Source organism: Callospermophilus lateralis, chromosome 2 (genome assembly GCF_048772815.1).
Source record: "Callospermophilus lateralis isolate mCalLat2 chromosome 2, mCalLat2.hap1, whole genome shotgun sequence".
Taxonomy (NCBI): domain Eukaryota; kingdom Metazoa; phylum Chordata; class Mammalia; order Rodentia; family Sciuridae; genus Callospermophilus; species Callospermophilus lateralis.
The window spans coordinates 210,762,662-210,830,480 of NC_135306.1; the positions used below are offsets into that span (position 1 = coordinate 210,762,662).

The 67,819-nt window shown below is 60.6% G+C and overlaps 2 protein-coding genes and 1 long non-coding RNA gene across 4 annotated transcripts; 1 reads left to right on the forward strand and 2 right to left on the reverse strand.

Moving 5' to 3' along the window:
* Positions 1-4,506: 4,506 nt before the first annotated feature.
* On the forward strand, positions 4,507-10,051 carry LOC143641464 (uncharacterized). Its single transcript, XR_013155349.1, has 2 exons — positions 4,507-5,130; positions 5,621-10,051. It is a non-coding gene; the product is annotated as an uncharacterized LOC143641464 (long non-coding RNA).
* Positions 10,052-21,351: 11,300 nt separating this feature from the next.
* On the reverse strand, positions 21,352-28,553 carry Mrpl23 (mitochondrial ribosomal protein L23). Its single transcript, XM_077108729.1, has 5 exons — positions 28,455-28,553; positions 26,210-26,332; positions 25,207-25,289; positions 24,573-24,646; positions 21,352-21,603 (listed from the first exon to the last, which is right to left on the reverse strand). The coding sequence occupies exons 1-5, from the start codon at positions 28,469-28,471 to the stop codon at positions 21,442-21,444; spliced, it is 459 nt and encodes a 152-aa protein (XP_076964844.1). The 5' UTR covers positions 28,472-28,553; the 3' UTR covers positions 21,352-21,441.
* A 17,224-nt stretch (positions 28,554-45,777) lies between these two features.
* Tnnt3 (troponin T3, fast skeletal type) lies at positions 45,778-58,587 on the reverse strand. Of its 2 annotated transcripts, none has more exons than XM_076847787.1 (15): positions 58,567-58,587; positions 58,191-58,208; positions 56,864-56,884; positions 56,668-56,685; positions 55,765-55,785; positions 55,555-55,569; positions 53,004-53,022; positions 50,643-50,688; positions 49,691-49,807; positions 49,528-49,605; positions 49,223-49,336; positions 49,037-49,146; positions 48,831-48,921; positions 47,340-47,380; positions 45,778-46,027 (listed from the first exon to the last, which is right to left on the reverse strand). In XM_076847787.1, exons 9-15 carry the CDS (start codon positions 49,772-49,774, stop codon positions 45,973-45,975), a joined length of 573 nt encoding a protein of 190 aa, XP_076703902.1. In that variant the 5' UTR covers positions 49,775-49,807; positions 50,643-50,688; positions 53,004-53,022; positions 55,555-55,569; positions 55,765-55,785; positions 56,668-56,685; positions 56,864-56,884; positions 58,191-58,208; positions 58,567-58,587; the 3' UTR covers positions 45,778-45,972. The 2 variants fall into 2 exon arrangements, with proteins under 2 accessions (XP_076703902.1, XP_076703903.1); XM_076847788.1 differs by lacking the exon at positions 47,340-47,380 and adding an exon at positions 47,925-47,965.
* Positions 58,588-67,819: the final 9,232 nt, after the last annotated feature.

A 67,819-nucleotide genomic window follows, 5' to 3' on the forward strand; every position in this document is an offset into this window, starting at 1 on the left:
GCACATAGGCAGGTAGATATAGGCCTCTGTCGAGTCCCATGGGGGTAGGGGGCCATGGGGCTTCCAGGCCAGGCCCACGGGGCCACGTGGGAGCCCCAGGAACACTAAAGAGACCAACAGCAGTGCCTGCTTCACTCTCCCACCATGGCGGGTGCCTTGAGCTTTCACTGGGTGGGAAAGTATTTCCCAGGCTCCCCAGAAAGTTCCAGAAGAGAGGGAGACAATGGCCTGAAGGGGCTGCCGGTGGAGTGGGCAGGGAGCTAAGGCCAGTGAAAGCTAGAGGAGTCAATGACCCAGGGATTCTTATCCTTTGGGCCTCTCTCAGCATACACTGTCCCCTCTGCAAAGCAAGCTGAACAAACGGAGGGCCGAGGGTCAGGACCCCGTGGCCCCTTCACCTGCTGCCCGAGCCAGCTCGGGCCCAGAGCCAGCTCAGCATCACCCACAGGACACACACATACAATGTCTGGGGCACATGGGGTCTGTGAACCATCCTGTCTCCTCTGGAGTGGAACGTGCCCAGCTCATGGCCTGGACTTGGCTTGGAGCTGGCCGGGGCCACAGGGTCGGGTGACTGTGATCGCACTGCCCCCTTAGGGTCCCATCAGTGTGTGAGGTGAGGAGACCCAGCTTCAAGATGTCTCCATTTACCCAGCTGGTGTCAGTGGGCCTGGGGTCCTTCCTGGTCCTTGTGGAGGTAGCCGTGGGAGGGAGTGCTGAGGCCCAGGGGCCAGTCCAGCCAACTGAAGAGTGGGGGAGGGAGAGGCAGCCCACCTGGGGCCTCAGCAGCTGCTGGGCTTCCAGGCCCGTTCCCTTTGGTGTGAGGATCCACTGTGACCAGCCATGTCGCACTCACCCAGGGGGCTGCAGCAAACCTGTCAACAGCCTCCAAGGCAGGGACAGCTGCTGCTCCAGAGGGTTCCCAGGGACCAGCCTGCCCGGAAGCATCCTCGCTGCCCCTCCCCAGTGGGAAGCCCCCACTACCACCCACCCCTCCTTCTCTTTGGGAGAGAAAATGGAGCTCCAGGAGAGGAGGGGGCTCCTGAGCAGCCTGGGGCTCCTGAGGACCCCACCCTCAAGTCCCAAGCCCTGCTCTGCAGATAGGGAGGAGAGGCCTGGAAGGGCCTGGGCTCAGCCACCTGCAAGGTGTGGCCAGCAATCTTGCTCCCACCCCACCTGGGTCCAAGGTCTTTGATTAGAGGCTGGGAGGGGGGGAGGCACCCTGACTGATGGAGACAGCTGCTCACCCCCACGGGGGGCTTCCCTCTCGTGCTGGGGAGCCAGGCTGCCGCATCAGTCACGCCCGCCCGGTCCAGGCTATCACCCTCCACTTCTCCTAATCCTCCTGCCGGCGTCTTCCCAAGAGTCCAGGCAGTTGGACACATTTTCCAAATTCTCAGGCCACTGCTGTTTCCTCCTCAAATTCCTCTTGCCCGCCCCCCACACCAGCCGGCCCCATCCCAGCCCTGGGAAAAGTCTGCTGCCCGCGGGACACAGGCCCCTCATGGGCCAGGCTGCACCCAGCGCAGGGGGTGAAGCCGCAGCTGGCGGTTCCTGGGCAGCTGCGAGGTGTGGGGGTGCCAGGGAGAAGAGCCCGTAACGGGGGTGTCGTGGGAAAGCCGCAGAGAAGGCTACCCAGAGGCCCCTCCTGCACTCCCAATTCCACCCTCTGCCTGGATTTCTGGCCTTCGAGGGGCCCTAGAGAGAAGCAGGTGGGAATCCCAGCTGGGGAAGCTTGGGTTCTGTGGCTCCAGGCTCTGCCAAGAATGTCCATCTGCCTGCGCCTGTGTTACCTGGCTCCCAGCGTGGGTACCACTCACCCAGCCTGAGCTCCTGACCATTAGGTCACCAGGGCAGGACCAGGCCAAGCCCAGGGAGCCTGCAGGCAGCTCAGACCACCTCGCATGTCCTACAGAGCAGTCCACTAGGCGGGAGGGGCTCCACACAGGTCAGAGCCCCAGCCCAGAAGGCTATCAGGCCTTGGCCCTGAGGCAGGAGAGGGTGGTGGGCAGAGCCGGGGGTCAACCCCAGCCAGCTGGGCAGAGGGAGGTTCTGTGGGTGGTGGGATTTCTACCCCACACCCCTCTCTGTGTCCAGGATGGCTGGGAGATAAGCTCTAGGCTTAGTGAGAAGACAATAACGGTGGCCACTGGGCCACGTGGTGACCGACCCTGCAGACAGGGCAGGTTTACTGATGATAACAGTTGGGGGAGGGCAGAGGCAAGACCAGACCCTGGACCCCAGCCTCCCCTCGAACTCTCCAGGGCCAGCTGGCGTCTGTCAGCCGCTCTGGTCACAATCAGCCTGTGATTGTGTAACCAGCCACTTATCGATGCCTGTGGACATGCTGTGCAGGGTGGGCTGTGGGGCCAGGGCGCCCTTCTGTGCGGCCGTGTGATCATCGGCAGGTCCTCAGGCCGGCTTGGCCTTTGTTCTTCCCGCCACCCACCGCCTGCTGGCCTTGATCCCTGGCCTCTGCCCGCCAGCCCCCTTCACGGCCAGCTCCCCTGTGGCCGGCTCAGCCCCACCCTGGCCCTCCCTCTCTGAGCCCTGAAGTGCCTGCTCAGCATCCATTTCTACTTTGGTCTTTCTTATCTCTTTCTCATAATAAAAATCAGAATTCTCTCCCTTTCCTGTGGGAATGGACCAGAGCAGTGGGCTGCAGGGTTGAGCTGGCCCTGGCCGCTGGGCTGGGAACCACATTATCAGTCCCGCCCTCTCTGCGTGGACACTCTCCCCCTGCCTTTTTAAACTTGTCATCTCTAACTGAGACCCTGCTTCCTTCCACAGTCCACTGCCCTTCCCAGGCCCTGCGGCCTGCGGGGCGTTCCTGGAGGAGCCGGTCTCCCCCAAGGGGCGTCTCCAATAAAGCCACTAGGTCCCTCAAAGGGGTTGGGGCCCATGTGCTCCAGGGGCATGTGGCTTTTGCACGTTGCATCCCCACATTTATCACAGATGGCCAGAGCTGGCCTGGGCTGAGGCTGAGAGGCCTCTTCTGCTGAGAGACTGAGCACAGGAAAGCTGGGGGCCAGGACAGTGAGGGGTCGGAAGCGAGAGGACAGGGAAAGGTCTCACAGGAGGTGAGGGCCACAGGGATGTCTGGAGGTCCTGACTTCCGCCAGAGCTGGCAGCAGGGTCCACGCTCTGTGTGCCAGGGGCGGCAAACAGGACCCACTGGTCCCCTGTGACTACAGAAGCTCCCGCAGCCCGTGCCTGTCGCGGCCTCACAGGCCTTTCCACTTTATTGTAGTAAAATACAGATGGCCGCTCGGCGCCCTCACACGGGCTCTGTTCACCTCCCGTCCTGGTGGAGGCTCCTTGGCTCTGCCGTGGCTTCCGGCTCTCTTCTCCTTGGGCAGATGGAAAGCAGAGGCCACACCTCGTGAGAACAAGGGGTCACAGAGGAAGAGGAATGTCGTCTGATGTCCCTCAAAAAGCCCCTGGCAGCAGGGCGTTGCGGGACCACAAGGGCCACAAGCGACAGGGTAGAGGCCCAAGTTTAATAGAAGTGGAAGGTGCCAGGGCTGTGCCCTGGGGCAGGTCGGGAGAGTGGCCTCTTCGGCCTGACCAGACCCCTGCCGTGTGGCCCACCTGCTGGTGAGGGTCCCACACAGTCCTGACAGCAGAGGGGCATCGCACCTTCCAGACTCTGGTTGTCATTAGCTGCTCCCAGCAGGAGGAGGGGCGGGTGGGAGGCTGGGCCCCGCAGCCAGAGAGGATCGAGCTCACACGAGGCCACCTGGACCTCATTATTCTTAAGTGGTCTGGTCTGAGGGTTTGGGGAGAGAGGAAAAAGAACTGCCACCCCCAGGTCTGGGGAGCCCCACCCCCACCCTCCCACCCCCCCTCTCCAGGCTGGCACTTGGGGGCTCTGGCCATAAGGGACAACTGAACCCAGAGGGCGTCCTGTTGCCGGCTCAGTCCCAGCAGAACAGGCGGGAAAGACTGGGGATGGGGGGGCTGGGCAAGCCAAAGGGAGTTTGGAACTCAGGAGATAAGAGAGGCCAGACCCTCCCCAGTCCTTTCCTGTCACCTGTGGTCCTCTGTCCTTCAAGAAGTTTACAGCCAAGCCTGGCACAATGGCGCACGCCTGTAATCCCAGTATACCAGGAGGCTGAGGCAGGAGGATGGGGAGTTCAAAGCCAGCCTCAGTCAAAGTGCAGAGGCTGGCTGGGAGTCTTTCAGGGCTTGGGGATCATAGCGGATGGCCATAGAGAACCCTGGGATCCTTACCCAGGTCTGCTGTTCCCTATACCCCAGCTCCGATGCCCACGCAGAGGGTCCCAGCACCCCTTGGTGTGCCCAAGAGCCCCCAGGAGGCTCCTGACCCCTCCTGCATAGCCAGAGGAATGTGCAAGATGGCCGCTGGGGGAGAAGCAGGCAGGGCTGCAGCGGGCGGAGCCGGGCGGGGCCAGGCCTCCTGGGAGGCTGACCTGAGCAAGGGCGTCATCACCTCTGGGTTCAGACCCACTGGGCGAATATGCACTAAATGAAGCACAAATTAGCACCGCCAAGGGAGCAGTCAATTGTCCTTTCTTCTTAATCCCTTTGGCTTAGGGTTTCCCCCGCCTGGACAGTGTGTCCGAGGGGAAGGCTGCCCAAGGGCATACGGGCATCCGTCCGGGGACATTCGGGCAGTGACCAATCCCTGGCCGCCCTGCCGCGTGCCCTGCACCGAGGTCCTTTTCTCAGCCGGCCGGAAGGGGAGCAGCCACTGTGGGTCCCTGGGTCTTGGTGAGACAGTCAAGGATGGGCCCGTGATGGAGACCAGCACGCAGCCCTGTCCATGTCTGAAGGAGTGCGTAGGGCGGGAGAGAGGACATCTTCGGAAAACAGCCCGCTTTCCTGACCCACCCAGAACCAACCCTGAGACCACCATGGGCTGGAGCCCAGCATGGCCATCAATACATCTTGTTCCAAGATGTCCAGACTGGACTTCTGGGGGTCCAAGACAGTGGGCCCTTGAAGAGCCTCCAGGTCTAGCCTTGGCCCTGGAGGACCAAGTGAGGGCCCACCAGGACCACGGGAAACTTCAGGAGGGCCAACATGGCCGGGCACCCGGTGGGATACTGCGTCCCCCAAGAAGATCACCCAGGAGGTGGTTCCCAGCGTCCACCTCTGTGGGCCCAGGTACCCACGGCCCCAACTGGAAACGGCTACCCTCCCCAGCAGCTCTTAGCTAGTCCGGCCCTGGAAGGGCCACCGCAGCCCAGGGAAGAGGCGACCCTCCCACAACAGGAAATGTCCCTGATCCTATCTGACTCCAGCCGGCTTCCTCTCTTCCTGGCTTCCCATGAGATGGAGAGCAAGCGGGCCCCTCCCTGCCCCATCTCAGAAGGGTGCCCCTCTGAGCAGATAAGCTCCCAGGCTCCGGAACAAAGGTGCCAGCCCTGCACCTCTGCTCTGAAGTCTGATTGGCCTTGGGGATAAGCCGACCTCATCAGGAAAGATGCCTGAGCCCCTCACCCTGGTCCCAGCGAGCTGGGAGCTTTGACCTAAGCAAATAATTGCTTCAGGGAGTTGAAGACCTTGTGGCCAGGGATCTGAGCTTCGCTCCCTCCACCCCTCCTGCCTGACCCCTTGGTCTTGGGATCAACAACATGGCTTTGCGTTTCTCTAGAGCTTTTCCAGATGCCCTGCAGCCCAACCCAGTGGAGACGGGTGATGGAGTTGGCGATGGAGCAGAAGGAGAGGTGCCCAGAGGGCAGAGGGGCGCTGCGGGCCCAGCCAGCCATGGACCTTGTCCATGGATCTGATGGGCCTGGCCTCCTCACCAAGAGGGGCATGTGGGCATACACCCTATTGTGGTGGGGTGTCCAGGAACATGGCAGTAATCAGGGACCCACATGGGTTCCAGGAACTTCTCCATGTCTCCTCTTGGCCTGGGCCCCAGGGGCTGAGACCCCTTCACCGGACCAGGGCGAGTACTAGACTCCCACCTCCCAGTCCCAGGCGCCAGTCCCCAGAACTCTGTCATGGCTTGGGAGGGGCCACTCAGCTAGTTCAGGGGACGACCATCCTATGTCTGTGACTTCAGGACCCCTTCTCCCTCCCGGCTCTCAGGTCACTCCGCGAATGGCTCCTGTCCCAGGAGCACCTGTCCCATGCTCCCACCTCACTGGCCTGCCACTCAACCACTCACCACCCCGAGACACAGAGCTGTGTCTTTCCTCCCCAGATCTGCTTGTTTTGTGTCTGCTTGTTGGTCAGCATCCCAACCATGGGGTGGCTGAAGGTCCTCTACTGCCCTAGCCCTTGGAAACACACAGCCTTATGAAATGGCACCCACCTGGCTGGCTTCTGGCTGGAGCAGGACCTACGTTTGACAGTATGGTGGCCAGGTCTTCTCCACCTCCTCTCAGCTCCAGGACTCTCCTCTCTCCAACCTGCTAATCTGCTTCCTGTCCACGCTTCTTCCAGGACATCTCTCCCATCAAAAGCTGCCCCTGGCCCCAGCTAGACACCCTTTCTGGGTCCGGCTGCCCCAGGCCTTCAGCCACCTCAAGCAGGGCACTCCATGCCCCGGGCATCCCACTTTGTCTCCATCTGGCCCCTGGATTTGCTGCCCCTGAAGCTCTTCTCCTTCTCCAAATGTCCACTTTGTCCCCTTGGAGTCCCTCCATCCTCTGAAGACACTCATCTGCTGGGCCAGCCCTGGTCCTGTCCACCTGGCAGCCTCCTCTCTCCCGTCTTCCAGAAATTCTGTTTCTGATCCTCCTCACACAATGGCAAGGCATCAGAAGGGGAGACCAGGCTCCGGGGACTTCCCCAGGGGGATGGACGCGGGGAACAGGGGAGCCGTACCCAGGGGTGGCCAGATCCCCAAGAGGTCTGTCCTTGGAGCCCATGGCTGGGACAAGAGGCTTCCCTTGGTGCCTGTGTGTCCTGCGTGGAACCCTCCATGTCTATTGCTGGCACACAGAACCTCCACTCTCCTGAAGGTCGGTGCAGCCTGCCAGTCCCATGGGCTCCCAGTGGCGTTGGATTTGGGGAACTCTTTGGTCACAGTAGGGTAGAGAATGGGGATCCAAAGCCAACCCGAGGAGCACGCCAAGCTACCAGGGTCTTACTTGAACAGGAGACTCCCATCCGGAGAGGTCCTGCTGGCCCTCCTCTGGAACCCTGCCCTCCGGGGCCACCCACAGGACTCCAGCGGGTCTGGGGTGCCCTCCTCCCTGGGTTTGCCCACCCCTACTGGAAGAGGAAGCCGAGCCAGCCGTTCCGAGAGTGGGTGGTGGTGCGGCCATTTTGTGCCTCTCTGAACCTTCTGGAGGGCTGTGTGTGGGGCCAGCAGGGAGAGGCAGGAGGCTGGAGAGAAGGCAGAGGAGCGTCAAGGGGAGGGGGTGGAACGTGGGCAGCATGGTGAGGAGAGGCAAGGGGGAAACAAGGTGGCCCAGCAGCCCTGGGGCCTTGGCCAAGTCCCCCTCCAGAGGCATGTGATGCCCTGCTGGCCCGGCTCTGCCTGCTGCGTGTGGGGTTTGCAGAAAGTGCTGATCCACTAAGCCCCATGGGCCAAGCTGGGCTCAGAAGCACAGGAAGGAACATGGTGCCCCCAAATACTGCCCAGCCTCGGGCACTGCCGACCCATCTCCCATTTCCAGGGCACCCGGGGACGGGCGAGGCGTGGTGCTCAGCCGGGCCACGGGCCCTCACCCAGGGGGAGGTTAACATCCACACTCCTTGGACACCTCTGCCTGGTGGCTGGGTACCTCCCCACCAGAGCCCCCAGAGTGCAGAGCATCTGTGCCTCCGAGGGAAGAGGAAGGAAGGTAGAGGGCCACTGGCCTGGCCTGGCCTCTGCCTAGCCCCAGAGTGCCCTTCTCTTGCAGGACTCCAGCGGGTCTGGGGTGCCCTCCTCCCTGGGTTTGCCCACCCCTACTGGAAGAGGGAGGCTTGCTTAAAGGGCAACCAGCTCCAACCGGCCTCATCCCTCCCACTTGCCCACTCGCCCTGGCAGGGAAGGGGTCTCTGGGGAGGTGGGAGAACGGCCTGGAGCTCCAAGGGTAGTGGGCAGTGGGGAGAACAAGGCTTGTGCCTTTGTCTGTCCTCTTGGCCCTGCTGTCACCCCCTGGGGTCACAGACATAAGTGTGACTAGTCAATGACCAGGCCCTGCACGTGGAAGGAAGGCCAGACTGGGCATGGAGATCTGTTGAGGGTCCCCAGAGAGAAAGGGAGGCACTGGGAGGGAAGTGGGGCCAGAGGCAGGCCGGGCCACAGTTCAGGGCAGGACAGAGAGCTGGGCCCAGGAGCCTTCCCTTCTGGGAGTCTCCGGACATCCCCCAGGGCTGTGTGCCACGTCATGTGGGAGCCAGGGAGGCCATGCACTGGGAGGCTGGGATCTGAGACACAGCCCCCCAAGAGAGTGTGACAGGGAGCAGAAGAGAGGGACCCAGGATCAGGATGCTGGGGAGCAGACAGGGGATGGGTGGCTGAAGTGACACTCCCTTGGGCCACACTAGTGCCTGGCAGTGCCGGGTGGGGCCACAGAGAAGGACAAGGGGAGAGCTCCAGAGGCTGGAAGGTGTGGAGGTTCTGGGCGAGGGGACAGGGCTTGGAGGCCAGGCTGAGCTGGTGCAGCCCAAGCTTAGCCTGTGGCCCAAGGGCAGTGGGAGCAGGGGATGGGTAGGAACCTCTGGGAAGAGAGGAGGCTCAGACAAGGGCCAGGGAGGGCCAGGACAAGTGGCCATCTGAGGGCATCAAGGAGTCAAGTTGGCAGGACTTGTGTGGGCTGGACCTTGGGCTCTCTGGCGAGGCTGCGTGCTCAAGGGTGCCCTCCCCAAGGCAGCAGAATGGCAGGCAGGAAGGCAGTGAGCCCCTCCCCCGCCCCGCCCGGCCCCAGCCTCCCCCTCCTGCTGGCTTGGGCCTTCTGGATCCCATCAGGTGCCACAGCAATCTGGCTGTGACATAATGAGGCAGGCTGGGGTCAGCGGGGTGACCTCTCGTGGCCCCAATGTTTGGAAATCCCCAAATCAAAATGACCCAACAGACAAGCCTGAGACTAGATTTTCCAAGCGGGCCCCTCCAGTTACCAAGACACAGAAAACAGGCTTCCTCCATTACCGCTTCCTGGGGACAGGAACTCAGGGGCCAGGTCGCAGGACCACCTCGGGCTCAGAGGGGACCCCCAGACCGGGCGGCTCCCCTCTTGGGTGTGGGGGGGGGCTCTAGGGGCTGCCCAGAGCTGCACACAGGAAACTAAGGCCGGGAAGAGGGATATGTGAGAGGGTGCAGGTTGGCTGGCTGACAGGGCTGGGCAGGAACAAGGACAGGGCAGGACACAGGGTGCTGGAAGAGGCCCACATGGCCAGAATCAATCTGTCTCCCGCTGGGGGAGGGTGGGAGACCCTGTGGCCCCTAGTGTGGGGTAGGGCTATGGGACATGGTGACCCCCAGCTCAGGGTTTTGTGGGAACAGCCTTCCTCTGTCTGTCTCCTCTCCAGGTGTGACTTGGGAAAACACACACACACTTTTCAAACTACATGCTGAAAACTTCAGCATGAAAATTGAATGTCAGAGAGTCTGTAATCTCTTTCCCAGAGATAAGACACAGCCCCTGGAGGAGGGGGTGAACCGGATCCCGGGCAGGCAGGGCTGGGGGCCCAGCAGGAGGGCGGTCCTGGAGAGACGACCGCCCGCCCTGGGGGACACTTGAGCTTTCTGGAGGGGCTGGCAGCCCTGCCTGTGCGCTGGGCTTTCCTTCTTTGGGCAGGTCATCTCTGCCGCGAGGCTCAGGTTTCCTGGTGGCGCCGTGGCCTCCTGACCTGCTCCCTCAGACCCCGATTTAGGCTGCGGCTGTCTCAGGTTTCGAACAGCTAAGCCGGGAAGGACTGCTTGGCCATCTCCATGCACGACCTTTCCGTCCAGTGTCCGGCTGCCTCCTGGTCAGCAGCGCCACCCCTGGTCCAGACCTGGGGACTCCCTACACAAGCTGTCCCTGCCCCCGGGCAGCCCTGGTGCTCTCTGAGGCGTGGGGGTGGGTGTTGGGGCTCATGAACTGTCCTGCCCAGGTACAGGCCTCTGGAAAATGTGAACAAAGAACCTCAGCACTCAGTTCTTGCCTCGGTTTCCCTGGTGAAGCACAGGAAATCTCTCTAGGTTGTCCCCAGCAGTCCCCACAGGGACAACGCTTCTATTTCAAATATTAGGATGTCCTGGGCCTAGGATCTCCTTGCCCCAAAGGGGTGGTGGTCCGGGTGTGTGAGCCAGACCCACATTCTGCAGCAGCATTCCGGGGGTGGGGGGGTGGGAAGGCGCCATGTGGAGTCAGCTGGCCTGGCTTGGGGGCAGGAGGCCCCAAGGTGCACCACACACAGGACCATGTTCCTCTACTGCCCCCACCAGGCAACCTGAGGCCTGGGGCTGCTCCCCTGGGGACCACTGGTGACCCAGCCCAGGATTCCCCTGAACATGGGAGACCCCGGTGTCCTCAGAGGTGGGGTCCCTGCTTAATGGAGTACCACAGAAGCCCTGTAAAGGGCTGGGGGCTGCTTGTCCTGTGCACAAATGGTCCCAGAGCCCCAGAACCTGGGGGTGGGAGGGGCCTGCACCACTATCTCCACAGACCCCAAGATCTAGGGACTGTCACCCCAGCCCTGGCACCTGACCCCCTTCATCCATACCCCCCCGGCCCCCCTGAGCCCCTCACAATGTCCCGGCTCAGGCGAGAGGGGCAGGAGAGGCCGCACAGGGCCAGTCAGGGCTGGCTTAAGGCCAGCGAGAGCTTCTCCCAAACTTGGTGGTGTCTCCTCACTGTCCCACCCTCAAGGGGACGGTCAGGAGGCAGGAGACCTCTGTTGTCTTCTGTTTGCCTGCCCCTCCCAGCGTTGCCATGGCGACGACACCAGGGTGCGGCGGGGGGAGTCATACCTCAGAGGTGACTAAGTGCGCTGGGGGCCTCATGCCAAGTGTCAGACACCCCCTCACGACTCTTGCACCCAGCCCCGGCCCTCTGCCCCCCGCCCTACCAAGAATGTTCCATGAGCTCCAGACACAAGCACGTGGCCCAGTGCGCCAGGCCAAGGCGACAGGCTGGCGCCTACTCCCACCCTTTGCCCCCACCTGTCCCCCTTGTCCCCTCTTGGGACAACAGCCCTCAGCTCCAGGCCTTTTGGTGGGCACTCCCTGTGTTTCCAACTCATTCCCACAGCTTTAGGGGGGCTTTTTGCAACCTGCACCCCCTCTGTACCTGGGGTCCTCCCAGGCCTTGGTCCCCCAGTTCCCAAGCTTCCCATAATGCTGCCTGCGAGGGGGCCCAGGGTGGAGAGAAGGGTCCTCCGTGAGGAAGTGGTTAACTGTGAGGCGGGCGGGGGGGTGGGCTGCAGAAGCGGCTCCTGCACCCTCCCCGTATCTGGGGAGGTGGCCTAGACTTGAGAAGTTGGGGTGCACAAATGGTCTGAGCGACCAATGCAGCCCTTCCTGGCCCTGTTCCCAAAAGGGCTTCTGGGGGCACCTTGCAGTTTCCCTTGTCTGGAGGTTTGGGGGTCCCAAGCAGAGGACCCTAGTAAAGCCCCAGGCTGGGAAAGTTTGGAAGCCGCCTTTCTGACTGGAGTCACCTTGATGGACGTGGGCAACTGTGGCCCGTCCCCAGAGCCGTTTCTATTTCAGCAGAGGAGCTGGAACTCGGGCTTCCCGGCACCAGGCGAGCCTCATGGTATTTTCAGATGAAGGGCTTTTCTGGCATCCCTCATCACCCTCCCTGGGCAGCTGTCGGCCCTCTACCCTAGCACAAGTGGGCACGTCCGCCCAAAGCCCCAGAGGAGGCCGGAACACATAGTTTTCCTGTTATGTACTGGCCCAGGGGCCAAGGCGGATTTAGTTGGGGAGAGGCCGAGGGGCCAGCAGGCAGGGGATGTTCCGGGAGGTGAGGACAGGCCGAGATGGGAACAGCAGCTGGCCCTAACCCCAACCGGCTTTCTTCACAACCATGAGCCTAGGATTTATTTTTAGGAGACTTTCCAAGGCTCAGGCTGCCCCCTCTGGAGGGCACAGTGACAAGCTAAAGGTGGTCACGTACCCCACCGGGTTGCCCCAGGACTAGGGTTGTCCGGTCCTAGGATCTGGACTCTGGCAAAATGGCCTGGCTCTTTGGATGCTTCTGTCTGAGCACATTACCCCAGGCACCTCGGCCACACCTGCACCCTAGCAGGAGCCCAGGTCGTTCCCAGCTCCCTGAAGCCCCTGGTCCCCAGACCTCGGCATAGGCTGAGCCCCGGCAGGCTGCCCCTTTCTTAATGAGATGTGCATGAACCCACTGTTTCGGAACTGCCTGGCTAAGCCATCCGCGGGGGTCATGAGTCTGAAGTCACCCTCCTGAGTCCCAGGTCTGCCTGAGGGAGAGGGAGGAGGGTGCCTGCTAGGAAGGAGTCAGGCCACATGTTTGCTGTCCCCCTCAGCCAGTCCACCTCCGGAGGCCAGGCCAGGGACCCGGTGGAACCCTGTAACTGTAGAGGAGCTACCACCAGCCCCAGGAGCAGGGCTGGGCTCCACAATGTCCCCTGCCAGAGGCAGCAGGAGGCAGCCTGTGGGGCTGGGGGCACAGTGCTGCTGAATGCCTTAGGGCCGGGGAGACCCCTGAGCAGGGACATCCCCAGAGGTCTGAGCCAGGCCTTAATGAGGGGTAGAGGCTGTCACAGGGCTGAGAGTCACTGGAATTGGCATGTGGGGTGGCGGTCTTGGTGACTGGATGGGTAGGCCACGCCACCTCGTGGCCAGGGTCTGGGCCGGCACAAAGGAAGTCCCCACCATGCCAGTAGCGGAATGCCACCCTTGAGAAGTGGCCAGCTGCACTGGGACTGGGCTTCCAAGCGCCTGTGCCTGGCCACACTCTGCCACACCGTGGCCATGGGAGGGACAGACAGCAAGGGGCAGAGACCAGCTGGGCAGAGACACCCGGCCTTGCTAATGCCAGCACCCGTGGGGCCGAGAAGAAGGGCAGGCCCAGGGGCACGGTCCCCATAGGGCGCACTTAGAGGGTGCTGGGGCTCCTTCTGTCAGCCAGCTTGGGCCTGTGTGCTCTCAGCCAGCATCACCATTGCCACCTTAGATGGGGACCAGGCCACAGCAGAGAGCCTTGGTCGTCAGGCTACAGTTTAGAGAGGAAGCAGGCAGGACTCCAGCACTCACAGCCCAGCCATGACCCACAGCCATGACCCCTCTGCAAGCTTCCACATGGGCCATTCCGAGCCCCCAGCAGCTCCAATGTGCCCCTCAGCGAAAGCCCTGTCCAGTTCTGGTTGCTGTCCACTACCTGCTAGGAGCAGGGGAGACAAGGACCACCCCCAACCTAGAGGCGGCTGGCATGTGGCCCTCAAACCCCAGATAGGCCCTGGTGTCCGAGGTCCCATAGCCTGCTAGAGATCCTCAGGAAAGGCAGGATGACCATTGAAGGAAGCTGCCATGGCTGGGTCCTGCGATGATCTATGGCCCCAGCACATGGACCCCAGCAGTGGGCTTTCTCCTCCCAGAGGAAACACATGAGTAGCAGACTCCTCTATGCCCCTGGCCTGGGCTACTCTGGCCAGCCTTCCTAAGGAACGTGTTCAGCACCTTTGATCTGGGCCTCTAATGACCACCTCCTGCCGAGGAGCCCCCTCTCCATAGCTGCAGCCTAAGCAGGGTCTTATTATCCAGGCTCACTGACCAGCAGTGCCCACGAGGTGCTGGTGGCTCTTGCTCCCTCTCAGAGTCAAGAGAACATCTGGGTAGCTGTCCAGGCCTGTCTGTGCCCAGGCATCTGGGCACTTCAGGCATGATGTTGGGTCCTCTGAGCAGTGCTCTGTAACCTCCCAGCACTTGGGGCGTGCTGGGGACATCCAGAGAAGCACAACACACGGCCCCGAGTCCAGGCATTGAGGCCGAGGGCAGGGCGAGGGCCTCTCGGCATGACCCACCCATCACTGTGCTACACACTCGCTGGAGCCTCCTCTTGAGCATCACGGTCAGCTCCATCCCTTATTCCTTCCTAGGGCTCAGTCAGGATGACTGCTAGGACAACCTCCGGTCCGCAGAACTTCCATCCCAAAGCTGACCTGTGGGCAGGAGCTACGCCGTCCACCAGCCCCCAAGGAGACCGGCCCCCAGGCAGGCAGCCACTCCTGCTGCTGCTCTGACTGTCCAGCCCATGTCGGCCTCCTCCAGCCATGGCCGTCATCATGAAGCAGTCAGACCCTGCAGGCCGACCTGTGAGAGCAGTTGGGGCTCCAGCGAAGGAGAGGGTCAGCAGTTTCTGCTGGAGGGGAGGTTGATGCCAGAGAGCAAAGCTGGACGGCAAGAGCCCAGCTCCTGCGCCACCCTCTGCCCCTCCAGAGCACCCTCCCTCCATGCGTGCGCGCGCACACACACATGCACATTCTCCAGCGGGAAATGAGACCCCTGCAGGTTGGCCCCGGCCCTCCCCCTCTCTGGCAGCAGGCATGGGGTTTTATGAGTGCTACAAATCAGATATCACACAGTTTGGGGCTGACATGGTTTTTATAAGAATTATTTAAGGCCCTGGCCGCCGGTGAAGTCCCAGGGAGAACTGGGGTAAGGCGCGTCCAGCTGCTTAGGCTGTCGGGATTCCAAACACTTCGTAAAGTGAAGGTAGGAAAGGAAAGGGAAGCACCTTGTTCTGCTTAGCGGAGGCTCCCCTGCCCTAGGCGCCACGGGGAGGGACCGCAGCTGCAAGGCTGCGCATCCACTCAGGGCCTGTCGGGCCCCTGGCTCCGCAGCAAAGCCAGAGGGGCTGAGGTTGGGGGTCTGCCACTCTAGTGTCTAACCCACCCCAACCCTTTACCCCCAGGGGGCACTCTGCATCCCCAGGACACGGAAGCTGCACCCCTCAGGGTCTCTGTGCTCCATCTCAGTCTCTGGCTGGTGCTTCCCAGGGTCAGTGGGCAAACTCCTGCCGGCCCAGACCAGGCCAGGTGCCCAGGGGTGCACCCCCAGTGCTGTGGACTCGACCAACCAGGTGTCACATGATATTCGCGACTTGTTGGGCAAGAACAGCCCTGAGTGGGCCCAGGTACGGGTCCTGGAATCAGAGGAGGAAGAGAAGGCGGGCGAGCCAGGCACCTGAGCACAAAAGCCCAGTCGCTGCTGACACGCGCTCACGGGCAAGCAACGCGGTGTGGGCACATCTGTCACTCCTTCCTCTCATGGGCACATTCAAGCCTTGATTCTGGGGTGCTGAGCACCTCCACAGCACCCAGACGTGGCCCTCCCTTCCACTGCCAGCTTTAACACCAGATGTCTGAGGCTCACCAGAGACATGGGGACACAGGCACACAGTGGCTTTCTCTTGGACCAGGGGAGGAAGGGGTGCAGTGTCAGAATTGAGGCTGGCAGGGCTTGAGGGACACCAGGGGAGCAGGGCTGTGGCTCCCTCACTTGAAATGGAAGGGGTCAAACTTAGCCCACCCGGCACCCCAAACCGGGCCTCGCTGCAGGGAGCTCTCCGGGGAGCCCAGGGGACGGAGCAGAGGTGAGCTTCAGGCGCTCGGCTCCTGTGTGCACAAGTGTCCAGGAGGCAGGAGCAGAGGGCCCAGGTGGGGCGTCACTGTTGGAAACCGCCTGAGCTTCCTGGGGTGACGTGGTTCCGTGGCACCCCCTGCCCGTGACCTCGTCCTGGCAGAAGTGTTGGCTGCAGGTGCTGGGGACATACACTCTCCTGTGACAGGGAGGCAGGACCCCTTCTTGCCAGACTCCATGAATTGTGGAGAAGGGCTGGGTATGGCTTTGGGATCTTCTATGGTGGCTCAGTAAGGGAAGTGGCAGGAGGCACCTCTGGAGGCCAGCACCCTCATAGACACGACAGGAGGGCCCCAAACCTAAAAAGGCAGGATCAGGGACCTTCCCTGTGAGCTGTGCTACCCAGTGCAGGGAGGGGGCTGGCCTGGTGCAGAGAGGGAGTGGGACCGGGGCCCCCTTCCCCCATTGGTCATAACGTCAGGGCTCTAGCATCCACGGAGACCAGGGCCAATCAAAGCCAGATGTAGCAGCAACAACAAAAAACCTGATTATTTTGACTAAGAAAAACACTATTTACAAAGAAATAATGAAGTGATTTGGGGGGATTGGTGCCGGGGCTGATCTCAGACAGGCTGGGGGTGGGGGGTGCAGATGCTGAGAAGGTTGCTTTCCTGTGCATGGAGCTGGCTGCTCTGCAGCTGGCCTGGGCATCCCCACGGGGCGTCCTGTGAGCTGGGGCCTCTTGGTCTCCAGCTTTGGCCACGGCGAGCTGGTGGGACACAGGCAAAGTTCCCAGGGACCACCTTTCTCTGCTCTCCCAGGAGGCTGCGGTGTGCCCGGTGGGGAGGAAGAAGGCCACGCATTCAGTGTGGGCGCCCCCTGTGCCCGATGACCAAGGAAAACATGTACTGCAGTGAACCCTGAGGTCAGGACACACTGAAAGACAACCATGCTTGTCCAACAGGGACTGAGAGACAGTGGAGAAGGAGGGAGAGGGACCAACCACTCAGTGGCTGCTTGGGGTCAGAGCTGGGAGTGGTGCCTGGGGAGGGTGGTAAGGGCTATGGGCAGCCTCTAGGGTATTGGCCAGAGGCACGGAGATGGCAGCGGGTGGCAGGGAGGAATCCTGCACACAGGGAGGCCAACAGCCTTGGGCCAGGCATGTCCATCGCTAGGTGATGGAAACTCAGGTCCATGCAAAGATGCGCATAGCAACAGTGTCTCGCAAGGGCCGCAGGGTGGAAGCAGCCACAGGCCATGGTGGATGACTGGAAGAATGAAGCCTGGTCCATCAGGATAGAAACCCCCATCCAGGAGGTTCCGGGGGCCGGGGAGGAGAGCGGGAGCCACAGCTAAGCTATGCAGGGTTGTTTCCGGGTTAACCAAAGTGCCTGCCAGTTGCAGGTGTGCAGCCCCCGCGGCACCCAGAAAGCCACCGCGTTACCCCACTCGGGTGGGTGGAGCGTGTGGTATGTGAGCCACCTTTCAATAAAGGCTTTGAAAGAACAGAAATGAATGTTGCAAGGCCAGCTCTCTCTGCCCCAGGTGAAGTCAGGTAGGGGACAATTGTGTCACCAGATGACAGGAAGCAGCCTCCTGTGCAGGAGGAAACCGCGGGGGCTGGGGATGCCCACAGCACCTGGGCCTCTCAACATGCCCAGACCCCAGCTGTGGCCTGGCTGTAGCTGGGTGGCAGCTGCCTTCCTGTCTGCAGAGCCGACTTCCTGACAGGACCCCAGATGAGGCCTGCTCAGGGCTTCCTTCCAGGCGGCCTGGTTTCCTCAGCTTCCCCTCTGCATTAAGACCTGGTGGATGACAGAGGAAGTACTGTTTCCCTGGATGCAGGGGACTGTGGAAGAGGGCCGCCATGGAGGGCACGGAGGCCAGAAGACCTCCAGGACCCCACATGGGCGACGGCCTCTGTATGACCTGCGCCCCAGGCCGCTGGAGCTGCGTGGGCTCGCGCTCTGCAGCCGGGGCCAAGGCCTCCTTGCTCCCTCTCCCCTGCTAGCTCCCACAGGCCCCTGCTTCCTGGTACAGGAGGGACGGCATGTGGAGGTGGAACCGTGATGCCAGGCAGGAAAGCCACTGCAGGACCGTGCTGCTGGCCCTTAAGGAAGAGAGCTAGCAGAGGGCTGCTGCCTGGGTGGTTCTGCTGGACCCGGAGGCCACTGATCCAGGCCTGCTGTGGCCATAACACAGGCACACAGGTGAAGGGGTGGGCCCAGAAGAGCCTGGACCAGCCCCAGCCCAGTCCTTCCTGTGCAGCAGAGACCCTGAGGGTCTCTCCATCCCTCCTGCAGTGGAGTTAGATGCCACGTGGGAAAACCCAGGGGGCATACCCCACTCAGGAAGCCCCTGTCCTTGCTCCCAGCAGCAGATGTCCCTAGGAGGGAAGGTGTTGGAAAGCTGGCCCAGGCAGAGCCCCCACCCATCTGGGTCTCCCTCTCCCTCTTGCCTTGCTTGGGACACCCAGGCCCTGGGGCCATGGTTCCCGTCAGCCCCAGGAGCTTTACCTCAGTCAAGTCCCTCTGCAGGGATAGAGGCATTTGGTGGGGCAGGGTCCCACCCAGGCGTGCAGGGCCTGCAGTAATGTGCAGGGGAGAGGCCCACACATGGGAGAGGACCACACTAGGGACACGGGTCACCGGAGTCACTAGGGGGGCAGAGCTGGAACCAGAGGATGACCACAACGTCCCCATGCAGAAGGAACGCCTGTGTAGGGCAGAGGCAGGGCCCACTATGTGCTGGTCTTCTCTCTCCAGGCCTCACAGCAGTGGGGCCGGGTACCTGGGGTAGGGTGCCCAGCGGGGCCCACTTCCTGAGCGCAGAGCACCACACCCCCACTGGTACACCCCCACCTCACCTGCCTGGTACTGAGCAGCCGGCCAGCTCTGCTCCATCCAGGGCATGAGGAGCTCCTGGGGCACTGAGCCTCCTGTGCCAGAGGGGCAAAAGTAGCATGAGGCCTCTGGGAACCAGAGGGGGTCTTGGGAGCTTAGAGAACCCCTTGAGTAGGCAGGGCTGGTGCCTGGGAAAACCTAGCGAGGGTCAGGCATTATCCGTCTGTTAAGTAGGAGACCCCAAATGGGATCCCGTGTGAACCTGCTCCCTGGGTGCGAGCTGGAGGCTAGCCCTCGCCATGTCTCCAAGGCAACACCCAGCTGGCTCCCCAGGGGTCAGCCTCGGTCTCTCCCACCATGGGCACCTCATTCAGGGCCCAAGCTGTGTGCTTGGAGGGGTACAGAGGGCCTTCCCTCCAGGCTCTGCCCTCAGCCAGTCTCTTTCCTGGAGTCAGGAGGGTAGACAGGCAAAGGGGGGCTCCCAACAAGGGCTGGGGGATGAGTGTTCCTGACCCCCGTCCAAGTCTCCATTGGCCATGAGCAGGTAGGTCCCCTTGGCCAAGACTCCCCCAACACATCAGCTCAAGCTGTCTCACTGCAGGGGAGTACGTCTAGGCCAGAAGTGTCCACTGCATCACTGCGACACCATGGCTGGCCCAGGAAGCTGCTCAGGTGCTGGGGGACAGGTCTCAGCTGCTCAAGGCCCTGCCTCTGTCCCTAGCTGGGGAATTCTGGGGGCTGGGACAAGGCTAGAAGAGGGGCTAGGCATGGGGGCATGGCAGGCCTGATGAAGGGCAACCTTGGCCGCTGCCTGGAGCCCCTGTGGAGCCGTCAACAGTCTGTGTGCAGAGTCACCATGAAGGATGGGATCCCGCCTCCCCTGCCTGAGTGAGGGTCCTCAGCACGCCAGGGCCCCATGAATTATTTCTCTAAGGAAAATACAGTTGACTGCGCTCCTCCTGCCCCACTTCCTGACCTCCCCTCCCCTAAATCAACACTGAAGGTGCAGTCTGCAAGGCCTTCACCTCCAGCCAGGGTGCCCTCCCGCCTGCGGCTGGGGGGAGTGCGGGGGCTGACTCCCCGTCTCCATCTCCAAGCCTTCCAGCAAGAGGAGAGTTGGACTCTGCTCAGACCATCAGGGTGGTGCTACACAATGGGGTCCAGAACTCAAGAGGGCAGGCGGAGGCCGGGGGGGTGGGCGGGATACCACGTGGACATGCAGCCCTGTGGCTAGGTTCTCTGGAGTGCAGGGACTCTGAAGGCTTTCCTGCCTGCTCCCAAATCTTTAGCTACCCGCCCTCCTAACATCAGATACACTCAGACACACAGCGCTCGCTCGTGGGAGCTCCTGGAGTCCAGGTGACTTGGCTTTGCCCGCGGCTGTGGCTCGTAGCCATCCATGGGGAGCCTGTGTGTCAACATGCCAGGGTATCCCCATCCTTCCCATCCCTCCTCCCTGGGCCTCGGCTCTCCCTATTGAGACTCATCATACACAACCCCTGTCCTGGTGGCCTGGCTGGCACCCATCCCTGCCATTGTCCACCTCCCATCTACAGTGCCCACCCATGACCTAGACACAGGTGCAGGTACATCCACCTGGAGCACCACACTACCTGCTCACGCAAGCCAAGTGGCAGGTGCTAGGACTCCCTCGGGTCCCAGGCCTTCTCCACCAGGCAGATTCCAGGCACCCACCTCTGCTCCCCGGCAGCCCTACTAGCACCAAATACATCATCACAGCCACCAAGTGCCTCAGGAGGCTCCTGTCCAGAGGCAGGGCTGGGCCTCAGCCTGTGTCCACACAGAAATGGACAAGATGCCCCCTGAGGGCGCAGGCAACTCTGCTTACTGGGGGCGCCTGGGCTTGAGGGTGCTGCATGTGCTCCCCTGTCCCATGTCCCAGTCCCTACTTCTCCTCTGACAGAGGCCAGCCGCACCCCCAGGCTCTCGGAGCTACAGTGTGGAGATTTCAACAGCTCAGGTGTGTGCAGGGCATGTGGTGCATATGGAGTCTTCCCACCCACACATGGCATGGCCAGGGCAAGGACGGTGACCATTCCCCCCAAACCACACCCTGGTGTGGCCCCTCATCTAACTCTCCAAATTCCAGAGTCCACAAGCAGGAGAGAGTCCGCAGAGCCTCTGTGAAGAACTGAAGTCAACAAAGATCTAAGGCGACAGACATGCTCTCAGGCCCTGCTCTGAGATGTCCTGGTGGGAGAGGGCATCAGGAGACCCAGAATCAGGCAGCCCGGGTCTTTCCGGACCCTGGGCCCTTTCTGGAAAAAGACCCATAGCCATTAGGTTGAGGTCTGCAAGGGGCTGCGAGCCCTGGGGGACCCGGGAAGGTGCAATGTAAGATGCTACCAAAATCAGAACTCAAAATTCCTCATGCAATTCAGGGTCTTGGAGGCTGTCCTGGTCTGTCCAGCTCAGCCCCAGCAAAGGGTGCTGTGCGGCTGAAAGGCCTTGATGCTAAGCTGCAGAAGAAACCAGGAAACACAGCATGCCCCAAACCATGGCAGGACACCCGGTGTCCACCCCACCCTCTCCTTCCCTGACCTGTCCCCACCACCAGTGAGCCATGACCCCTGCCCACCTGCCCTGGGGCCCTCACAAAACTCCTCTCTGCACCAGCGTCTTTCTGCCCCAATCCACACTCCCTGGTCCATCCTGCCCACTGAGCCAAGCCCAAACCCAGCCTGGACAGGGGTCCTGTGCTGTCTCAATGAGGGTGGGGCTGGGGCTCTTCCTGTAGCACACACCCTCCACCAGCACCCACCTCTGCCTCCCGACAGCCTGAGCTCAATCAAGGCGCAGGCTAGACCCCTTCCCCCTGTCTCCCAGCCCGGGCTCCTGACACAGTCTTGCCTGCCTGCCTGCCTGCCTATCTCCCGCTGGGGGAGCCTGGCCTCCGTCTGCAAGCCTCCCCCACTGCCAGGCCACATGCAGCACAGCCAGTGGCTCCCTGGGCCTGTCAGTTTTCGGAGCCAGGCTGCCCGCTGTGGGCATGCACGGCTGAAATTCAGACGCCAGCACAGAAGGAAACAAGGCTTCCAGTTCTTTGTCCTCACAGCAGGAATTTTATTTGGGCTGTCAGAACTTCTCCAGCCACTGGGGTCTGGGCCGTCGTCCCTGACCGCTGCTCGCTCACAGGCTGAACCAGTTGGGGATACCGCCTTGCCGGGGGTTGCTGCTGCTCGGCTTCTGGGCCTCTGGAAACCCGCTGGGCCCTTCCTCCACAGGGCCTCCTGCAGGGCTCTGCTCTCTCTCAGGAAACAGATCTGGGAAGGTGAATGTCTGCCCGTGGGCCTGGGGGGAGAACAGAGCTCCAGCTCAGCACTGAGGCAGAGCCTTCCTGTCCCCCTACAGCGGACCGCTCGGAGGCCTCAGAGTGACCCTGCAGTGGGGTGCCTCAGGGGCCTCAGAGTGACCCTGCAGTGGGGTGCCTCAGGGCCCAGGCCCAAGGCCAGCAACGTCTGTGGGCAGGGTCCACAGACTGCCGGGGCCTCGCTTCCCACCAGGAGCGGGCCTCTCCCTGCAACAAGGCCCCTTTCATCCACGCTATCTCTGCAATGGTGGCTGCACCAGCCAGGGGCTCATTAAACATAGCCCAGTAAAGGCCCACTCACCGGCAGCAGTCAGGTCGAACTGGGGGGCAGGAACTAGGCGCAGAAAAACAGGACACAAATGGCGCCTGGTGCCATGCTAAAACATTTTCCATCCAAAATACCTAGAGGCCGCCCCTCCTCCAGGCTGAGCTTGGCAAATAAAACACACATAACATACACAGAAACCTACACATGCAGCAGTCCATAAATCAGACCGGCTTTGCTAATTAACTGGCTTTGCGTCGTTCACTAGAAGTTCATTCTGTGTCAGCATGGCCACGTCCCAACCCAGGCCCCAAGGACGGGGCCAGGCACCAGTGTGGGCTGGTGAGGAGGGGACGATGCTTTGCGGGGGCCTAAGCAGGCGCTGGGGCTGCCTTCACGCTATCAGCAGGCAGCTGGAGAGCCGGAGGGAGGGGGCCGTGGCTCTTCCGCACAGACGAAGAGCCTGGAAGACCACCGAGGGGGCCACACTTGACCAGACAGGCAGAGGGGTGCTCTTGGCTCTGTCAGGGAGTCTGGACTTGGGCAGGCAGCCAAGCATGACCTGAAGCAGCCACGGGTCCCCTGAGAATGGGAGGCCCTGCAGGTTCTGGTGGCATTGCCACCGGCCGGTGGGCCCCGTCTTGCACATTTGCGACGACTTCTTTCTCCCTCTTTAAAAGTACCAAAGGGTAACAATCCACAGAGGCTGAGCCCAAGTGGGACTTGGGTTTAATGCCCAGGGTGATTCTGCTGGTCCTGGGGTGGACACATGGCATGGGGAAGTGCAGGGGCAGCCGATGGGGGGACACTCCATTCCTCAGGGGAGGTGGAGGGCACCTGTGGGTGCCAGCTGGCTTCCCGCAGAATGCCCCCGCCTCGAGGAGGAGCTGGGCTACTCTGGGGGAGAAGAACGGGAAGGGAGAAAGGTCAGGAGAGCAGGGGAACAGCCTGGCTTCGTAATCCCAGCCCCGGGGCCGCTGTGTCGGCCGGAACGTGCCTGCCCCTCGCCTGCAGCGTTTGTCCTGCTGGAGCTCACGGCCCATGAGCACCACTCACTCAAACGCCGCTCTGTGTAAACACCCTCAATGCTCTTTTTGTTATGTGGGTAACTCGGGGCTTGCTGCAGCTCCCTCCCAGACCTGGGGCCAAAGAGAGGTTTGTCAGGTTGTCAGGGGAGAGACCGTGGGACGCCCAGCTCGGGGACCGCACCTCCCACCACTGCCAACGACCATCAATTTGATGGCTCTCGTCCCTCCTGTTGACCCTTCAGTGCCTCACAATGAGCTGTTGTTAGAAGGCCCCCGCCCATGAGGACCCAGGGGACACCCTCAGCAGATGCAGTCCCTTTGGGGGGGACAGGGACCAACTGCCATAGCCCAGCTGTGCTGTGCAAAGACCTGTGGAGTTTGGGGGTGGGGGGGCATGTCAAATTTTAACCCTGGGACAGGAAGTGCCATGCTGACAGGGACATGCAGGGCCCCTAGCTGCCTGGCCTGTCTCTGGCCACCTGGATTTCAGAGGGAGAAAGCCATGCCGGGCGGCAGCTGCAGAAGCCGGATCTAACTCGCTCATGAGTTCAGCTTTCATGAGTGAGGTGGGGCTGGGGGAAATGCAGGGGCTCGGATGACTCAAAGGCCACTTGTAACCGTAGCTGTCTCTAAAGTAACGTGTGGCAAATGCCGACACAGGGGACGTTGCCCACAGGCCATGACAAAAGAGAGGGTCATCTGAGGCAGCAACACATGGGCCCTCACCAGGCGGTGGTCGCTCTGCCCATGTGGACAGGCTGGTGCTAAGCACAGAAACCATCAGGAGAACAACTGGTTGTTCAGAACAAGCACCACTGTGTGTGGAGACAGCTCTGCTGGCTGGGCCTCTGCACACACTGCCCTGGCACTCTGTGAGGCTGGGCCAGGATCTCACAATAGCGCTACTGCCATCTAGCGGCCGGGCCACAGGGCTCCCTGGTGGGTTGTTTACACAGAAACTGAAGAAACTGGAGGAAGCCCCCAACCCCCCGTGGGTTCCAAGCAGTAGGGGACAGTTAATAGACCTTGCCGGGGCGGAGCCAGCCCTGTAAGATTCCCACAGAGGCCACGCGGTCTGAAGCCGCCACAAGGTCAGAGGGCATTCTGCCTGAAGACAGGCCGCCCAGGCTGCTGCACATCTCGGCCAGAGCATACTCCAGAGGGGAGCAGAGAAACCGTGGTCTCCCGGGCCAGGGTGCAGGGAGAAGCAGCCTTAGCTTAGGCTCTGGTACCCGGTGCTCGGAAGCTGTTTAGGGCTGAATGGGACCAAAGGCCTGGTGGAATGTGCTGGGCTCAACCACGCATGACCCTGGACCCTACACCACCCCTCATGGCTCTGATACCCAGGCCCCTTCACAGGCCATGCGCCCCCGGGGACACTCCAGCCTGGAACCTGGCCAAGGACAGGCCCTCAAGGGGCCAGCAGCTTTAGATACTCAGACATTCTGGTTTCTGTTGCAGCCGAAGTCGGGGGAGGGGAGTCTGCGTTTGGAATGGGCAGACTCAGGGGCAGTGTCAGGAGGCCCCTCTCCCCAGCCATGGCCAGTTCTGCTGAGGCCCTGGAAGTCCCACGGCTCTCACCCCGCCTCACAAAGACCTGCCCTTCCTCAGGGGCCTGGGTGCCCAATGACCAAGCGGAGGCCAGGGCCGTGCTCACCAGCTGCACGTAGGCCACCTTGTAGTCCGGCTTCTTGATCCTCACGTTTCTGTGGTCCCTCTTCCTGTTGGAACCTGTGGGAGGGAAGCCGACTTGACTCCCTGCTCCCAGCACAGATCCCAGCCCACAGGCTCAGGAAGCCCCCTGCAGAGAGAGGCCGACACCCAGCCAGCAGGGCAGCACCAAAAGCGCTCAGACCCACTGGCCAGTGCCACTGAAATTAGGCAGTTTGAGAGAAAATAACCCTTTGAAAATAAAAATGACAAACGTCTTTATGAAAACACAATCTGCCTCTGCAGAAACTCAGAGATTCCAACTTACAGAGCACAGAGACCAACAGGCTCTTCCCTTCCACCTGGCAGGGCTCAGAGCTCTGTGGTCCAGTGTGCAGGAGGGGTGAGAGGACCAGGAAGGGACTAGGGAACGGGGCTCTGTGGGCACAGCAGGGTCCTCCCCAAGCAGCTGTGGCACGGTGGGCTACAGCAGCAGTCTGCCACCTGAGCGCCATGCGGCCCTGGCAAGTCACCCCAAACCCTCCGTGCCTCATCTCCTCGGGTGCCAAGGGAACCCAAGGTCCTATGCAAACACCTGGAAGAGTCCATGCAGACAGGAGGGCAGCAGTCCTGCCACTTACCATGCTGCACCCGGGTTCGCACAGCAGCCACCGGAACATTGTAGATGCGCTCAAGGTAATTCCTGAGGTCCACCCTGGTCATCCTGGGTGAGGGACAAAGGAAAAGAGGGTGGACGGGACTAAAAGGCAAAACCTCCCAGAGGGTGAGGGTCCCGGGCTGAGGACTCCTGGGTCTCACTGGTCTGAAGCAGGCAGGGCCCAAAGAACCCAGAAACACCCGTAGTGCTGATGCTAGCCTGGGCCCTGTCCCCTCTCTGGACACCCAGGACTAGGGTGACAGGGGGATGGGACCTCAGGCACCGGGAGCTCTGCTCTATCAGCCTGGTTCACTGGATCCCTTGCCCCAGCCTGAGCTCCCAGAGAGGAAGTGCCGAGGTCTACGTGCCGCTGGGAGCCCAACCTGCCCCAGGTCTGACAGCCCTGCTGCAGTCAGGCCAGGCAGGCCTCAGCGGGCACAGTCACCTTCTTTTTAGAAAAATCTTAAAGGTGACCCCAAATTCAGCTTTGAGGCCTCTTCAGGCCTTGCCTGAGGGTTGGTAGCATGAACCCTCGGCTTCCAGACAGACTCCAGTCCACCCCACCAGAGGACACCCGGGAACCCTGATGCTCCACAGCAACACCTCGGTTCTGGCTGGGGTAACTGCATCACCCTAAAGGTGACTGGCACAATGAACCTGGCTCGCCAAGCCAGGCAGGGACTTAGGACTGACATTCTGGAGACCTGGCTGAGCAGCTCTGTGAATCGCAGCCCGCTCTCAGCCCAGCCTCCTGGGATGCCTTTCCTGAGAAGACGGGGCAAGAATTCAACAAAAGAACAGAGGGAGAAAGGCGCTCAGCTAAGCCTTCCCCAGGTGGGGGCCAGCCAGGAAGCTGCCAGCAACATGCTCCCTCCCCACTCCCTGGGGCTCTGCCTGCATCCTTCCAAGGCAGGAGGTCCTGCCCCGTGAGCAGAGACAGGACAGCTCTCAAGATGCTCCCCAGAACAAATTCCTTTGGGGCTTACTCCATGGGGATCCGGAATTGCACAGTGTCCTCGGGCTGCACAGTGCCAGGCCGCACCAGCTGAATGAAGAAGTTGGTTCGGAACACACGGAGTTGGGGGCCGCCCAGCTGGTACAGGGGATACCTGCAGGAAGGACAGAAGCCAATCATGAGGACTGGGGTACAGCTCAGTGGTTTAGGTTTCCTAGTATGCCCGAGGCCCTGAGCTCAACCCCGGCACCACTGAAAAAGGAAAAGAAGCAAGAGAAGCAGTGGGACACCCACAGACTGGAGGTGGGCTCCAACTAGGAGTCAGCAGCCCCTGCAGGACAGCCTAACTGGGGCCAGCCAACCCTGCTGCCATGGGGTGGAGCAGCAGAAGCGGGCTGCCCCCATTCCCACGCAGGAGGACCCTGGCCTGGTGGAACAGGAAGGCTAAGGCTTGGCTGTGAGCATGGTGCCTCAATAAACTCCTACCTCTAAACAAGTTGGGCATACCCCAAAGGGGACAGAAGCAGCTTAGGGGCATGCATAGCTAACACCTCCTGCCACCATTAGGCTATGCTCTGGGAGTCAATCAAGCAGAACCCCCAGTGGTCCTGCACATCCCCTGGCCTGGCAGGGTGGACACAGAGCTCCACCTACCTGGCCCCTGGATCTCAAGGTCTACAGAGTCTGAGGGGACATGGGGGAACCACCTGGGGTCTCGCCCAAAGCCATGTGAACAATCTGCAGCACTGCACTTGGGCCCTGCCCTGGGGAACATTCAGTACCAGGGCAGAGGGGACTCCACAAGCCCAACAATGACCAAGCTTCAGGGATCACACACATTGGTCATTGGTCTTCAGGTCTTGGGAGCACCAAGGAGCCAGGCAAGAGCTGGGGCTGGACAGGAGGACTGGGCCTCAGGGCTGAGAAGCACCTGGGAGTCAGACAGAACTGGCAGTCTGTTGCCAGGGATTCACAGAAACAGGCACCCTGGCAAAATGTGTGCCTACTTGCTGACCAAGTGGACATGTCAAGGCCAGGCCAGCAGCTCCAAATGGAAGAGGATGCTGCCAAAACCCTCCTGGGCAGGGTGTAAGCTTCTCTGTGCCTGAGAGTTCAGGTGGCAAAGTGGGCAACCTGGGAAGGCCCCAAAAGACGGCTCTGAAGCAGACGGAGCCTTTAGTTTACAGGCCCAGGACAACTGTGGCTACCCAAAGGGCACACATATTCCCTCTGGTGCCCAGCTATGGCACTGCATGTGGGCACACAAATCTGGGGACCCACTCTTTAATGATGAAAAAGGGGGTGGTCACAGATCTCCATTCTCCAAGCCTTGGGAGTTGAGGTTCAAGGGTGGTAATGTGCTGAGGGTCTGGAAGAGCAGAGGCCACCTGATAAAGAGGGCCCAGGCCCCTGAGGTCACCTGGCTTAGTGTGGACATTCTCAGGCCTATCCTAGGGCTTGTTGGTGGCCTGGGGCCTCTGGCTCTGGAACAAGCACAGTGCCCACACCCTTCTCCGGGGGCCAGGGATGGGGCACAGCTCCCCCAGCCTCTCTGCCTGCATGCAGACCCCCGGAACAGGGAGGTCCTCTGGAGGGCCTGAACCCCTGACTCCCCGAGATATTTTACAAACACCTCAAACTTAACACATCTCAAGTGGAACTCCACTCCACCCTCCTCGAAACCCAGGACCTGGCTCCCCGCCACCAGCCCTGCCTCCCAGTGGCCCGGCGGGTGACTCATCGGTATCCCACCCTGTCCCTAGCCCCCACCCCACCACATCCCATCCATAGGGCGCCCCTTCAGCTCCCTCCGGGCCCTCGGGTGACCGTGAGCTGACCCGGCCTTGCCCTGCCTCTGGGCGGGTGGCCGGGGTTCAGAGGGCAGGGGCCCCTGGGTCCTGGTCAGGCCCTGTCCCAACGTCTGCAGAAGGAGGCTATGGGAGAGAGTCCTCGAGGTCCCACTTGCAGCCCTCTGCCCAGCTGTGCGTTCGGGGGTCCCCAAAGCCACTGTGTTCACCGAGAACATGCGTGTGTTCTGCTTACACTCGGGCGGGCCGCGGCCAGCAACACGGGCCAGGCACCTGCGGGGACCCTACGGGGACCTCGCTGGGACCGCCCCGCCCGGGCTCCCCGGCGGCGAGCACCTGCGCCCGGCGCTATGCGGGACCACCACACGCGCCTGCGCACCGCCGCCGGCAGCCCCCCGCCCCGCCCCGGGCCCCTGGCTCGCGGTCCCAGCTGCGTGGCCGCGCGGGCTCTGCGGCGACCCTACTCACAGCACGTTCCGCGCCATAGCGAACGCGCCTAGGCCGGCAGGAAGGAGCGGCGTCCGCCCCGCATGCCGCCCGTGCTGGCACAGCGCCCCCTCGCTTCCGGAGGTCGCGCCGCCCCGCACGGCCCCCGCACGGCCCCGCATAGCATCCCGCACCACGCCCCACCCCGCACCACGTGCCCCCGCGCCCCCCCGCCCCCCTGCCCCCCTCGAGCCCGCCCCCCGCACCACGCCCCGCACCGCCCTGCCCGCATCAAGCACCACCCTGCTCCTCCACGACCCCGCCCCGCACCGCACAGGCCCGCGCCAGCCCCCGACAGTTCCCTGCTCCGCCTGGGCTCACGTTGCAGAGCAGGCGCCCTGCCCCACCCCCAGCCCTTGCTTCCACTCTGCAGGGCCCCACACTCCCCAGCGCCCTGAGCCAAGCATCTTCAGGCGCTGCACTGGCCCGCACAGTACACCGCATCCTGCCCTGCCGGCCCCGCCTGCTGCTCTGGGCAGCATCTCCCTCACACCGCCAGCCCCGCATTCCTTGGAGGCCCTGCACGGTGTATCCCCCCACCGCCCATATCCCTTTCGCCCACCCTGGACATCTGGGCTTCAAATCCCCCCGCCCGCGCGCCTTCTACAGCAGAGGACACCTCTGGACACTTCTGCCCACCCCTCTTTCCCTGTGAACTGCCCCTGCCCCCACACCCAAACCCCAGCAGGATGCCGCAGCCCCGCACCCCAGTGCCCTTTACTCTCTCCCCTCCCAGCACCTTAAGCCACAGCCTGAGGGGCACATGTGATAATGTGAGCTGGTGCCCCTCTTGCTCCACCTGGCCGGGGCCTACTGCTGCCGGCTCAGGATTCTCAGGACCCTCCCCCTCCTCCTCCAGCTCCTGGCCAGGCCGGCTCACCAGCAGCCCTGCACACTCCCCAGGGCTGGCTCCCCAGCCAGGCCTCCTCCAAGAGGCCCCCTGGCCTCTCCAGGCCTTTCGGTCAGACCATCCCCCTTCCAGGCTGGGCCTCTTCCAGCCTCTGGCAGGCAGGCCTTTGCTCAGGGGACCCCTGCCCCCCACTCCTTTCCCTGACTCGTGCTGCAACCAGGAACCTCCTATGGGGGAGGGGGGGACTGCAGGCTCCTGCCTGTCCCCAGGCCCCACTCTCTCTTCCTTTCCTGAGTTTCATGTCTGCAGGCTGCTCTCTGCCACTCTTCAATCCCTTGACTACAGCCTCCCCAGCAGGCTGGCTTACTCCTATGTGCACCCATAGCCTTTAGGTGTCCTTGGGAGTTGGGGCTGTCCAGCGAACCGCAGGGTCTAGAGTCCCCCAGAAGGGGAAAAGGTCCCTGCTGGTGCCAGTGTAGGGAGACTAGGCCTCTAGATGGGAAGGGGACCTGGGAGAGCCCAGGGCCAGTGGGGAGGCTGGAGCTGGCGGATAGGAGGGCTGTGCTGGAGGGAAACAGCCCCTGGGAGGGTCTGGAGCCCCCCTTGTCCTGTTCAATGATGTAAATGATCATTTTATCTAGAATAAAGAGGGGAACTAGGGGGCAGTTTTCCTGGGGAGGGGATTTCCACTGGAGGAGCAGGTGTCCAGGCCCTGTGTGGGATGAGTGGGTCCAGTGGCCATGTAGCAGGGCACATACTGGTGGGGGGTACCGTGCTCAGGGGAGCCCAGCCAGGCCTGTCTGCTCGGTTCTTCTTGGTCTCTGCGAGGCAGGCCAGTCTTCCTCCAGGGTACAGGGCAGGACCTTTCCTAAAATGAGGGTCTCTGGACCTATATGGCCAGTCAGAGGAATTCTTTAGGACTGGCTTCTACAAAGAAAGATGGGGGAGGTGAGAGAAATATTTTGGGGATTTATGGTTGGCTCTGGGGCAGGCTGAGGCAGGAGGATCACGAGTTCAAGACCAGCCTGGACAACTTAGTGAGATCCTGACTCAAAATAAAATTAAAAGGGCTAGGGGTGTAGCTCAGTGGCAGAGCACTCCCAGGTTCAATCCCCAGTACAAAAAAAAAAAAAAAAAAAGAACCAAACCAAGGAATCCTGTATCTGTGAGCACACGTTCCCCAAACCAAACAAACCAGTGGAATGTATGGAAGCGCCAGAGACCCTGGCCAGGAGGAGAAGGAAAACTCTCTGGGAGGGGGGCAGGAGGCAGGAGCTGCCAGAGCTGTCCCGGGAGAGGACACTTCAAGTGCTGGGGTCTGTAGCTGCCCAAGTCTGTGCGTGGGAAGGACACTCTCCTCTCCCACCTCTTCCTTTGGAATCTGAGAAAGAAAGTTTCCCTAGAGGGCAGGAGTGGGGACATGGGGTGAGGAGGGGGTCCCGGAGAGGAGGCATCATTGAGCCCCGAGTCCCCGGGAGCAGCATGCTCCACAGACCAGCCTGGTGCCAGGCAGGCAGCTCTGCTGGGTGCGGGTCGTGTGATGAGGAGTGGCTCACCCTACCCCCGACCCACCCTGCCCTACCCACCCTGCCCTACCCCCACATGGGTAAGGGCTCTTCTGTTTGGAAGGCACTGGGGAGATGTCAGAAATCTCTGGTGTCACAGGACAGCCCAGGGGAGGGCTGCGATTGCACCTCCTGGGGTCCTGTCCTGGCTCCTGTGCGGTGGCTTTGGGGGTCTGAGGAAGCCCAGGTTCTGGGGCTGTTTGTGGGGGCCACAGGGTGCCAGAGGGCCAGGGCGCATCTAGTACTGTGGGTCCAGGGGCCCTGTCCCTAGGCTTTGGCCCCTGCTAGACAGCCTCGGGCTTCTCCCCAGGTCTCCTGGCCCTGGAGGGCGAGGGTGCCCAGGGGCTGGTCATGGCGGCTGGCGCTCTCCGTGCCGTGTTTGGCTTGGGAGCCTGTGGGCTCTGCTGTGGACCCACCGAGGTCTGCTCTTCCGAACCTGACTCTCCGTGTCTGTGGCTTATTTTCCTAAAGGCTGGAATGTCCCCTCCCCGACAACTCGTATGTGCCAGTCCTGACCTCTCGCTCCACAGAATGTGAACGTGTTTGGAGACGGGGTCTTTGGAGAGGCGACTGAGTCTGAGGTCCACCTGTGTGCCACAGGATGCTGGGTAGGGAGGCCCCAATCCAGGATGACTGGGTCATTGAGAAGAGGAGGTTAGGGGCTGGCGTGGAGCTCCTGGAAGGCTCCTGGCTGGGGGAGAAGAGGAGGTCACCCTCCGTGTGACCTGGGGAGGACACAGCCAGGAGGGAGGTGGGTGGGGCTGGCCTCCAGGATGTGGGAGAGTGGCTGTTTGCTGTGGGAGCCGCGGGCCCTGGCGCTGTCCCTGCAGCCCCCGCTGACTAATCCAGGTGGTGACGTTGGGCGGCTGTGTTTGCAGGTGCATTAGCGGCTTCACTGCATTACCCCTTGTCTGTCACAGCCGACTCCACGTCTTTCCAACTTGTCATCTGCCTTTTAATGTTTGAAGCCGTTCTTTTGAAGTATAATTGACAGACATGTTTAAAGCGGACGGTGTGATCAGCCTTGACGTGTGTCACCACCATGAAACCACCATCCTGCCTCCCTCCCCCCTTCCTGAGCAACGAGTGCTGGCCCGTTCCCATCCTGGGGGGAGGGCTGTGCAGGTGAAGACCTGGAGCAGGCTGTGTCCTGGCTGAGACCCGCCCCACCATGCAACAGGATGTAGGTCCTTCAGCCACGGCGGGGGCGTGCCACCGTTGACTTGCCCAGTCCTCCACTGAAGGACCCAGGGCTGATTCCCGTGTCCACGGTCCACGCTGCTGCCGTTTTCACTCCTATCAGGTCTACCACAGGATGCATTTCCTTTGCTCCTGGGAAGGGGCCTAGAAGCAGATGACAGGGTCACAGGGAGGCGTGTGCTTAGATGTTTAAAGTACCACTCTGCAAGGCCACCAGGGCTCTTTCTCCACGTCCTTGTCAGCACTCCACATGGCCTCCTAAGTGGGTGGTGCTCTCTAGAGATTTCTCCAGCAATTAATGGGATCCGCCGTTTCCCACGTGCTTCTCTGTGCTCTTGCATTTTGCTCCGTGAAAAGGCTGTTCAAATCTTTGCCCAGCATTTTTTTTTGTGGGTTTGTCTGTTTGCTTCCTGTTGAATTCTGAAAGTTCCTTGGGTGTTCTGGATGGGCCCCTCATGAAGGGCATGCTCTGCAAAGACTCTCTCCATCTGTGGGTTTTCTTCTCATTCTCTCTCTAGCTGCCATCTGAAGAACAAATCATAAGATTTTTTTGATGGACTCTGGTTTGTCTAGAGATGAACGAATGGATGCCATATCTAAGAATCTTTGCACAATCTAAAAGCCACAGAGATTCTCTCGTATATTTTTATATCACTACTCTTACGTTTAGATCCATGATCTTTTGGGGGAGTAAATTTTTACAAAAGCGTGAGGTATGAATCCGAGTCCCACTTGTCTTTTTGTGTGTGGACGTCCAGTTGTTCCCACCTGATTTATTCAAGCAGTTATCGTCTCTGTACTACCTTTGTGAAAAGTCTGTCGTCCGTAGACGCATGACTTTATTTCTGTTTTGTTCCTTTGAGCTTTCCACGAGCTTACGCCAGTACCACCGTGTTTGGATTACCAGTTCTTAGAATGTTAGCACTTCAGTTTTATTGTTCTTGTTCAAATCTGTTTTGGCCATTCTGGGTCGTTCGCTTTATCCTTGTCAACGTAAATAATGATCAGAGAGATTCTCCCAAGAATAGGGGCATTTATTGGGGAAGAGCAGAACACTGTGGCGGGACACATGTGCCACAGTAAAGTTGGTGCATTGAAAGAAGTCAAGGCCAGCGGAAGTTCTCAAGAGCAAGAAGGCAGACATTTACGTCAGCCACTTGGGCACAGAGTTCACGAGTAGGTCTTGGAGGTCCAGGACAGACGTTGGCGTCAGCGCCTTGGTGGAGGTCCTGGTTCTCATGAGCAGTCTAGAGCATCTTGTCTGAATTGCTGCATTCTTAAAGAATGTCAAAGATAAACTTGGTCCCAAAGACCTATGTGTACGTGCGTGCGTGCGGAGACGGGAGGCCCTGGGTGTGTATGGAATGGCCAGGGACCTCTGGTGGGACTTGAGAAAACCCTGAGAAACTACTTATCTCAGCCAGGCAGGCAGGAATCCTTTACGACTTCCCGGCTCTCATGTTGTCTGCGTCTGACAAGAACAACTTTATCTTGGCATCAGCAAGTTTCACAATCCATACACATTTTACAATCAGTCTGTTAATTTCTGCGAATTTAGTGAGAACGCAGAAGCCACAAATACTGCATAGATATCACTTATTCGGTTCTTTGGTTTCTCTCGGTGATGTTTCTGTACTCTCCAACGCGTGGGCATTTCACAACTGTTATGGCGTTTATCACTAAGCATTCCACATCCTTACGTTTCTAGGAAGTGCCAGTTTTGAAAGGGTCAATATCGGATTGTTCATGGCCATTTTGTGTGCGGATCTGGGGTCCCACCACCTTGCTAAACCCCTTTGCTTCCGTAGCATTGTTTTGGTTTTGAGAGCCATCGGATTAGATGATCATGGCTTTCCACCTTCCTTTCTAATCCTGTGGCTGTTACTTCTTCTTTCCGCCCAACTGTACTCCCGAGAGCCCCAGGAGGACCTCGGACGGCAGTGGAGGCGCAGATGTGGTCCTCCTTAGTTCTCAGCAGGAAACGGTTCATCGCCATTGGCCAAGGGGGTTTCATAGCTCGTCTTCATCCCTGAGCCGAGGAGGTCCCCTCCAGCCCTACTCCTCGTTTACAGAGAGGTGTTTCCATTAAGTCAGGACCCTGTTGGAGTCTCCCCAGTGCTCTTTTCTGCCCCTCCGAGCTGAGCATGTTTCTCCTAGTGGTTGATCCTGTGAAGGACCCTGCATTCCCCAGGCCACAACCCACGCTAGACCTCAGTGCATCATCCCTTCCACATAGAGTGGGATTCTGCAGGCCAAGTTTTTATTCTGAGTTTTTGAATCTGTATTTATGGGAGATGTGACCTGGACTTACCTTCTCTTCCAGCGTCTTTGGTTGGGGGATCAGGGTAATTCCGACCTGTAGGATGAGTTAGAAAGCGTTCTCCTTTCTTCACTTACTTCTTTTTCTTGAAGAATCCGTCATGATTACTATTAGCCTCTTTAAGTATTTGGTAGAGCCCACCGATGAAGCCATGTGGGCGAGTTCTCTGGGTAGAGTGGTTCTTAGATGTGCTTTCAAGCTGCTAAGTGGATAGAGGCCTGGTGGGGTTCACTGTTTCTTCTCAAGTAAACCTTGGTATTTGGAGTTTTTCAAGAAATAGGCCCATCTCATCTAACTCGTCTCATCTGTTTGCTCAGAATGTTTCCTTAGAATCTGTAAAGGTGCCACCTCCCTGGCCTGACCTGGGTCACCTCTGTCTCCCAGCCCCACATGTCTGGCTTGAAGCTTGTTGGTGTGGCCAGAGTTCTCGGGAGCCAAGTTCTGTCTTCCTGTCCCTCGTAGCTCCTCTGCTCTCCCCTGCACAGCCTCCCTGAATCCCCGCCATTCCCTTCCTCCCCTGACACACGTGGCGACATCAATCTCCCCCATTCTGCCTGCACGGCACCCCGTAAGTTCCCATATGTCGGGTTTCCTTTCCATCCTGTGGAGAATGCTTCCTAGCTTCCTTTTTGATTTGTCTTTGACTCATGGATTACTTAAAAGTGTGCTATTTAGTTTCCAAATACTTGGGGATTTTCCAAGGATCTTTCTGTTATTGATTTACAGTTTAATTCCATTATGGTCAAAGCATATAATTTCTATGACTCGAATCCCTCTCAACCTATTAAGACTGGTGTGAAGCCCAGAACATGGTCTACACTGGTGCCTGTTCCATGTACCCTTGGAAAGAATGTGCATTGGGTGGAATGCTCCGTGAATGTCGATCGAGTCAGCTGGTCGAGGGCCCTGTTCACATCAGCCCACTCTCTTATTAATTACTGGAAGGGAGGTATCGAGACTCACAGCCTTCACTGTGGGCCTGTCTATTTCTCCTTTCAGTTCTATCAGTTCTTTGCTTCCTGTGTATTTGGAAGCCTTGTTTTTCCTTTGAACCTCTCTGTGTGTACATTTAAAGCTTGTTTTTCCCTGTGGTACTGGAGAGTGAACCCAGGGGTGCTTATCACTGAGTCACATCCTCAGCCCTTTTTGTTTTTTATTTTGAGACGGGGTCTCGCGAAGTTTCCCACAGAACTTGCTGCAGTCCTGTGTCTCAGCCTCCTGGGCAGCTGGGATCAGAGGTGTGGCCACCAGGCCTGGCTGACGCATGTGTTTCTGTAGGCAGCACAGAGTTGCCTTTTTTCAATCCAATCTGACAGCCCTGCTTCTTGAGAAGGGTATTTAGACTGTTTACTTTTGGGGGTTGCTGGGAGGGATCCAGGTCTCTTGCACGCTAAGCATGTGCTCTGCCCCGAACCACACCCTGGCCCCAGAGCCTTGGCGTTTGGTGCCCTTACTGATGTGGGTGGGCTGGAGCCACCACCTTCTAGATGGTTCTCGCCTGTCCCGCACTGCTCCCCTCTGCCTTCTCCACCTGCATTTGCGTTGCTGGGGAGTCTGCTGCTGCTCGACTTCCCCGGAGTTTCAGCCACACCCAGTTTGTTACCCTAGAGTTTCGGAACTGCGGGGTCTTGCAGCTTCAGCGGGTCACAGTGGGTTCTGTCGGGTTGAATCCCCTCCCCAGGCCCCTTTCCTGTTTCTCTACCTGCTCCATGATTTGGCTGTGGACACCAGACAGTGTGGATTCTACCTTGGTGTGTGCTAAACATTTTGTATTTCTGTGACCAGGTTAGGGCTTTGTTCTGGGCTGTCTCCTTACTTAGAAGCAGTTGGGTCCCATCGGGTCTTGCTGTTGTGATTTGTCAGTCAACCTGGAAGGGCATCCACCTGGGACTGACGTCCCCAGGACCAAGGTGAGTCCCCTTGCCACATGATCCCCCAGGTCGATCAGCTTCTAGGCCCTGGCTGGTGGGGACAGATGCCACTCCTACCAGTGGGAGCTTTAGGCCGTGGCCCCTCCAACTTCTCCTGCTCAGGTCAGCCCCAGGTGGGTGCTGGCCATTCCTGCTGACCACAGGAGAGGCCCTCTGCAGGACCCCAGGTCCTCTGGCTGTGCAGGCCCCTCTGACTGGACTCGGTTGGTGAACTCTAGTTGCCTTTTCTGCTCAGATCTGGGCTCAGCTCATCCACTCCAGGATCCTGCAGTCCCACCTCAGCTCCCCCTTCCTGTGCGGAGGCCTGGAATCTCTCTCAAGGAAGTGAGGGGGGCTCCGTGAGGGCCCCCCTGGACCGCTCTCCCCTCGGGGATCATTGTCCTGTGCTGCCTGGTGCCCAGGGCCCTGGACACCATTGTTCCTTGGGTTGGATCTGTTTTGTTTTGTTTTGTTTTGCTGCTTGTTGCCGGCAGCCCGGTGAATCCGGTCTCTCTTCCTCCATCTTGGCCAAAAGTGGAAACTTACCTTTCCATGTTGATGGAGAATTTTTGACTTAAGGAAACTTTGGATTTGGTGGTGGGGTTTGATTGAGTTTCCTCCTTTCTGCCATGATGCCGCTTCCTTTATTTTTAAACTGAGAAAATCATTTTCCAGCATGAAAGTTGATAAAAAAAAAACGTGCCTCTGTGTCTCCCCAGCTTTATTTTTAACACTTGTTTTTCACATGGAACTCTCGAATTCTCCAGGGATGGACTCTGGCCTTGGGTGTGGAGTGAAAATCTCATTCCCTTTTTTCCTCCCAAATGCATACTTGATTTTCTCAACCTTTTTTTTTTTTTGGTACTAGGGATTGAACCCAGTGGAGCTTAACCACTGAGCCACATCCCCAGCCTCCCAGCCCTTTTTAAATTTTATTTAGAGACAGGGTCTTATTACGAAGTTGCTGAGGCTGACTTTGAACTCATGATCCTCCTGCCTCAGCCTCCCGAGCTGCTGGGATTACAGGTGTGTGCACTATGGCTCCTGGCTCCTCTCAGCCTTCTTTATTGAACTCCCCCCGATGGACACACCAGAGACTTAGGGACACATGTGTCATGCTGAATTCACCCACAGCCTCAGAAAGTCAAGGGTAGGACTTGTGAGTCCTGGTGTCATGGCTGAGCAGTTGCTCGATAGCTGCGTGACTTGGGGCTTTGCTTGTTCAGCTTTGTGCTCCCTTTGCTCTTCTGGAAAAGTCCACCCTCCCCTGGCCGCAAGGCCTCGGGGTGCAGGCCCAGGCGCCTGGCTGAGTCCTCTGAGTGAGTCAGCTGCGTGTCTTCTCAGCTCCTCCTGCCTGGTTCTGTAGGGGTCTGGGTTCGTCTTGCCAAATGCCTTCCCACCCCGGCCCACCCCTCACCCCCAGACACATCCTGTTAGAGTCTGGGTTGAATCTGGTAAACCTATACATTAATTTTGGAAAAACTGATTTTCATTAAAAGTCAAACTTCCCACTCAAGAGAACGATGTGGTTTTTCTTTTTTTCCTTCTCTGTCTCTCTGTCTCTCTCTCTTTTTTTTTTTTTTGGATTTCTTTTTTCTGTTTCAGTAAAGTTTGCTGTTTTTCTCCTACAGACCCTGAGCATTTCTTAAGAGGGTCCTTTAGGGGCTTCTATGCATTTGACAGATGCTTTTTTTTTTTTTTTTTTTTGAGACTGAACTTTTTAAAATTCTGCTTTATCTTCTGATTCGTTGGTGGTAAGAGTAATGAAAAGATACTGATGTGGAGTGTGTGTGGAGCCTGGTGGCCCGCTCTCCGGCGGGCCCTGGGGACTCTCCCTCGGCTCGGCTGTGGAATGTGGTATTCTGGCCCCCCCCTCCACAAGTTATACATCTTATTTCCGCTCCACATCTCTTGCATTGTCTTCCATTTCCAGACAGGGCCGAGATGTGATGGGAAAACCAGGCCTCCTCGGCGGTTCCTGCCCTGCCTGGAATGTGCAGCTAGGAGAGATAGAGGAAGCACTTATTTATAGTTCTCTATAGCTTGTGGGGCTTTTGTTTTGTTCTGCTTTCAGAAATACAGATTGACTTTTAGCAAGGCCCTTCCGCCATGGTTAACAGTCGGGACTGTGCAAGATAGATCAGAAGGTATAAATAACAACAGGAAGGCCCCGCCACCCCACCCACCACTGGCATATGAGAAACACAGCAGTCTGTCCCTGCCCGGGGTGGCCCTTTGCCAGAGGGCCCCCTGCCCCGGGCTGGAGGTGACCCTTCATCTGAATGCTGTGTTCTGTAAACCCAGGCACATGTGGTCCACTTTTTAAGTATAAAAATGTCTTCCAGTGGTGTGTGGGTGATGGCGCACCGCAGCGTTGCTCTTGCCCTCTCCCTGTCCCAGCCTGGGTCTTCTGGGCTTTGCCACGGGGGCTCGCTTGCAGCTGCGGCCAGTTGCCTGGGTGGTGGAGAGTCCATGTGTGAGCCCGCCACAGTCAACCTGCCCTGCTCCCCTTGATGGATGCCCAGATGTTTCCAATCTGGGGCCATGATCAGCCGCACTCTGTACCCAGCAGAGGATCTGTGGACGAGGGGTGCACCTCTGCAGCTACCCAGGCGCGTCTGTGAGCCTTCTGTCCAGCCGTGCCGAGCGCCCGAGCTCCAGGGCCAGTGGTTTGGGGGTTGCTTTGGCTTCCTCAACTCAGCCACCTCCCTCAATCCCTGGGCCCCCAGGTGCACTTCTGGGGACCAGGGCCTCCTGCCCCTGCCCCAAGGACAAGAGTCTCTCAATGCAAGAGCCCCCCCCTGGGTTCTGACCTGGTGTGCGGTCAAGCTCTGGTCCCTTAGGTCTCAATCTAGAACAATCCACTAATTTTGTTTTCTTTTGGGCCGGTGACAGTTTTAGGCACTATAGGACAGTGGTCTCAAGAGGGTCACACACTCTGGTTGGAGGTGGTTAGAGTGGGTTAGATGGTCTTGTGAGAATGCCACCTGGGGAGGAAGTGTCCCCTCCACTTCCTGGAAGGCACAGGGTGCTAAGCTGCCTGCAGGGGGGTACCTGGACCCACAGTGGCTGCCACCAGGTGCCTCGTTCTTGAGGCACACACTCAACCCACCTAGTCAGGCGGGTGGCTCCTGAAGTCTGATAGGCTGGCCTGCGTCACCTCCTTCCAGGTGGCTGCCACGCTGGAGGTAGCAGAGGATGCCTTTCGAATGCTGTCACTCCATCTCCAGGTAAGACCCTCGTGCCCTGCCCGAAGCTCCCTCTGGGTCCACTGGGTGCCTGGGCTGCGCCTCGGCGGGTGGCTTGGCTCCGCCTCCCCTGCCCTGCTGGCCACCCTGCGCCTGTCCGGCTCAGCTGGCCGCCTTCCCATGTGCCCTGTTCTGCCCAGCGCTGAGCACTGGTTCCTCTGACAGAGGCTCTCTTCAAGGCCACACCTGAGCTGGGCTCCCGGCCTTCTCCTGAGCCCACCCATGCACCTCCTCCTAGGAACAGCTTCAGCAAAGGGCCTCCCAGGCAGGTGGCAAGACCCCCTTCCCCTGAGCAGCCCACATCTGGTGGGGCTGCTGCTCCTCCTGCCCCAGGTGGCTCCGCCTGCTCACCTGGGCCCTAAGCTTGATCAGAGGTGTCCCCACTGAAGACCCTGCCACGGGGTCTCTGGGTGAAGCCTTCCAAAGGGGCTGTGAGCAGTGTCACCAAAGTTCTTCATCACTTCCTGGGACCTAGGACTTCTCAGATGCAGTTTCCCCGAAGGCTTCCGTAGGGGATCTTCTTTACACTCTCTCTGCACTCCCTTGTTGTCTTTCATTAGATTCCTTCTTGTTGTCTGTGGGGAGTAGCCTCTCAGACACACGAGAGGGCTTGAGCCGTCCATCTCTCGCCCACAGAAGCCTCTCTAGGCTCCGTGCAGCTCTGACAATTCAGCTCCCTGGGCTCTCTTGGTCCTTGTCAACATCATGCTGCGGTGGAAAATGATGGTGCTTTTTCTTGTTTACCAGGTCTTTTTGAAAAATCCTCCCTTGGCTTGTCTCAAGCTTGGGCTGGAACGCCAGGCCTGAGCAAAGGAGCTGGGACCGCCTGCCTGCCTCACTCTCGCTAACCAGGGAAACTTCTAGGCCCTACTAGAGAGGACCAGGCTCACCCAGGGGCTGGACCTCCACTTCCATGCTGACCTGCCTGAGAATTTTCTTCATGGATGCGTGTTTTAGTCTTCATTTAAACTCATTTGTGGTGCACGGGCAGAACAGGGCCATGTGCCCGGAGGCCTCCACACCAGCCCTCGATTTTCACCTCGTTTTGTAGCCTGGAAACTCTACGTGTTGGGCACACGGTGGCTACAGTGCGTGGGTCTTGTGTTGAGAGCGCCCTTGTTCAGAGTTTTGAAAGCCCATGTGCTTTCCGGGAAGCGACTGGCCTTGAGTTTGCTGTCTGGAGAACAAATCAGCTTCCCGGAGCTTCCCCTTGATCCCACCCATCCTGAGCTCCCGTCTTTCTGGGGACTGCCCCTGGGTGGCTGTCCCGTCTTTTCCTCCAGACCGCGGCTCTGCTCTCTGTCACCGGCTGGCTCTTTCCCGATGCCCGTGTCTCCTCCCCGCCCTTATCACCGTGTCGAATGCTGGGCCCCCGACCCGTCCTCCCCAGGACCACTTTTGCCTTGGTGGCTCTCCCCCACTGACACTCAATCTCCCTTCATCTGCCTCTTCTCAGGTTCTTGTCACCACTCTGGTTCCTGGTTTAGCTTTTTGTTCATTCACTCATTTCTGGAGTCGGACGTGTCCCTGGTAAACACTGGTGGCCTTCCCTGTCCTGAGGCTAGCTCTGTGGCCTGGGCGCCCACCGCCATCATCACTGGGCCTGGGTGGCTCCCGCCCTCCACTGCGTGGCCCCTGGACGCACAGCTTCCAGAGTGGACTTTTGCATTTCCCACATATGCTGAGCGTCGCCCCCTCTTGGCTGGGCTCCTGCTGAGGGGGGCAGCTGGCTGGGACATGCGTGTTGTTGGGACTTGGAGTTCACTGCGGTCCCAGTCTGAGGTCAGCCTCTGTCAGCACTCTGGCCTGGAGGAGCCACGCTCCGCCCAGTCCACCCATCAGCGGGGTTGTTCTGTTCTGATCCACACGTCCCCTGCCTGCCTCGAGCTCACGAAGTTCTGCATCTGAAGCCAACTCCCAGTGCAGGGCCTCTTCCTGGGTGTGGGGCCACCCCGACCCTCCACAGCTGCCTGAGTCCCGTCAAGCCCCCGCTGCCCCTGCCTTCACCACGAGGCTGGGAGGCGAGGCTGGACGAGCGGGTCGCGGAGCCGTCACTCTGGTGTCAGGATTCCCTTCTTTGCGTTGTTGAAGAGTGTCCTGGTCACTCTTAGCTGGCGTAAACCCACCGTATGGAGGCCTGCTGGGGGCAGGGGTGGGTGGGCCAGGGCCTGGGTGTTGCTTGAGGACATGCCACGCGGAGGGGGCTGTGCCACGAGGGCTGTGTGGTGCGCGTCATGCTGGGCCAGGCACACGCGGGCCCTTGTGCTGGTGGCGTGTGTCGAAGTGTGGACAGAGGTTCTCTGCTCGACCACACCTAGCCGGGCTCCTGGCCTTCCCCTGGGTGCCCTGTGCACCTCCCACCATCAGCTTCATTCAGCAGAGAGCCCGGCCAGGCTGGGTGGGGGACCCACCTCCAGGACCACCCACATCTGGGGGCTGCTGCTCCCGCCCCAGGTGACCCTGCTGCTCACACAGGCCCCGAGCTTGAACTCACGTGTCCCCACTGAAAGGCCCTGCCATGGGGTCCCCATGGCTCTGACGCTGCTGCTGGGCGAGGCTTCTGCAGCATCACTGCAGATATTTCCTCAGTGTGTGCACACACAGGGCTGCGGGTCTGTGTGTGTGTGTGTGTGTGTGTTGGTGCACACAGAGGGGCCACATTGCTGTGTGTGTGTCTGTGTGTTGGTGTGCATAGAGGGGGCCACGTTACTCTGTGTGTGTGTGTTGGTGCACACAGAGGGGACCACGTTACTCTGTGTGTGTGTGTGTTGGTGCACACAGAGGGGGCCACGTTCTCTGAGTGTGTGTGTGTGTGTTGGTGCACACAGAGGGGGCCACGTTGCTCTGAGTGTGTGTGTGTTGGTGCACACAGATGGGGCCACGTTGCTCTGTGAGTGTGTGTTGGTGCACACAGATGGGGCCATGTTGCTCTATGAGTGTGTCTGTATGTATGTGTGTTGGGTATACACAGATGGGGCCACGTTGCTCTGTGTGTGTGTGTGTGTGTGTGTGTGTGTGTGTTGGTGCACACATATGGGGCCACATTGCTCTGTAAGTGTGTCTGTGTGTGTGTTGGTGCACACAGATGGGGCCACGTTGCTCTCTATGTGTGTGTGTTGGTGCACACAGAGGGGCCATGTTGCTGTGTATGTGTGTGTGTGTGTTGCTGCACACAGATGGGGCCACGTTGCTCTGTGAGTGTGTCTGTGTGTGTGTTGCTGCACACAGATGGGGTCACTTTGCTCTGTATGTGTGTTTGTGTTGGTGCACACAGATGGGGCCACATTGCTCTGTAAGTGTGTCTGTGTGTGTGTTGGTGCACACAGATGGGGCCACGTTGCTCTCTATGTGTGTGTGTGTTGGTGCACACAGAGGGGCCATGTTGCTGTGTATGTGTGTGTGTGTGTGTTGGTGCACACAGATGGAGCCACGTTGTTCTGTGAGTGTGTCTGCACGTGTGTGTGTTGGTGCACACAGAGGGAGCCAAGTTGCTCTGGGTATGTGTGTGTGTGTGTGTGTGTTAGTGCACACAGGGGGGCACGTTGCTTTGGGTATGTGTGTGTGTGTGTTGGTGCACACAGAGGGGGGCACATTGCTCTGTGTGTGTGTGTATTGGTGCACACAGAGGGAGCCACGTTGCTCTGTGTCTGTGTGTGTGTGTGTGTGTGTGTGTGTGTTGGTGCGCACAGAGGGGGGCATGTTGCTCTGTTGTCTGTGTGTTGGTGCACACAGAGGGGGGCATGTTGCTCTGGGTAAGTGTGTGTTGGTGCGTACAGAGGGAGATACGTTGCTCTGTGTGTCTGTGTGTGTATTTGTGTTGGTGCACACAGAGGGGCACGTTGCTCTGTGTGTCTGTGTGTGTATGTGTGTTGGTGTGCACAGAGGGGCACGTTGCTCTGTGTGTCTGTGTGTGTGTGTGTTGGTGCACACAGAGGGGCCACATTGATCTGTTTGTCTGTGTGTGTGTGTGTTGGTGTGCACAGAGGAGCCACGTTGCTCTGGGTATGTGTGTGTGTGTGTTGGTGCACACAGAGGGAGCCACGTTGCTCTGTGAGTGTGTCTGCATGTGTGTGTGTTGGTGTGCACAGAGGGGCCACATTGCTCTGTGTGTCTGTGTGTGTGTGTGTTGGTGTGCACAGAGGGGCCACATTGCTCTGTGTGTCTGTGTGTGTGTTGGTGCACACAGAGGGGGCCACGTTGCTCTGTGTGTCTGTGTGTGTGTGTGTTGGTGCACACAGAGGGGGCCACGTTGCTCTGTGTGTCTGTGTGTGTGTGTTGGTGCACACAGAGGGGCCACGTTGCTCTGTTTGTCTGTGTGTGTATGTGTGTTGGTGCACACAGAGGGAGATACGTTGCTCTGTGTGTCTGTGTGTGTGTGTGTTGGTGTGCACAGAGGGGCCACATTGCTCTGTGTGTCTGTGTGTGTGTGTGTTGGCGCACACAGAGGAGCCACGTTGCTCTGTGTGTCTGTGTGTGTGTGTGTAGGTGCGCAAAGAGGGGCCACGTTGCTCTGGGTATGTGTGCGTGTGTGTTGGTTCACACTGAGGGAGCCACGTTGCTCTGTGAGTGTGTCTGCATGTGTGTGTGTTGGTGTGCACAGAGGGGCCACATTGCTCTGTGTGTCTGTGTGTGTGTGTGTTGGTGCACACAGAGGGGCCACATTGCTCTGTGTGTCTGTGTGTGTGTTGGTGCACACAGAGGGGCCACGTTGCTCTGTTTGTCTGTGTGTGTATGTGTGTTGGTGCACACAGAGGGAGATACGTTGCTCTGTGTGTTTGTGTGTGTGTGTGTTGGTGTGCACAGAGGGGCCACATTACTCTGTGTGTCTGTGTGTGTGTGTTGGTGCACACAGAGGGAGATACGTTGCTCTGTGTGTCTGTGTGTGTGTGTGTTGGTGTGCACAGAGGGGCCACATTGCTCTGTGTGTCTGTGTGTGTGTGTGTAGGTGCGCAAAGAGGGGCCACGTTGCTCTGTGTGTCTGTGTGTGTATGTGTGTTGGTGCACACAGAGGGAGATACGTTGCTCTGTGTGTCTGTGTGTGTGTGTGTTGGTGCACACAGAGGGGCCACATTACTCTGTGTGTCTGTGTGTGTGTTGGTGCACACAGAGGGGCCACGTTGCTCTGTTTGTCTGTGTGTGTATGTGTGTTGGTGCACACAGAGGGAGATACGTTGCTCTGTGTGTCTGTGTGTGTGTGTGTTGGTGTGCACAGAGGGGCCACATTGCTCTGTGTGTCTGTGTGTGTGTGTGTTGGTGCACACAGAGGAGCCACGTTGCTCTGTGTGTCTGTGTGTGTGTGTGTAGGTGCGCAAAGAGGGGCCACGTTGCTCTGGGTATGTGTGTGTGTGTGTTGGTTCACACTGAGGGAGCCACGGTGCTCTGTGTGTGTGTGTTGGTGCGCACAGCGGGTCACGTAGCTGTACGTGTTGGGTGTGCACATGTGTGCTTGAGCTGAGGGGCTCCTCTGTCCCTGGGGTCCAGCCCCGGTGCTGCTGCAGCCCACAGACCCGCCCCTGGAGTCCTCTGGAGAGGCCCTTCTGGACAAATACCTTCCTGCATGAATACCTGGCTGTCCGAGGCTCCGCGTCTTGATCCAATTTCTGTGATTTATATTTTCCATAATTCTATTTGGTCAGGACTTTCAAATTTATGGCACAGTTGTGCACTGTGTTCTCTTATAATATAGAGGAACCCTGTGTGTTTGCCATATTTGCTCTCTTGCTGGAAACGTGCCTCTCCGCATTCCTCTTTTGCCTTGATGTGCTGAGCTCTGCAGAGAAGAGCTGGGGTCTCACCCCACCCTCGGGGGCGTCTGCAGCCTCCCAGTTGGCTGGCTGCCCTACCTGACCCTCCTAAAGCAGAGTTATTCTGACTCAGATGGGTTTCAGAGCAGGCCCAGGTGAAGGGGGCTTCTCTGGGGGCACAGCCTGTGTATGACATGGAAAGCCCTGGGATAGGGGACAGAGGGGGCCTCTTAGGGGTGACAAGCCCCTGGTGAGAGGAGTCAATAACAGAGTCCTGGAGGCGCTCTGGGCCCAGCACCCAGCGTGGCCACAGTTGCTGTTAGTGGGCATGATGTGCCCCACGCTTTTGGAAGCTGGTGCCCACGGGGAGCCACGAGCCCCACGCTCTGGGGAGCCGCTCCACTGGGAGGCTGTCACCCTCAGGCACCTCTCACCCCAGGCCCCCCATGAACGACAGAACACATCTGCTGGAGGGGGGTCTGCTGGCTTTATTCACAGACCCCAGGGGGTGGGACAGGGACGGCAGAGACAAGGGGGTGCTCTGTTGGGGCCCTCCACCCCCGGCGTCGCCCGGAACCCCAGAAGCAGCCTGGGCACGAGTGTTGGGTCGATGGTGCTGGAGTGAGCAGGGCCGGGTCTCTGCCGCGGGGACCTCCTGGCCCCTTACTTCCAGCGCCCTCCAACTTTGCCCTTGGCGGTGGCACCGGCCTTCTTGCTGCTGCAGATGGGAAGCAAGTTGTTCTTGAGTCTGAGCATCAGCCCGGCCGGGAGGGCAGCTTTGAGAGGCAGAGCCCCTCCCTGGCTTGCAGCCCTGGCCTCCCCAGTGTGGACCTCTAGCCCTGGCCTCCCAAATACTGCCCACAGGACGAGGTCCTGGCCAAGCCTCACAACCCCCCACACACACTTCTTCCCCTCTGCACAGCACTGACTCACCTGTACTGGCCTGGCCAGGGGCCTGGGGCTTAGGGACTTAGTGTGGTTAGCAGGGGTGGGCACGGGGCAGGGCCACCCTCTGTCTTCCCTGCCCTGCCTGGGGTTGCTGCAGACAGACCCAGTGGGTGGAGACTGTCTTGGCAGATGACTACTCTCTTCCCCATACAGTCTGTGCCACTCTGGGGGGCAGATAAGTGTGGCCATCCCCAGGAGCCTGTCCCTTCTTCTGAGGATTTGAGGACCTTTGTGCACCAAAGAGCCAGGAGGTGCCGAGTGGGCCAAGGCAGGCGGAAGACAGGGGTCCAGCCCCAGAGGCTGGCACGGCAGGACCATTCCTGAGCAGACACGCGTGAACACGCACACATGCACAGGCACACCATGACGGTCCTGGCCCACAGAACCGAGACCCTCCCTGGAGGGGGGCCCATCTCTGGGAGCAGAAGGGAGCCTCTGGGAAGAGGAAGGAAGCCCTGAGAGGCAGGAGCTCCACCAGGCTCTCGGGGAGGGACAGCCTGCAGCCAGGCTCAGTGACCAGCCCCCCGGTGGTATGTCACTGGTGCCAGAGCTCAGCCCAGGGGTGGGGAGAAGTGTTGCCCTGGGTCCCCACACCCCGTGGGGCACGATTCCATGGCCCAAGGGCACTTTCTGAGGAACCGATGGTTGCAGAGGGGCCGTGTCGCCCCCCAGGTCAGCCTCTGAACTCCCCACCCCAGGTCACCTTGGAGGGTGACACTCTGGGTGTCCAGGCTGGCCATGCAAGGCCATCTGAAGGCCCCTGAGAGCCTCCCCATGCTAGGGGCCTCCTGCAGCCCTCTGCTTGCTGGCCGGTGCTGGGCACCAGAGGGCATCACTTGCAAACCGTCTCTGGCACCCCCTCCTGTGAGCAGGTGAGGAGGGTCCACAGGCCCCAGGGCACAGGACCTGGACATGCTGGTAGGGGCTCTGCCTGGTTAGTTGTGTTACTGCTCTGCTGAGGGCTGGCCACTACTGGCCCTTGTTCAGGGGCTGGCTAAAACACCAGGCCTTGCAGGGACAGTGGCAGCAGGCCCTGTGGCCCCTGTGCCCAGGGCAGAGCAAGGGTGGGCCAGGCTACTCACTGCTTCTGGGCCTGGTCGATGCGGCTCCTGAGGGTGGTGATCTGCAAACAACACAGGCGACTTACTGTGAGGGGGACCCGGGGGCCCAGCCACAGCAGCAGGGCGGTGGCTCCGTGCTGGTTCCTGCTCCTGGCCCTCGGGTTGCTGACCCGACTCACTCTCGCTGGCCTGTACTGGCCTGTGATACCACACACAGCAGCTGCAGAGCTGGCCACTTACCTTCCAACTGCAGCAGGCCATGGGGCAGGGCGGAGGTGAGGCCCGCAGACCCTCCTTCCAGCCCCCAGCCCCTGACTCCGACCCTCCTGCTCCTGGCCCCACCCCTGCTCCCAGCTTGGTGGCCAAGGCACCTGGTTCCCAAAGCTCCTGGGAAGCAGAGGCCCCTCCTCTCCTGCCAACAAGGGCAGCAGGCCAGCCTCAAGGCCACGTCTGGAGGCAGGAGGGGACGGGGCAGGAAGGAGAGTACCGAGGCCATGGAGGGCCAGCCTGCCTGCCTGGCTCCGTGACCTGGCCTTTGCCATGCGAGAGGAGCACCGTGCACTGCACACGCGCGAGCCGGGCCCGCAGTGGATTCTGGCTACTCACAACTTGGCCAGCATCTCCACTCTGGCCCGGAGGGTCATGATCTAGAAAGACCGAGATGGTTACAGGGCTGGGTGGGTGGCTGAGGCTTCAAGGCCCCGCCGGGCGCTGGGCTAGTCTGGAGATGGCCCTTGAGGTTCTGAGCCCCTGGGCCCTGATATGGGCAGTGTGTGTGTGGAGGCCACCACCCCTGACTGCATGGTGGACGCAGGGGAGCTGGCCGGGGCTCTGGGTGGGCCAGCCCCAGGGGAGCCTGGAGGGGGAGGGAGGCAGCTTCTCCTGGGAACCCCTCAGGGCGGGGACGGGCTGGGCTGCCTCTGGGAGGGGAGGACGTGGAGGCTCAGGAGAGGCCTGCCCAGGGTCCCCGGGAGCCGGGGCTGGTCCCAGGAGACACCCCTGCCGTGTCCTTCACCCGCGGGTGCTGCACGGGCGTTCAGGTGGGTGACCTCACTTTGTGTTGTCACGGGGCACACTCGTCACCCAGGCCTGGAGCCCTCCGCGGGCCACCTGGGCCTCTGTGCGTGGGCCAGAGCCGGGCCTCACTGAGCCTTCGATGTCCCACCCCAGGCTGTCCGCCTCTGACTCCAGCTTTGCCTGCGTGCCGGGGTCTGTGAGCGAAGGTCGCTCAAGGTCGCGAGCCCTCCACGCACCTCCAGGCAGCCGGTGCCCCAGGAGCCACCGTCCAGAGCTGTGCGTGTGCCACTCCCTGGGCCTGCTCTGAGGACAACTCAGGGCCCCCGTGGCCTAAACTCACGCTGGCCCTCAGAAGGGTTGCCAATGTCCCCGGGGGCCTGGCCGATGCCTCAGGTGGCCAAGTGGCTGCCCCAGAAGGTGGCCTCAAGCAACAGTCCCGTGGGGCGCAGTGGGTGGGACCCCGCGGGCCCCGGGGTTGGAGGTGCCTGGACTCACGTCATATTTCTGGCGTTTCAGCTTCTCCCCAAACTCGAACTTGTCAGTCTCCAGTTGGTACAGGGTGTCCCAGAGCTCCTTAGCCTTGTCCCTGAGGGAAGCGTCCCACAGGCGGTCAGCCTGAGAGCCAGGGCCTTCCCCAGGCCCTGCGCCCTCCTCAGGCCACGGGAAGGGACAAGGCAGCCTGTGCCCCCCAGGGCTCCCACCTCAGCTTGTCGTCGCCCAGGTGGTCGATGTTGAGGGGCTTGCGTCTCTCGGCCAGGATCTTCTTCTTCATCTCCCGGGCCGTCTGCTTCTTGCCTCTCTTCTGGTCAGCCTGAAGGGGACGTGGGGTCTCAGGAGGGGCCGTGCACCAGCCAGGCCCCAGGCCCCTCCTGGCCTTGCCCGCGTACCTTGGCCAGGTAGCTGCTGTAGTTGGCCCCCATGGAGGACAGGGCCTTCTTCTTCTTCAGGTCGTCCTCGGCCCTCCTCTTGGCGTCCTCCTCCTCCCTCCGGGCCTTCTCCTCCTGTGGAGACCACACCCCCGGACCCTCAGGGGCAGGGGCAGACTGTCCCCCACCCTGTGGACGCAGAGGTTGCTGGGAGGGATCTCCAGGGTCAGTGTTTCGGCGGGGCAGGGCTTTAACTCCTGGCTCTGACCACTGGCCCCCACAGCTTGACCACTGGAGAAAGGCCCGAGGCCGGACACCCTGCTCACCGCCAGGCGGTTCTGGCGCTCACGCTCCTTCTCTGCACGGATCCTCTGCTGCTCAGCCCTCTCCGCACGGCGCTTCTCCTGTGGCCAGGAGGCAGGTCAGTCCAGCCTTGCCACCGGCACCCTCCAAGTGTGCCCGGCGGCCTCCACCCATGGCCACACTCACGATCCTCTCTTTGAGGGCAATCAGCTCCTCCTCCTCTTTCTTCCGGGCTTCGAAGTGGCTGTCGATGAGGGCCTGCAGCTCCATGAGGTCCTTGTTCTGGCGCTTCTTCTGGATGTCCTGTGGGAAGAGAGGCCTCTCGCCTCCACCCCTCCGCCCAGCCCGGCCCCTACCTGGGGAAAGTGGCACCTGTGCCCCAAAGAAGCCCTGCCTGCTCGGGCCACCAGGGACAACTGTCTTTCTTGCTACCCTCTTGGGCCGTGGGTGGCCTGATCCCCAAGCCTCAGGGTTGGATGATGCCCTTCTTGGAGGTGACCCAGGCATGGCTGTACCATGAGGTCAGTAGCATCCCTAGGGTGGACTGACCCTGTCATCATGCTCAGAGATGCCCTTCAGGGGCTGAGCCTGGGGGAGAGAGTGAGCTGTGCACACTTGTTGTGTGAACAGATGAATGAGTGTGTAGATGGAAGGAAGTAGGTAATGGGTGGGTGAGCGGGATGGGGTTGGAGAGATGGACGGATGACGATAGAACAGTGGGTGGATGGACAGTGGATGGACAGTGGGATCAGTGAGCAGGCAGTGGGTGGGTAGACTCATGAATAGGCAGATAATGATGGATGGATAGATCAGTGGAAGGAAGGAAGATGGATGATGGAAAGAGCTGGACTGAGGATAGATGGAAGGACGGGTGGACGGACGGGTGGAAGGAAGGGTGGGCAGGTGGAAGGATGGGTGGGTGGACGGGTGGAAGGAAGGGTGGGCAGGTGGAAGGATGGAGGGTGGATGGATGGATGACGAGTGGAGAGGGAGAAGGATGGGTGGGGAGAAGGGAGAGGTGCATATTCTACGAGTGTGGTCCAGGATTGGCTCTGCTGCTTGAGAGGAGAGGGGCCGAGGCCCACCCGGCGCTCAGTGGTGGGCTTGGGGCGCTCTGATCTGGGTCCCGTACACTTACATCAAAGTCTACTTTCTCCCCTTCCGGGATCTTAGGAGCAGTGAGTCTGAGGGAGAGAGAGAGGCTGGTGAGGATACCGAGATGCCCACCCGAGGGGGTTGTCCTGCCCTGGTCCCCCAGTCCCCCTGGCCCTGGCCTGGTGCCCTGCTGAGGTCACCGTGGCTGACCTTGCCTTCACCTGAGCTTTGTTCTCATCAGACTCATGAGCCTCACGCCCAGGGCCTGCCCCCTGGAGCAGCCCCAACCACCCCAGTCCCTGGTCCTCTGGCTGTTTCTCTGTCTGCAGGAGAGGCACCTCAGTTTCTTTCTCAAACCAAGGAGGCAGGGTGGCCCCCGCAGGCCCTCCGGGAACAGGGTGGCGTTTGCCTCTGTGGTTGGGACCGGCCGTGGAGACCCTTCCCATCTTTCTGGCCATTCTTTAATCTTTCTTTCTGGGGCCCAGGGAGGGAAAGAGGCATTCTAGGAGGAAGGAGCCCCCGGTCCACCGGCCGTGCAGCCCCCTCCTCCCACCAATATGTTCCAGATGGAGCAGAGAGTTGAGACAAGGGCTTTTTAAAACAACCACAGAGGAAAGTGGAGCGGGGTGTCGATCAAACGCTGGAGCGGGAAGGGATTTTCTGAGCTTGGAAGCATCAGAAGTTCCCTCCAAGGGAGAGATGTGCAGATGGCCCCATGCAAATGAGAAACTTATGTATGTGCAAGAAGGCAAACTCGGGAGCCAGGGGAAAAACCCAGACTAAGAAAATATTTTCAGCAAATACAGAGAAGACTTATATCCTTATGCAAACTGATGATTGAGAAAACATAGAGACGTGTCCACTGTGAGATAAATGAGCACAGGGCACAAACTACTGACTCTCCGAGAAGAAAGACAACCCCTTCACCAACGGGGAAAGGCTGGCCCTCGCGCCATCGGAGGAATGCAAAGGAAAACAACCGTGGGATGCCGTTTGCCATCCATCAAGGGCGAGCGCGGAGGCAGCCTCTGCCTCGGGTGAGGAGGGTGTGGGACACAGAACGGCTCACATCCCACGTAGGAGGCCCGCTTGGCCAAGCCCTCGTGGAGAGCAATTTGGCAACGGACATGGCAGTCTTAAGAACGCTCATACTCTTTGACCCAGTAATTCTAGTTCTGGGAATGTGGCCTAGGGAAATAGCCCTGAAGACGGAAAACGCTTCCACCCGGCGTCACTAATGATAGCGAAGAACTTGGGGAGCCTGCAGCAGGGCATGGGCAGGAAAACCACCGTTTGTCCAATCGATGGAATATTACGTGGCCATTCAAAATATTTAAGAAGACTATATAAAAACATGGAAAAATACTTATGAATAGTGCTAAATTTTAAAAAAGCAGAATTCAAGGCTGTATAGACAGTCTGATGTTTGAAAAACAGCTAGAGTTGAGGTCTTTTTTTCCGAGCCCTTTGCATGGAAAAAGAGTAGGAAGAAATAAGTATTTTTATTTCTTTCTGTTCCTTTCCACAGTCTGGCGGGCTGGTGGGTGGGTGGGAGAATGATGGATGAATTTCTTCTTCTTCGTTTGACTTTTATGTATTTTCCAAATTTCCTTTAATAAGGTGTTTTGTTTTCATAATGAAAACACAAACAATATTTTCTAAAATGAGAAAATATCTTGTGCTCTGGCATCAATTTATTTAAAATTGCCAAAAAATAAAGTGCAAAGGCCGTGAATAGCTGGCCAAACCCTTCCTGCATCTTCACCTTCCTGCGACTCTGCAGAGACCCCACCCCCACCCCCGGGAGCAAACCTGAGTCCCACCTCGGGCAGAGTGGGGGGCAGGCAGGCTGCTGGGGGGGCAGGAGGGGCAGGCTGCTGGGGGGGCAGGAGGGGCTCTGCAGAAGGGCCGTGGGCTTGTGAGTCCCACTAAAGCCAGGAAGTCAGGGTTGGATTTTTTTTCTTTTTTAATCTCGTGAAAGGAGGGCAAGACCCTCCCTAAAAGCAGGGTTCCCGAGAGGCCTGCGTAAGAGCGCCCAGGCAGCAAGCTGGTGTGGACGTGGTCCATCTGATGTGGCGAAGCCCTTCCTTCCACATCCCGCCACACGCACTCCATGTCTGCTTTTCCATCTGGGGCCCTGGGAGACCCCCCAGCAGAGCTGGGCGCAGCAAGCCTGGGGGGCAGCCTGAGCTCCACTTGGCCTTTCTTCCCTGGGCTGGGGCCTCCTCCTGCAGGCAGCCCCCGTGGCCTGCAGCGCCACACCCTCCCGTGCTTCCTGTCTGTCTCCTGGGCGACATCGGTCCCTGTGGTTTGAGCACTTGGACCTTTCCTCCAGTGCAGACCCAGGCCTCCCACCCGGGGCCATAACCACTGACCACCCCAGCCCAGCAGACGCCATACTCACTGCGGTCTTGGCTTCTTCTCTGGTCACCACGGCACCAGTGTGGGAGAGGGGGAGAAAGAGAGACCAGGTGAGAGGGTTGGCTGCCTCCTGCCGACAGGGACCACCACGGTGGGGTCTTCCTTTGCTCTAGCCTGTGGGGGCCACCTGCCTCTCCAGCTGAGCCCACCCCTCGGCCCCCCACTCCGGGTCCCTGGGGCTCTGAGAAGGGCTGAAGTGCAGGGTGAAGAGAGAGGGAGGACCTGCAGCTAAAGGCCAGAGGCCAGGGAGGGCAGAGGCCCAGACAGGCGGAGGACGGGAGGAGGGAGCCATGGCCTGGAGGAGCCTGAGAGCGGCTGGTCTGCGCTGGTCCCACCGACTGCCCACCTCGGCAGGCAGAAGCTCCCCCGGCACCCAAGCCCCACGGTGGACACTGTGCAAAGCAGAGAGGCCCTTGGCTAAGGGCCTAGGCGTGTGGTACCAAGAGCACAGGCGGACAGGTAGACAGAGGGGAGGAGGACCGCGGAGCCAGAGGGCCAGGGTCCCCAGGATCCTGTGAAGGGGGCGCAGCAGGAGCTGCGGTCCCTCACCTTCCCCCTCCTCCCGCCCCTCTGTGGCGTCTCCGTGGATTGGCTAAGCGCACATGCAAGAGAAGAGCCAGGACGCTGGTGCGGGGCAGCACTGGGCGACACCAGCAGGGCAGTAGGAGGGGCGGGCGGTGCCCAGGCCCCCCGTGGGCACCCCAGCTGCAGCCCCAGCATCGCTCTTCAGGGCGTGGAGAGAGCTGGGTGCTGTGGAGACCCTTCCTGGAAAGGGTGCCGGGAGGCCCAGGGACCCTACTCAATGGGCCATGCTCCCTCCAACCCTCTCAATCTGGGGCTGGCCTGGGCACAGCCTTTGACCCTGGGCAGTTCCAGAGGCCCTCTGTCTGCACGGTCGGTTTTGCTGGGCTGAAAGCCAGCGGGTCAAGGAACCCTCAGGCTGACTCTGAGCCCACGAGGGTGCAAGCCTCTCCTGTTGTCCACCCTGACCCTGCCGTCCTGGCCCCCGCCGTGTCAAGATCCTCCGCAGCCTCCACAGGGCCCCGGGGGCTCTCTCACCCAGGGCAGCGGCCTCCTGGCCCAGGGGAGCCGTGCTTTTCCCCTGGCGCCTGGGTCGGCCCTCTCTGGGACACCCACCCCTTCCTCTCCCTGAGCTGCTCTAGGTTCTGCCTCGAGAAGATGGCCTGTCCCCCAGGCCCCTGAGCCTCAACTAGGTAGCCACCCCCAGCTAGTGGGGACGCTTCCTTTGTGGGTGTCGACCCCTAGGCACCCCTGGCCAGCCTGCCCTGCAGTGCCCTGTGCCTGCCCTGCCCCGCCCTGCGCCTGCCCTGCCCCTGCCAGGCCGAGCAGGACCTGCTGAGAGGGCATCTTGGGCCAGCAGCCATCCCCTGCCCTTGGCCAGAACCCATCCCCATCTGAGGCAGGTGTGGGTCCTGCCCGCTGACCCTGGACAGCGCCTGTGCTTGGTGGGGTCTGCAGTGTGTGCTCCGGCTCATGACCATGCAGCTGCTCGGGGACAATGCAGGTGGTGGATCCTGCAGTGTGGCCTTGACTTGTAGGTGGGCCTCGCGCCGCCCTTTCCCCATGCCCGGGTGCCCTGGGGTCTCCTGTGAGGCCCTGTGCAGGGTCTGGGGCCCAGGGCAGGGTAGGAGCAAGAGCCGCAGGGCGGCCACGTGGCCAGTGGCAAAGCTTCCTGTGTGGCACTGCCTGCCTGCCCCTCAGGCCCCTCCCTCCTGGTGTCCATCCTGGCCTCAGGGCTGGTGCCAGGATGGCCTGGTGACCTTGTCGCCCACTAGACTGGCTCCTGGACACCATTTTCCTGTGTGGCCTGGGAGTCCACCCCCGGTCCCTCTCCTTCCATGTCTGGGCAGGCAGGGCTGCAGTGGGGGTCCCAGGCCCAGGGGAAGCCCGCGGCCCACCGAGGCAGCATGTGATTGGAGAGAAGCTCCCGAGCAGCCCCCTGACCTGGATCTGCAGCTCCGCCCAGCACACCAGCCTGCTGCGGGAGGGCAGGCCCCCGGGTCCCCTCTCGCCTGCCCCTGGCCCAGGCAAGGATGGGATGCTGGGACCCGACTGACGGTCATTTGCACGCACGGCCCCCGGCTGCTCCAGCTCCCGACGTCCCCACCTTGGGCCTCAGCCTGCTGTTCTGCTTCACCCCACTTGCCCTTCCACCCTCCCTGCCACCTCACCGCCTCCTTACTTTACTTCGCTGGTTTCCTATCTGTGGTAGGGCAGAGGCCACCCACCCTACCCCTCCTCTCTGCTCTTCTCTGTTCCACCTGATGAATCCAGAGGGTCCCAGTGGACCCCAGCACCATCCTCCCAAGATCTGCTTCACAGTCCCTGCCCCTGAACCCTCTGCCAGATGGACAGGGGGAGCTTCACCTGTCTCTAGTTCCACCTGAGTCGGACTTTAGTTAGAGGCCTGAGGCTCAGTCCAAGGTGGGGGACTTGGAAGTGTGGTGGGACACGGGGGGCCAGGGGACAGAGGAGGAAGGGGCAGCTCTGGTTGGCTGCAGTGCGAGGCCTACCTTCCTGGACCTCCTCTGGAAGCAGCGTCAGGCAGCACGGAGTTGGGGAGAGAAGGAGGAGAGACACCGTGAGTGGAGGGGTGGCGGGGGGGGGGGGGCAGAGCCGCCAACCGCAGGACCGGGTGCGGGGCCGGCAGCCTCTTGTCCCTTCTGGCCCTGCTCCTGCACACACTCACACCGGCCATGTGGCTCTGAAGTCATGTCACATACCTGGTTCATGAACTTCAGGGGCTAAGGAGGCCACAGAGCAAGAGGCAAACCGCGGGTCAGAGCCAAAGGAGAGGGATCCGAGGTTAAGTGGAAACAGCCCATCACCAAGGCCATGGGGAGGGGACGTGCAGGGTGAGCAAGACATGGATCAGAGTTAGCCTGGGTGCTGTCCCCCCCGCCCGCTTCCCCCAGCTCCTGTGGCCCACTCGGGAGCAGGAGAGACAGGAAAGCCTCAGCCCACCCTCAGCCTGACCTGACTCAAAATTAGGGAAATGGAGGCAGGGGAGTTGGGCTCACAGGCCATGCTGTCTGTCCCAGGGAGCTGCCGTGGTGGGCTCCCCCTTCTTTCCCTACCACCTCTAGAGTGTCCAGGCCTGCAACCTGGTAGTGGCTCCAGGGACCTGCGAAGGGGCTGTAGCCCAGGGACGCAGGCCCCAGGGACAGGCGCACACCCGGGAGGCCCTGTCTATTGCCGTCCTAACAGCCAGATGCAGACCTCCTTTGCTGCCCTGCCTGGCCCAGACCCCAAGAAAGGCCGGGATGAAGGCATCTGCCAGGCCTCAGGGCCTCTCCTGACACTTGAGTGTCCTGAGATGTGGCTTCATGTCCTGGTCTGGCTGCGGGGTCAGAGGCTGCCACATGGGGACTCTCAGTTCCCTGGCCCCATCTCCCCCGATCCTCACACCAGCTGCTCCCAGCTGAGCGGCACATGGTCCCCAACAGCAGGGACTCGGGGGTCCTGCACCCTCTCTGTCAAGCATCGGCCTTGGTTAGTGGGTTACTGGGGGCCACATGTGGGGCCCCTTGGCTGGCTGGCGCCTCATGGCCTCCCCTTCTCCCCACCCCCTGGGTCCAGCCAGGCCCTGGGCCCCACATGGGGACCAGAAGTCCGTGTGCTCCTACCTTCCTCCTGGACTTCTGCTGCGGAGGGGTGGCAGGGAGGAGAGAGGACAGGATTAGACAGGAGGTCCCCGAGTCCTCAGAGACAGGGGCCAGGGTGGGACCCAGCGGGGAGACGAGCACAGCAGGGCCACCGTGAGGGTGAGGACAGCGGGCAGGACGACTGGAGCTGGCGGGGGCTGGGCCTGGACCCACTTACCTTCCTCCTCCTGGGCCTCTTCTGAGGTGAGAGCAGCCGAGAGCAGGAACGAGCAGGGAAGGAACAGGACCGTCATTAGAGGGATGTGGCCGGGGGACAGGAGGTGGCCTGTGTGGGGAGTCCACGGGGGCCTCCCAAGCCATTCAGGCACACGCAGCCTGCACGTGCCCAGCCTGGCTGGGCTGGGGCCTGGGCCTCCCTGCAGGGGCAGGCACACCCCTCCACTCCCCACTCGGACCTGGCCTTGGTGTGTCCAGGGAGCTGTGGGTGCATGGAGAGGCCCTGCCTGTGTCGTGCTTTGCAGGAGACAGAGGGTCCTGGGGTTCGTGACTCTGGGCTGTGAGGAAGCCTGGGTGTGTGGCCTGTTTGACAGGGAAGGACCCTGTCTCGGGGGTGCCTGGAGGAAAGCTCGGCCTGAGACCCTTCTGTGGCATCCCCAGGGGACGGTCAGCGCCCTGGGCCTCTTTCCCACTCAGAAAGGAGCTTTGCCACCTTTTCGGCAGAAAAAGAAACATTTTGCTGACGTTGTTAAGGTAGCGAATGTTTTCAAAATATTTTCAAAACATAACACCCAGAAGACCTCGCCGGCTAAAGCTGTGGTGAAAGCCGCCCCCAGTTGAGTGGGAGCCAGGATCCTGAGCAGCGCCCGTCGCGCCTGGGAACTGCCACGGCCCACCGCTCCCAGGTGCGCCCGCGCCCAGTGATCCCCACCCGCCCACGCCTGCCCGGGCTCGACAGATCCAGGGAGGTGCTCTGAGTGCGCCCCAGGGTGCAGGGGTGGGGGGTGGTATGGAGAGATGCTGAGAGACAGAGACAAGGAGACAGAGAGGGATTGAGAGATAGGGACAGATGCTGAGAGACAGAGAGACACAGAGACAGGGAGTCGGAAACCACAGGACAGAGAGAGACTGAGAGATAGACAGAGACCGGGAGAGATAGGGACAGACAGAGACACCGGGAGGAGCTGAGAGATGGCGGCTGTGCGCCCCGGCCCTGATATTAATGGGTGAGAGTTTTAATGATCAGATGAAACTCCACACACTGGGGACGGACAACCACCAGGCATTCGTGAGCAATTAATGAGTGTCCATTAATGGATGGGAGTGATGGGAAGTTAATGACGACTTGATTAATGATGGAGTCATTAACCATTAACTAGGTGAAACATCAATCATCAAACAAGTCAATGATTAATGCTAATGGTTAATGGTGAGGAAGAGGGACAGTTAATGGAGGAGCTGGGGAGGACCCAAGGTCCAGGTGGAGAGGGCTCTGTTAAGAGGAAGGTCTGGGGTGGGCTGAGGGCCTCGAGGGCGGCCTGAGTTACCTTCCTCCTCGTACTGCTCTGCATTGGAATAGAACAAAAGAGAGGAGCCATGTTAGCGGGGGCCAGCTGCCCGGACCCTGAGGGCCAGCAGCTTCTGCTGGCCAGGGGTGAGGGTCAGGGGTCCTCAGGGCCACACAGCCCCCAACAGGCCCCCCAGGAGGTGGAACAGACTGAGATGTGACCACCTCTTACAGGCTGGGGAAGGCCGGAGTGCAGGGCCACTTCCAGGGGTTGCTCTGAAGCCCACCACATAGCCGATCTGGGACTTTCAGGCCCAGGGTTCCCAAAGGACATGTGGCATCCAGGTGACCCCTCCCCAGTGGAGACTTTTCTGTCTAGAGGTAGAAGTAAAGAGAGAGAAATAGCTGATACTCACCCTCAACCTGTTCACTGCAGAGGCCGGGAAGGAGAGAGGGGGAGAGAGAAAGGGAGGTGAGGTGGACTTCTACTGGCAGGTCCGCGTGGACGGCAGAGCCAGCCCTACGCTGAAGCCCAGCCCCACACCCCACTGGGCAGGCAGCTGGCAGCAGCGGGCGGTGGGCAGTGGGCAGCGGTACTCACACTTCCTCGTCAGACATGGTGGAGGTGGGCTGTTTCTGGCGGGGGGAGGGGAGAGTTAGGAAGGGCCCTGGTTCAGAAGCAGGGGGTTCTCAGAGCTGGGATGGGAGGGGACTCCTGCGGACGGGGTTCGAGCAGGCCCTTGGTCCTCGAGCAGGTTGCCCCTCGGGCACCCAGCCCGTGAGCCTAGACCCAGACCTGCTCCTTCCTGCCCTGGCTCCAGCCTGGAGCCTGGAATCCAGGAGCTGGTTGGGACTCTGGGAGGTCATGGCCTCCACCCCGCCCTGGGAGCCCCCAAGGAATGTCACCGGGAGTGCAGGACAGGCTGCTCAAGGCGCTGGAAGTCTGGCCGATTTGATTAGGACCTGCTTCTTGGTGGCCTCTGCCACTGCCCAGGCTGGGGGCCTCCCTGGGAGCCCCAAGATGGCTGAGCTTGGCTCCCCAAATGGGTAATAGGGATCTTCTCTGGCTTGTCAACTCCACTGTCCCCCATGAGAGTCCCTCTTCCCGGGGGCACTTGCAGGCCACATGTCCTCCTGGAGGAAGAAGCTTCCCTACAGGGCGCCTCAGGCCCCTGAGGACCCCTCCTCAAATCGGAGAGCACACGCGGCCTGTCTCTCTTCAGGAGATGGAGACAGTCCCTGGGCCCCCTGGGTTGCAGGAACTGGCCACCACACACCCCATGGTGGCCTGGGATCACTCTGAGCAGCTGTGTCAGAACGTGGGCCCTGGGGCTGAGAAACCGACTCTCCACAGCGTGTCCTAGCTCCCTGGAAGAGGGCAGCACGGTCCCCAGAGAACCTTCCTGAGAAGGTGCCACACATCTGCAGCCCGCTGCCGAGACGGGAGCTGTTCCCAAGCCCTCGGTGGGGAACACGGGTTTTCCCAGAGCCACTTAAGCTCCGTGCAGAATTAGCTGACATGTGTCTTCAGAATCCTCGTCCAGGGCCTGGGTACAGCCCGGGTCCTCCCAGACCCCGGCCCAGACTCTCCGGGACCTCCAGGGTATGTGGCCTCTGGGGTTGTGACTCTCTGCTTCTCCTCATCCTTGGAGACCGCCCACCCTCAGGTCCAGGCCCTGACCCCTCCACCTCCCCTTAGTGCCACTCCCTGGGGAGGGGCTGTAGAGGTCGTGCCCTTCTGTGGCCACCTCTGACCCAGTAGGGTCCACACCTGTCAGTGCCGACAGAGGGGGGCAGTGGCCACACCCAGGGATCACGTACAAGGAGCAGTGACAGCTGAAGAGTCCAGAAATAGACACCAAAATCAGCAAGACGCCGCGGCCCGGAACCCAAGACGGGCGGGGTGGGGCGGGCCGGCCTCCTCGAGACCCCAGCAGGGGGCACTCTACCAGGGGGGAAACTGAGGCTCCTGCTCCTCCCCAGAGTGCCTGAGGCCCACAGGGCTCCTTGGTGCCCCCTCCACGGTCTGGGTCACAATCCCTGTGGGTTGGGGAGAGTGAGGTGGGGGTGCTGGGGACGGGGATGGCATTGCAACAGCTGAGGGGGCACCAGTTGTCCAGTTTCATGTTCCATCTCAGAGCAGGGTATGAAAATAGCCTGTCAGGTCAAGTTCCTTGGGGCCACGTGCCATCTTTCCCTCCTAAGAAGGTGACAAGGCCCAAGGAGGAGGGGCAGGAGGCTCTGGGGAGAAACGGCTCCTTCCAGCCAAGAACAAGGCAGGAGTGTCCAGCCCCTGCTGGAGCCCAGCCCCCGTGTGGTCCTGACCAGGGCAGCGGAGAGCAGCCTAGGGCTTCTCCCTGTGGATTCTTCCTTGGGGTGACCTGAGACAGCTCCTGGCCCTGCTGTCATCTATACAAAGTGGCAGTATGGGGGGGCATTCAAGCAGGGGGCCCCAGGATTCCTGGGGACGCACCGTGCTTCTCCATGGGCCACGCACAGAAAGTCCAGATGGGCCTGGGGCCGCTGCGTCACAGCTGCTCTGGGGCTCTTCCTCCCTGACCCTCTGCTCTCGACCCTGCTCTGAGTGGCCCTCGCCTCATAGCTCCTGGGGACCCTCCCCACCTCCACACCCTGTGGTCTGGGCTGGAGCCAGGTGTCCTGCACCACCCCAAGCTCAGAGAACACCCAGGTACGATGTCAGAATCCCAGGCGGGTGCTGGATGGCGGCCTGGTCTTGCCCACCATGCTTCCAGGTGAGGGGCTGGGCAGTTCGCTGGCCCAGGACCTCAGCCCCCAGGACTAGTGTCTCCTTGGATGCCAGGGGCCCCGTCCCGATGCAGGAGGCTCTGACCCCTCCTAAGAGACCTGCTCACTGCTGTACCCACCTGTGGTCACGCCTGAGAAGGACAGGAACTCCCTGTGGACAGGTCCAGCACAGGCACTGCCTCCCGGCTGCACCCTCGTGTTATAGCGGCATTTGAGCTTTCCCAGCAGCCCATTGGCCAGCAGCTGGGCAGCCAGGGCAAGGGGGGCAGGGTGTGCCCAGGCAGTCCCCTTACCAAGTATAGGAATGGCCAGGGGAGGAGGCCGAAGGCAGTGAGGACAAGGAGACGTGCCTGAGAAGGAGACAGGGTCTCGCCTGCCCCAGGGAGGTGTCAGCTGCTATTTTTGCCGCCCTGGGCAGGCACATTCTTGACGGGCTGTGGAGGGAGGAGGAAGGAGCTTGGTGGCCCCAGGAGAGGGCAGAGGGCTATCTCTGGGCCAGACTAGTGTGGGGTCCGCAGAGCTGGGGCCCCAATATCCCCAGCCCCCACCCTTTGATGGACACACTGTGTGGGGGGCGCCCTTGGCCCATCCAGGGGTCCGCATCCAGGGATCATTACCCCAGGGTGGCCCCTGGCCCCCGCCACACCTCCTCCATAGGGGACCAACAAGCCCCCAACATCTGAGGGCCTGAAAGGCCAGACGTGCTCCCTTGAGTGGACGCTACTGGGGGATGCAGAATACACAGAAGAAGATGTGTCCTGAGCCTGGGTGGAAACTCCCGTCCACGGGGCTTCCTCCCGTGAGGCTGGGGTGGGGGCTTCTGTCCATGGAGACTCCTCCCCAGATCCTGGTAGGGCTCCTGTCCTTGGGGTCTCCTCCCCTGAGCTGGAGGGGCTCCTGTCCATGGGGTCTCCTCCCCTGATCCTGGAGGGGCTCCTGTCCATGGGGTCTCCTCCCCTGATCCTGGAGGGGCTCCTGTCCATGGGGTCTCCTCCCTGATCCTGGAGGGGCTCCTGTTCATGGATCCTCCTCCCCTGATCCTGGAGGGGCTCCTGTCCATGGGGTCTCCTTCTCTGATCCTGGAGGGGCTCCTGTCCATGGGGTCTCCTCCCCTGATCCTGGAGGGGCTCCTGTCCATGGGGTCTCCTCCCTGATCCTGGAGGGGCTCCTGTCCATGGGGTCTCCTCCCCTGATCCTGGAGGGGCTTCTGTCCATGGGGTCTCCTCCCCTGATCCTGGAGGGGCTTCTGTCCATGGGGTCTCCTCCCTGATCCTGGAGGGGCTCCTGTCCATGGGGTCTCCTCCCCTGATCCTGGAGGGGCTCCTGTTCATGGGGTCTCCTCCCCTGATCCTGGAGGGGCTCCTGTCCATGGGGTCTCCTCCTCTGATCCAGGAGGGGCTCCTGTCCATGGGGTCTCCTCCCCTGATCCTGGAGGGGCTCCTGTCCATGGGGTCTCCTCCTCTGATCCAGGAGGGGCTCCTGTCCATGGCGTCTCCTCCCTGATCCTGGAGCGGCTCCTGTTCATGGATCCTCCTCCCCTGATCCTGGAGGGGCTCCTGTCCATGGGGTCTCCTCCCTGATCCTGGAGCGGCTCCTGTTCATGGATCCTCCTCCCCTGATCCTGGAGGGGCTCCTGTCCATGGGGTCTCCTCCCTGATCCTGGAGCGGCTCCTGTTCATGGATCCTCCTCCCCTGATCCTGGAGGGGCTCCTGTCCATGGGGTCTCCTCCCCTGATCCTGGAGGGGCTTCTGTCCATGGGGTCTCCTCCCTGATCCTGGAGGGGCTCCTGTCCATGGGGTCTCCTCCCCTGATCCTGGAGGGGCTCCTGTCCATGGGGTCTCCTCCTCTGATCCTGGAGGGGCTTCTGTCCATGGGGTCTCCTCCCTGATCCTGGAGGGGCTCCTGTTCATGGGGTCTCCTCCCCTGATCCTGGAGGGGCTCCTGTCCATGGGGTCTCCTCCTCTGATCCTGGAGGGGCTTCTGTCCATGGGGTCTCCTCCCTGATCCTGGAGGGGCTCCTGTTCATGGGGTCTCCTCCCCTGATCCTGGAGGGGCTCCTGTCCATGGGGTCTCCTCCCTGATCCTGGAGGGGCTCCTGTCCATGGGGTCTCCTCCTCCCTGATCCTGGAGGGGCTCCTGTTCATGGGGTCTCCTCCCCTGATCCTGGAGAGGCTCCTGTCCATGGGGTCTCCTCCCTGATCCTGGAGGGGCTCCTGTCCATGGGGTCTCCTCCCTGATCCTGGAGGGGCTCCTGTTCATGGGGTCTCCTCCCCTGATCCTGGAGGGGCTCCTGTCCATGGGGTCTCCTCCCCTGATCCTGGAGGGGCTTCTGTCCATGGGGTCTCCTCCCTGATCCTGGAGGGGCTCCTGTTCATGGGGTCTCCTCCCCTGATCCTGGAGGGGCTCCTGTCCATGGGGTCTCCTCCCTGATCCTGGAGGGGCTCCTGTTCATGGGGTCTCCTCCCTGATCATGGAGGGGATCCTGTCCATGGGGTCTCCTCCCTGATCCTGGAGGGGCTCCTGTCCATGGGGTCTCCTCCTCCCTGATCCTGGAGGGGCTTCTGTCCATGAGGTCTCCTCCCTGATCCTGGAGGTGCTCCTGTCCATGGGGTCTCCGCCCTGATCCTGGAGGGGCTCCTGTCCATGGGGTCTCCTCCTCCCTGATCCTGGAGGGGCTCCTGTTCATGGGGTCTCCTCCCCTGATCCTGGAGAGGCTCCTGTCCATGGGGTCTCCTCCCTGATCCTGGAGGGGCTCCTGTCCATGGGGTCTCCTCCTCCCTGATCCTGGAGGGGCTCCTGTTCATGGGGTCTCCTCCCCTGATCCTGGAGGGGCTCCTGTCCATGGGGTCTCCTCCCCTGATCCTGGAGGGGCTTCTGTCCATGGGGTCTCCTCCCTGATCCTGGAGGGGCTCCTGTTCATGGGGTCTCCTCCCCTGATCCTGGAGGGGCTCCTGTCCATGGGGTCTCCTCCCTGATCCTGGAGGGGCTCCTGTTCATGGGGTCTCCTCCCTGATCATGGAGGGGATCCTGTCCATGGGGTCTCCTCCCTGATTCTGGAGGGGCTCCTGTTCATGGGGTCTCCTCCCCTGATCCTGGAGGGGCTCCTGTCCATGGGGTCTCCTCCCTGATCCTGGAGGGGTTCCTGTCCATGGGGTCTCCTCCCTGATCCTGGAGGGGCTCCTGTCCATGGGGTCTCCTCCCTGATCCTGGAGAGGCTCCTGTCCATGGGGTCTCCTCCCTGATCCTGGAGGGGCTCCTGTCCATGGGGTCTCCTCCCTGATCCTGGAGGGGCTCCTGTCCATGGGGTCTCCTCCCTGATCCTGGAGGGGCTCCTGTCCATGGGGTCCCCTCCCCTGATCCTGGAGGGGCTCCTGTCCATGGGGTCTCCTCCCTGATCCTGGAGGGGCTCCTGTCCATGGGGTCTCCTCCTCCCTGATCCTGGAGGGGCTCCTGTTCATGGGGTCTCCTCCCCTGATCCTGGAGGGGCTCCTGTCCATGGGGTCTCCTCCCTGATCCTGGAGAGGCTCCTGTCCATGGGGTCTCCTCCCTGATCCTGGAGGGGCTCCTGTCCATGGGGTCTCCTCCCTGATCCTGGAGGGGCTCCTGTCCATGGGGTCTCCTCCCTGATCCTGGAGGGGCTCCTGTTCATGGGGTCTCCTCCCCTGATCCTGGAGGGGCTCCTGTCCATGGGGTCTCCTCCCTGATCCTGGAGGGGCTCCTGTTCATGGGGTCTCCTCCCTGATCCTGGAGGGGATCCTGTCCATGGGGTCTCCTCCCTGATTCTGGAGGGGCTCCTGTTCATGGGGTCTCCTCCCCTGATCCTGGAGGGGCTCCTGTCCATGGGGTCTCCTCCCTGATCCTGGAGGGGTTCCTGTCCATGGGGTCTCCTCCCTGATCCTGGAGGGGCTCCTGTCCATGGGGTCTCCTCCCTGATCCTGGAGAGGCTCCTGTCCATGGGGTCTCCTCCCTGATCCTGGAGGGGCTCCTGTCCATGGGGTCTCCTCCCTGATCCTGGAGGGGCTCCTGTCCATGGGGTCTCCTCCCTGATCCTGGAGGGGCTCCTGTCCATGGGGTCCCCTCCCCTGATCCTGGAGGGGCTCCTGTCCATGGGGTCTCCTCCCTGATCCTGGAGGGGCTCCTGTCCATGGGGTCTCCTCCTCCCTGATCCTGGAGGGGCTCCTGTTCATGGGGTCTCCTCCCCTGATCCTGGAGAGGCTCCTGTCCATGGGGTCTCCTCCCTGATCCTGGAGAGGCTCCTGTCCATGGGGTCTCCTCCCTGATCCTGGAGGGGCTTCTGTCCATGGGGTCTCCTCCCTGATCCTGGAGGGGCTCCTGTCCATGGGGTCTCCTCCCTCATCCTGGAGGGCCTCCTGTCCATGGGGTCTCCTCCCTGATCCTGGAGGGGCTTCTGTCCATGGGGTCTCCTCCCCTGATCCTGGAGGGGCTTGTCCATGGGGTCTCCTCCTCCCTGATCCTGGAGGGGCTCCTGTCCATGGGGTCTCCTCCCTGATCCTGGAGGGGCTTCTGTCCATGGGGTCTCCTCCTCCCTGATCCTGGAGGTGCTCCTGTCCATGGGGTCTCCTCCCCTGATCCTGGAGGGGCTCCTGTCCATGGGGTCTCCTCCCTGATCCTGGAGGTGCTCCTGTCCATGGGGTCTCCTCCCTGATCCTGGAGGTGCTCCTGTCCATGGGGTCTCCTCCCCTGATCCTGGAGGGGCTCCTGTCCATGGGGTCTCCTCCCTGATCCTGGAGGGGCTCCTGTCCATGGGGTCTCCTCCCTGATCCTGGAGGGGCTCCTGTCCATGGGGTCTCCTCCCCTGATCCTGGAGGGGCTTCTGTCCATGGGGTCTCCTCCTCCCTGATCCTGGAGGGGCTCCTGTCCATGGGGTCTTCTCCCCTGATCCTGGAGGGGCTCCTGTCCATGGAGTCTCCTCCCCTGATCCTGGAGGGGCTTCTGTCCATGGGGTCTCCTCCTCCCTGATCCTGGAGGGGCTCCTGTCCATGGGGTCTCCTCCCTGATCCTGGAGGTGCTCCTGTCCATGGGGTCTCCTCCCCTGATCCTGGAGGTGCTCCTGTCCATGGGGTCTCCTCCCCTGATCCTGGAGGGGCTCCTGTCCATGGGGTCTCCTCCCTGATCCTGGAGGGGCTCCTGTCCATGGGGTCTCCTCCCTGATCCTGGAGGGGCTCCTGTCCATGGGGTCTCCTCCCCTGATCCTGGAGGGGCTTCTGTCCATGGGGTCTCCTCCTCCCTGATCCTGGAGGGGCTCCTGTCCATGGGGTCTCCTCCCTGATCCTGGAGGTGCTCCTGTCCATGGGGTCTCCTCCCCTGATCCTGGAGGTGCTCCTGTCCATGGGGTCTCCTCCCCTGATCCTGGAGGGGCTCCTGTCCATGGGGTCTCCTCCCTGATCCTGGAAGGGCTCCTGTCCATGGGGTCTCCTCCCTGATCCTGGAGGGGCTCCTGTCCATGGGGTCTCCTCCCCTGATCCTGGAGGGGCTCCTGTCCATGGGGTCTCCTCCCCTGATCCTGGAGGGGCTCCTGTCCATGGGGTCTCCTCCTCCCTGATCCTGGAGGGGCTCCTGTCCATGGGGTCTCCTCCCTGATCCTGGAGGGGCTCCTGTCCATGGGGTCTCCTCCCTGATCCTCGAGGGGCTCCTGTCCATGGGGTCTCCTCCCCTGATCCTTGAGGGGCTCCTGTCCATGGATCCTCCTCCCCTGATCCTGGAGGGGCTCCTGTCCATGGGGTCTCCTCCCTCATCCTGGAGGGGCTTCTGTCCATGGGGTCTCCTCCCCTGATCCTGGAGGGGCTCCTGTCCATGGGGTCTCCTCCCTGATCCTGGAAGGGCTCGTGTCCATGGGGTCTCCTCCCCTGATCCTTGAGGGGCTCCTGTCCATGGATCCTCCTCCCCTGATCCTGGAGGGGCTCCTGTCCATGAGGTCTCCTCCCTCATCCTGGAGGGGCTTCTGTCTATGGGGTCTCCTCCCCTGATCCTGGAGGGGCTCCTGTCCATGGGGTCTCCTCCCTCATCCTGGAGGGCCTCCTGTCCATGGGGTCTCCTCCCTGATCCTGGAGGGGCTTCTGTCCATGGGGTCTCCTCCCCTGATCCTGGAGGGGCTTCTGTCCATGGGGTCTCCTCCTCCCTGATCCTGGAGGGGCTCCTGTCCATGGGGTCTCCTCCCTGATCCTGGAGGGGCTTCTGTCCATGGGGTCTCCTCCTCCCTGATCCTGGAGGGGCTCCTGTCCATGGGGTCTCCTCCCTGATCCTGGAGGGGCTCCTGTCCATGGGGTCTCCTCCCTGATCCTGGAGGGCTTCTGTCCATGGGGTCTCCTCCCTGATCCTGGAGGGGCTCCTGTTCATGGGGTCTCCTCCCTGATCCTGGAGCGGCTCCTGTCCATGGGGTCTCCTCCCTGATCCTCGAGGGGCTTCTGTCCATGGGGTTTCCTCCTCCCTGATCCTGGAGGGGCTCCTGTCCATGGGGTCTCCTCCCTGATCCTGGAGGGGCTCCTGTCCATGGGGTCTCCTCCCTGATCCTGGAGGGGCTTCTGTCCATGGGGTCTCCTCCCCTGATCCTGGAGGGGCTCCTGTCCATGGGGTCTCCTCCTCCCTGATCCTGGAGGGGCTCCTGTCCATGGGGTCTCCTCCCTGATCCTGGAGGGGCTTCTGTCCATGGGGTCTCCTCCTCCCTGATCCTGGAGGGGCTCCTGTCCATGGGGTCTCCTCCCTGATCCTGGAGGGGCTCCTGTCCATGGGGTCTCCTCCCTGATCCTGGAGGGGCTTCTGTCCATGGGGTCTCCTCCCTGATCCTGGAGGGGCTCCTGTTCATGGGGTCTCCTCCAGTCGTTGCTTCCTCCCAAGGTGGGGTCACTCCTCTGCAGTTGGCCTGGGGACTCTGTGTTCGGGGG

Coding starts and splice junctions, on each gene's coding strand:
- Mrpl23 (XM_077108729.1), bottom strand. Junction 25,290..26,209: donor CAATTCCGGATCCCCATGGA/GTAAGCCCCAAA, acceptor TCCCTCACCCAG/GATGACCAGGGTGGACCTCA. Junction 24,647..25,206: donor GCGAACCCGGGTGCAGCATG/GTAAGTGGCAGG, acceptor TCCCTCCCACAG/GTTCCAACAGGAAGAGGGAC.
- Tnnt3 (XM_076847787.1), bottom strand. CDS start 49,774: ATGGAGCTGCAGGCCCTCATCGACAGCCACTTCGAAGCCCGGAAGAAA. Junction 49,147..49,222: donor ACAGCAGCTACCTGGCCAAG/GTACGCGGGCAA, acceptor CGTCCCCTTCAG/GCTGACCAGAAGAGAGGCAA. Junction 47,381..48,830: donor TGAAACGCCAGAAATATGAC/GTGAGTCCAGGC, acceptor TGTTGTTTGCAG/ATCACCACCCTCAGGAGCCG.